The sequence below is a fragment of the Zootoca vivipara genome, chromosome 1 (genome assembly GCF_965207765.1).
Source record: "Zootoca vivipara chromosome 1, rZooViv2.hap1.1, whole genome shotgun sequence".
NCBI lineage: Eukaryota > Metazoa > Chordata > Lepidosauria > Squamata > Lacertidae > Zootoca > Zootoca vivipara.
This window is the reverse complement of record NC_142582.1, coordinates 34,642,432-34,714,520: the sequence shown is the minus strand read 5'-3', so window position 1 is coordinate 34,714,520 and position 72,089 is coordinate 34,642,432. Positions and strand designations below refer to the sequence as shown.

At 44.8% G+C, this 72,089-nt stretch overlaps 1 long non-coding RNA gene across 1 annotated transcript; it reads left to right on the top strand.

Annotated features, from left to right (window-relative positions):
* Window positions 1-25,532: 25,532 nt before the first annotated feature.
* Window positions 25,533-39,095, top strand: LOC148687524 (uncharacterized). The gene is made up of 3 exons (XR_015946749.1): window positions 25,533-25,593; window positions 38,636-38,747; window positions 38,915-39,095. It is a non-coding gene; the product is annotated as an uncharacterized LOC148687524 (long non-coding RNA).
* The last annotated feature ends 32,994 nt before the right edge of the window (window positions 39,096-72,089 follow it).

Sequence of the window (72,089 nt, the reverse complement as noted above, 5' to 3'; positions counted from 1 at the left end):
ATTGCTCACACGGGCCTGTTGCTATAATTTTGCCGAAAATGACTCTGGAGGGGTGTCCAAGATTTGTGACAACAGAAACTTACAAGTGTTTGATCTTGTAGATATTTCCTTAGTGGGAAACTCACCATGAGGGTGTTTCGCATAACGGTGGGAGTGGTAGAGCCATGAGCTGGCTGAAGGCACCTTGAAGATGCAGAACCTCTCTGAGGGATCTGATGCAGGATAGCAGGTCTGCCATCTTGATAAATGGCCCCTTTCTTTCTGTAGGTTTCTCCCTGAAATATTGCTAGCTCATGTGTTGTAAACACAAATACACTTTTTCAAAAGCCACCTTCTGTATTCAGAAGGGGGCAGGGGCCCTTCCCAGTATACCCTCTGAGGGGAAAATCCCTCAACCCATGAAATTTGTGTACAATATGACTAAAATAATACCTTTGGGTAATTTCACGAGGATAACTGATATTTCTAATTATATTAAGTACATTATGAAAATAAGTATAATAATATCATACTTATCAAGGAATAGCTATGAAGCACAACTTCAGTACAAACTCACCATGAATGAAGAAGAGCGAGCTGTCAACATTTTTTTTGCTCCCTTTGGTCCGACTAGCCTACAATAAATGGGCAGTGCATGTGTGTGTTTTATTGCCATTGCAGCTGCTTCTAAATTTTCGGTGTCCTTTCATTTTATCTGCCCTAACTGTGTGTACACAGTCTTCCCTTCACCGTCTGTATCAGTTTCTCTGCCGAAGTCTGGCAAGTGTTATATGATTATTTTATCTCTCACTGTAAAGTGTTTTGAGAGACTTTGTATGAGAAGCAATATAAAAATAAATTGAATTGAACTATGGCTTCACCTCCTCACTTTTTAGCACAAAAAAACCTTTTAGTGCAAAATCTGTAATACTGTTGGGGAGGAGGAAGAGAGAGGCAAGATTAAGAATGCTGAGAAAAGGTGGCAGAAGATGACAGCACGACCATCGCAGGAGCAGTTTGGCTTTTTCTCAGTTGGCTGTTGGTTGGGCTGGTATACACAGAGATGTGGGGGTCATTTTCCCCAATGCAATGAGGTGCTTTCGAGGACCACAGCCAAATTGTGACATTAATAAGAACTCTTTTTTTCATGGGGACAGACGGCTATTTCTCCAGTCATGGTGCACTCATAAGCCACCTTGGAGATGTTCCCTCAGGTAAAATGTGGGAAGAGGTAATATCTTAATGTCAGTCTCTGCCACTAACTTAGGTACATTTGTCTCAATGATGTAGCATGTGGGGGGCACACAGGGACACCTGGTTCTGCCTCAATACAGCTGTGTGCTTCTGTAACTGGACTCAGTTCTGTAACTGTAACTTGGCAGTGGAATTTGCTGCCAAGGAGCGTGGTGGAGTCTCCTTCTTTGGAGGTCTTTAAGCAGAGGCTTGACAGCCATCTGTCAGGAATGCTTTGATGGTGTTTCCTGCTTGGCAGGGGGTTGGACTGGATGGCCCTTGTGGTCTCTTCCAACTCTATGATTCTATGATTCTACTCCATTGAAAATGGCTTCTCCGTTTTGCAAACCAGGAAATGACTCCTCCAAACAACGGAGCAACTCCTCTTCTCTCATCTCTGCAGCTGCAATCTCCTGAGTGACGCAGATGCCATTATGCAGTTGAATGTGCATGTGTACTCCTTAGGCACTGGTGTGGTACTGGATCCCAAAGTTTTGAGGGTGCAGAATGTTGTCAGGAGCATCCTTAGTCCCTCGGAAGAGGTGGTGGCAGTGAAGAGCCAAGTCCAGCTTTAGGGCTGATTCCAAGCTTGCAGCCAGGGTGGGATTACCCATCCAGTGGTAGAGACCTACACCAAGGGAGTGTCTGTTTTCCCAGGGTCAATAAGTAATGTCATGACCCTGCTGCCACTGCAAAATGTTGCCTTGCATCTTCATTCTGAGTGGGGGGGGGGCAAAACAAGCATGCTCTCTCTTTTTTGACGGCATCAGTTAACAACCCCTAAAATTAATGTTATTTGGTAAAGAGGAGATCCAAAATAAATTTGCCATGGGGCAGGGGGACAGGACTCAAGAATGTGAAACACTGATGTTGCCACATTTATTAGAAGAGGAAGCAGTGCCTTAATCTGTCATGCAGAATTCCAGGGAAGTTGAGCAAATTCAGATCTCTTTTCTAAAGACTTAGTGAGACAACGAGCTCTTTGCAAACATGCACCAAAATGTACAGATTGCAATTCAGCTGACATGAATACTTGGGATTTCTTATCTTCTCGAGTTTATGCTGTTAGGTTGCTTTAAGTTTATGGATGTCTGCATTTCTAATCCCATTCTTCCTCCAAGATATTACAAGATGTTAGGTAGTATATCCTAATACTAGGTTGTATAGTCAGTATTAGTTAATATCCATTGGAATATCTAAAACATTACAGGAGATACATATCTATATGCGATAGTATTAAATGCTATTTCACTCAGAGTAGACCAGGCATCCCCAAACTGCGGCCCTCCAGATGTTTTGGCCTACAACTCCCATGATCCCTAGCTAACAGTACCAGTGGTCGGGGAAGATGGGAATTGTAGTCCAAAACATCTGTAGGGCCAAGGTTTGGGAATGCCTGGAGTAGACCCACTGAAGTTAATAAACTTGACTTAGGTTCTGAGTAGGACTTAACTGAATACAACCCATGGTCCCACCTTGTTTTGTCATCATATCAACCCTCTGTGAGAGGTAATGACTGACTCCAGATCACCCAGTAACCTTCATAACTGGCAGTACAAATCTAAATGGAGTTGCAGACTGCCACTTCCAAAGTTCTGCCAGCTTGTGCCAGCCAGAGCAGAACATCATGTGGGTCTGTGGGGTGGTGGTGAAAGGGGACAGAAATAAACTAAAACCAGGGGACACTGGACACCTCAGCCCAGAGAGAGAGGAGGCAAGTGAAGGCTGCTACTACTCCTTCTGGTCTTGTCACTTACCTGTAGAGGACAGGTGAACGAGAGCAACAGTGAGGAGGAGAAGGAGCAAGGTCATGGTGGTTTACACCATGTTGTTGTTGTTGTTGTTGTTGTTGTTTCGCTTGCTATTATTACAGAAATGGAAGGGGAAGGGAAGCCCCAGCATCAGAAAATGAAAGCAACTGTCCAGAATCAAACCTTTTTTAAAAAATGTTATTAGACATGGAATACATTGTTTCACTATGAAAATTCAGTTTTTCCATATGTGGCAATTCTGATTTTACAAGCCAATTAGCAGAAGAGCAAAACACACACACACACACACAACTAAAACAGTGTACCCCTATTACTCATATTTCCCAGCCTCCAAAATCTTCCCACTTGGTTAAAATGGGAATATGTTTCAGTTCAGTCCTTTTCTTCCTCGGTTTGCATTTCTCTTGACACCACCCTAGGTATAATTAGTATAAGCAGGAATGTGTGTGTGTGTGATGGTTGCTCAACAGTAATGACTGCTGTTATAGCAGCTCACAGAACGAGAGATATATGATATTGCATATTATGTCAAGGAATTACAAACATGCTTCATTTCTTCATTAGATAATGTTTATTTATAGCACAATATATGTTTACCTCCACTGTACCATTAAAGTTTTGACTGCTTTTTTAACTATAAAATTTGATATCGTAGTGGCAGCTGCACTCCTCAAATGATTGCTGTAGTACAGCTGTTATCAAAGAATGAGATTTATAGCCACCCTACATGGCGTAAAGATATGTGCATATTTACTTTGTTTTTATTACTTGCGTCCTATATTTTAATGACACAAGGTGGGATGAAATAGCACAATAATAAATTTTTGAAGGTTGGGAAGAGAGCGAGAAAATGGATCAATTCGTTAGAAAGGGCGGGTTGTGTTTAATTGTGTTTTGGGCAAATTGTAATATAAGTAAGGTTGTTCTCCCAAACAGGCATAGCTTCTCATCTGAAATAACTTGCAAGTAAGTCCAACCTATTTGTTTAGGAGAACTTTTTTCATGTCAAGGGCCACATTCCCTTCTGGACAATCTTCTGAGGGCCGTAAAATGGGTGGGAAGTGGGTGGAGCAATGGATGCAAATGTTTCCTTTACAGAATAGGCAAGCTGCTACACACACACACACACACACACACACACACACACACACACACACACACTGTATCCTCCACTGCTTAAGCAACAGTGTGGCTATTCTGACACATGCCAGCTAAACATGTGACAGGCTACTCAAAGAAAGTGGGCAGTAACCTTTCAGTGAATGCACATAGGTCCTGTTCACTGCCATTGAGCAGACTAATTTGATCCAAGAGGTTTGGCCAAGGCCTTCATTTGCTTCTCAGGCTTCTTTGAAGTTGCTACAGGGAAACTTTAGCTCAGTGGTAGAGCATATAGATACTCAAGGTCAGAGATTCATAGAGTTAGAAGGGATCCCGAGGGTCCTCTAGTCCAATCTCCTGCCCAACGTGGGGCTTGAACCCACAACCCTGAGATCACCCTAGGTTCAGTTCCTAGGATCTCCCATTCAAAAGCTCAAGCAATAGGTGACCTGAAAGATTCTTTACCTGAAGCCTAGAAGAGCCAAAGTAGACTGGAGGTGATTATCATGGTGGCATTCAGATACTGTTGAACTACAACTCTCAGCAGCCTCAGCCAGCATGACCAATGGTCAGAGATGATAGGAGCCGAGTCCAGCAACATCTTGGGAGCACCAAGTTGCCCACCATTGGAGTAGATAATACTGAAGCAGAGAAAGCAATAGGCTGTCTACATATAAAGCTGCTTTCTATGTTTATTTCTAGGACTTGTATTTATATTAGGAGATTTTTTGGGGGGGCAGGGGAATTAAAATTAAGCACAAGCTTTTTATTCAAAGTCTGGAAGGCCATTGTTCTAACTGCGTAAGGCCATTGGTAAATGCTTGCAATGTACGAAATCTGGATGTCTTAAGCTTCAGTAGACACAAACCAGACACAGCACTCCTGCTATAAAATGTTTTTTTATATCACCTGTTGGGGTAATTTTGCCAGAGCATAAAGACAAAACAAGCAGTGGTAAAAAAGATAGAGAGTAAGTAGCAGGAAAAATGTTAAAATAACACCAGCGGTGAAGCACTAAAGCTGTAAAAGTGAAGGGAAATTTGAGTTAAGAGTAGGAAAATATTTATACCACTGTTCCCTTGTGGCTAGTCTTTACTACACAGGCCCTCAGGCACTGCGCTGGAAGCATCCGATGGTACGTTCAAGTGCTGGGCATTTCTTTTAGCAAAGAACATAGTATGTGCAGAGTAGAATGAATCCATTCCTTCTGCTTCTGGGGTGGACTCTTCAGGTTGGTGGCTAGGGCTCTCTGAGCACATGACTCAATCAATCAATTGACAGTCATACCTCAGTTTAAGTACGCTTCAGTTTGAGTACTTTCAGTTTAAGTACTCTGCGGACCCGTCTGGAATGGATTTATCCACTTTCCATTACTTTCAATGGGAAAGTTCGCTTCAGGTTAAGTACGCTTCAGGTTAAGTACGGACTTCCAGAACCAATTACACTCATACTTCGGGTTAAAGGTAGGTAGCCGTGTTGGTCTGACGTAGTCAAAACAAAATAAAAAAAATCCTTCCAGTAGCACCTTAGAGACCAACTAAGTTTGTCATAGGTATAAACTTTTGTGTGCATGCACACTTTTTCAGATACACTGAAACAGAAGTCACCAGACCTTATGTATAGTCAGAGGGTGGGGAGGGGTATTAGTACGCTTGAGGTTGAGTACTCCGTGGACCACCTGGAACGGATTAATCCACTTTCCATTACTTTCAATGGGAAAGTTCACTTCAGGTTAAGTACCCTTCAGGTTAAGTACAGACTTCCGGAACCAATTGTGTACTTAAACCGAGGTACCACTGTATTTGTATGCCACCTTGCCAAAGTTAGAACCATGCTCAAGGTGACTTACAACACATTTTAAAATTACAGAACTAAAAACATAACAAAGGGAGTAGTGAACAATAAACAAAACTTCCCCCAAACAGCACCTCAGCCAAAGAGTCTGTTCAGCAGCCTCAGCTTTTGTAGCTGGACTCAGTCAGGGCTCCCCAGCCCAGGTGGGGAAAGGTCTGCAAGGCAGGGAGCAGGTCTTCCAAGACTCAGCCAAGGCGGTCTCATGAACCAAGACCGGGTTGCATTAAGTTTCCTCTATCTGCTCCAACATCCAAAGCAGTGAAGGCAGAGGGAGGAGTGATGGAATGCTGCATTTTGAAGGGCAGGAGCGCATCAAGAACACTGGTAATTTAATAGAAAAGAAAAGAAAAGAGTGTGATGGCATATTGATGGACATGTGTTTATAGGGTCTCATGACCCTATAAAGACATAGATACACATGAAGCAAGGTTAGAGAGAAAAAGTAGGATGGGCACTTGACTACTGTTGGAACTTAAAAATCAAAACAAACTTCTTAGTTTGCATTGAGAAAGTTTGGTTCCATGCTTGACTCAATCAACAGATTAGCTCCTATCATTCTGATAACGGAGCATCTCAAGGAGAAAATAGATTTATCCAGCTGTAAGAGAGAACTGTAGAGCACTCTGTGTCACCATTTTTGGTTTCAAGATCAGGATTTGGTTTCAAGATCAGGATCAGGCTCCCCAACCCTACAATATGATTTCAAAACAGATGGGGTCTTGGCTCCGGAGGAGTTTCTCAAATGGAAAATGTAATTAATGCATACCGTTCCAAATTCAAGTATAATTTTTTTTTTTTGTACCCAGTTAAGGAACAGTAAGTGGGATCAATGGCACTATTAGGAAGGAATAATGCTAGAGTTTAAAAAACAGAAATGTATTCATCCATTACATGACATAAATTAAAGCAAGCTGTCAAAATGCAAGCACAACAATGCATCTTTACAAAATCATTTTCCACACTACAGTTAAATCACAAGACCATTAGAGTAGAATTACATAAGAGACCCATTTTTATTTTTATTTTTTGCTGAATTGTTGGATGTATTTTTTGGGGGGAGTGCCTCCAGAATCTCAATCACTACCATAAGATTCACTATAAACATATAAATGCACAATAACTACAAATAAATCATGATAATTTATATCACTGCTGATTCTGGGGAAGAAGCATCAGGGGTTATACTTGAGTCACACTTCATATTACTCAAACTATAATTATTTTCATTAAAAATCTAAAATTGCTTACAGCAAATTTAATTCTAAACACACAACCCCACATGTTTAGCAATGCACACAACAGAGCCACAAGTGTGTTTGAAATAACTGAAGTCAAGTGCAAAATAACAACCAACCTTTGATTTATACTTTTTAATCATACATCACAAAATCAAAGCACTTTTGTGCGCTTCTAATATCCCTTTTAAGCACAACATCCAACCGGCTCATTGAGTTGCCGCTCTGTTGATTAAAAGTCAATGTCGACTCGTGAAAATGCTGTCAGGTGCTTGTAAACACTGCCTCTTTAATGGCTCGAGCATGTCAAGAGGGCACACTTTGTTTTAGAAGGAGGAAGAAAGTGCTTCAGTCGTTCATGGGAAGGAGAGCACAGTCTGATAAAGAGACTGAAAGTGCTCTTGAGAGATTCTAATAATCTACAACCTCACCTTATCCTAATGCCTCCCTTCTTAGAATTTCAAATAATTTTGATAAACATTTAATTAAGGTTGAACTCTGTTTTGATGCATAAGGTACACACTGTATTCATTAATTTATGCTGAACACTGCTACCTTTTTTATCAGCATCATTGAAATCAATAACATTTCCCCCTCAATAAATGGAAGGGAGCTTTAGACCAGAAAACAGCTGATATTCAGAAGTTGCTTTACATTATAATCTGCTATCAAAAGTTAACTTAGAGCATGGTGCTGATAACACAAAGGTTGCGGGTTCAATCCTTGTATGTGATGGCTGCATATTCCTGCATTCTAAAATTCTGTGATTCTATGATTTACATCCCTTTCATCCCTTTCTACATGTTCAAAGGAGCATGGTGTTTAAAGTGGTTATCCTTCAAAGTGATAACTTTGGAAGACAGAGGGAAATATATTCCAAAGTCGCTTTCTCCAAAGTGAAAATAAAAGAGAATGAGGTTTGGCAGTTCTTGCCTGCAGTGCATGAGGGGAGGCTAAGAATTAGGTGGGCCACTTACTCTTATAGGCTAAGAATTCTGATTGGTTGTTTAGAGGGATGGGGGAAGTTTAGGTCTGTGGCTTCAATATAATAATAAATAAAGGGATTTTATAGTGTAATGGATTGGGGGGGGAGCTTTTAAAAAACAAGATTGGTTGTGGGATAGCAAGGTTAGGGAGAGTTGAGTAGACACTGTGTTTCACCCACTGCTGGGTGAAAGTGGCTTTGCAGCTTGCCCTGTCACCTCCTCCTAACAGGGGAATAATACGTAATTGTTGTATTTAGATTTAGTTAGAACATGAAGATGGCTGGGTGATGGTGGGGAGCACTGAGCCAACAGCCTTAAAGACAGGGTGAGGAAAGTAGGGATTTGATGAAAGTAAGAGAAATGGCATCACACTAGTGGGGATGGAGGAGAAATCCAATTCGGTTCACATTTAAAGGGGAACCTACCTAATTTGAACTTTCCAAAACAATTTATTGACCGAGACACACTCATTCTGTGAAATTCATGCTTCTCTGAATTTTGCAGGTTGTCAACCAAGTACCGTATTTACTCGCGTCTAATGCGCCACGGAATATAATGGGCATCTCAATTTTCAGAACCTTGAAACCAAAACAAGTATTTGCTGGTGAATGTAAATGTACCAGCAAATCTAACATGTGACTTAATTTTTGCAACAAAATTTGGCCCAAAAAGGTGAGCATCTGATTTAAGTAAATACTGTTATATGCACAAAAAAATAAAACACTAGGGTTAAGTATATATTCATGAAAATTGTAGTGGTGCTGTTTGCTCCTGCATTAACCTTAGCAACACATGCTTTTGCAAGAAGTATTACACCACCACCCAACATTTGGGAATGGGGTTGGTGTTCAAATGCATGAGTCTAGAATAAGGATGGAAGGCATCATTCCCAAAGGATGTCTCTTGAAGGTGGACTTGTCCCCTCCCATGAAAAAAAAGGTCTATGGATCAGAAGGAACTTTATGGCCATTAAGTCATGCCACCTTATAATGGAGCCACATATATGATTTGATTACAGCTGATCAGTGGTACAGAAGAAATTCCTTGGTTCTGTCACTGGCATCTCCAGGCAAGGCTCCAAATTTTCACTGTCCCATACCTTTGAAAGCAGAACACTCCAAAAATATTTTAACTTTCCCAGCCCAACACCTTCTAGATGTTTGGGGTAAGGGTAAAGGGACCCCTGACCATTAGGTCCAGTCATAACCGACTCTGGGGTTGTGGCGCTCATCTTGCTTTATTGGCCGAGGGAGCCGGCGTACAGCTTCCAGGTCATGTGGCCAGCATGACTAAGCCGCTTCTGGTGAACCAGAGCAGCGCACGGAAACGCCGTTTACCTTCCCGCCAGAGCTGTACCTGTTTATCTACTTGCACTTTGATGTGCTTTCGAACTGCTAGGTTGGCAGGAGCTGGGACCGAGCAATGGGAGCTCACCCCGTTGCAGGGATTCGAAACGCCGACCTTCTGATCGGCACGCCCTAGGCTCTGTGGTTTAACCCACAGCACCACCCGCATCCCAGATGTTTGAGGTACAACTGCCAAAAGCTCCAGCCTAATGGGAGTTGTAGTCCAGCAACTTCTATAGGACAATATAATGGATAAGGCTGCTGTACTCAATAAAGATTTCTTCCCAGTGATGTATTGGGTTATGAAAGGCCATCCTTTCATTTGCTGCTGAAGATTCCATATCCTGCACAGAGCAGTAATATTCCACGTGAAGACAGCTGGTGGAAAGGCTACATTGAAACCACTATGCACATTGTTATGAAGGGAACGATAGATATTGGCAGCATTGTTTGATCCGCTCTCCAAGGGAAAATGAATGCCACATGTTCAACCCATCACACATAGCTCCGGATGCATGTTTATATAAACAAAAATGGGAAAGGAAGACCATGTTATGATCCTGTCCCTTTATCTCTAGAGCAGGTACGTAAGATGCAATATCCCATCTTTTAAAAACAACAAAAACACCAACGTCATTCACTTGAAGAAATTTCAGTTTCAGATCATCTGGATGCAATATTGAACAGGTCTCCTGGAATACCAAACACAGGGAAATTCAACATAAGCATGATTTAGCTAACTATAAGAAGAGTACTGCTGGATCAGACCCAGGGTCTGTCTCAATGGTGATCAGCCAGGGACTTCCAGGAAGTCTACAGGCAGGGCATGAAGGCATTGGCTCTTTCTCATTAAGTATCTCCAATTTTCAGCAACATGCTGTCTCTCAATACGGATGTTCCATGACCCTCGGTTGACTTATCCTCCATGCATTTGCTTGATTCATGGGTAGCCAGTGTGATGCCCTGCACATATTGTTAGATTACAGCTACTCCTATGCCTGGCCATTGACTGTACTGGCTAGGTATGGGAGTTGTAGCCCAAAACATCTGGAGGGCAGGACCCTGGCTACTTCTGGCCATCAATTTCACATTTTATTTCTTGACTCCTCTTACACTATGTTGAATTGCTAATTCATTTAATTCTAAAATATTGTCATTTGTCATTTATAGCTCATCAGATGCCCTCAACAGATGCAACATTACGGCCGTGATAGCTAGCATGACCCCTGCAGGTGCACAAAGACCTTCCCTGCAGGATCCTCAAGTATATTTTTTGTAGCCAATAGAATAGACTGTTGTGTGTGCTTGGTTCTGGTGCATGTGCAGGGGTACCCACAACAGTTTCTTTCAGTTGCATTTGGACGCATGGGACAAAAAAGGTTGGCAACATCAGGTCCACAGTGATGGCTGATACAGCTAAGACATTTATCCTCTCCGCTTCTCCCTGTTCTTCTTCAGGGCTTATTTCACACTCCCACTGTCGAAAGGTCTACCAACTCCCTGGCGAGTATTCTTTTATTGCTTGTTTTTATGCATCTAGCATAAATTCTGCTACACACATTCTTTCACTCTTGCCTTATCATCAGTTTTCATTTGTTTGCCAGAATTCGTGCTCTTTTAAAATTGTCCTTTTATGGGCAAAAGTTCAACTTTCTAAAGTAAGTCTTCTTGCCTGTCTCCCTCCCAAACCCACCTTATCCATTCTTCATCAACTCTGTTAGATCTTCATGCTGGCATCCTATTTATTGACTTCCATATTTATAGGCCATCTTTTCAAGGGCCACAAAGAGAGGCCTGCACCACCACATGTGGCCCCCAGGCCTGGGTTTCCCCAGTATTTTAAACTGGCCCCAGAAACAAACTGGGGACAAGCACAGCTGATACAAAATAGATGTTACCTTCTCCAATTGCCTGGCCCCTGCAAACATCTTTGAAGGCCGCCTTATGCAGCATGCATCACAGTAGACTAGTGAGGACATAACCAGCTTGTTTAAGTCAGTAGTAAGAGTCATTTTCTATAGATAGGGTCAAAGCTGTTAAATCAGTTTAAGCCAAGAGTAGCCCACAGAGTGCCTTAAGCTGTAGTTGGGCCATGACACCTATCATATCCTTGGCCATGCTGCTGGAGCTGATGAAAATGGAAGTCTAGCAGTATCTAGAGGGAACCACAGAGGCTACCTCATGCCTATGCTGATAAAAGGCACTCTTTAATTTATAGTCTACATTTTAACTGGGCTTCTACTATAGTGGTTTTAATAGAAGTCTGAAATGACTCACAATCACCCCATTCTGGAGTGTTACCCCATTCTGGAGTGATGGCAGCAACATTTGTGGCAGCTGCTTGTTTTTGTGCCTGTACGCTTATTTTTCTAGTTTATCTTTCCTAACATTCTCTTAGCAGCTGCAAGTCACCCACTGCAAGAGGATCGGGGAAACTGCTCACCCACAGGCTGAAAACAGCCTGAAAAGCCTTTCTTAGGGGTCCAACAGACCATTAATTAATTTATCAGTGCCTGTGGTAGCCTCCAACCTACTCAGACTGGTATTATGAATGCCTCAGAATGGGGTTATTGTGGGAGGCTGCAGAAAAAGAGCTCCCCTCGTGTTGACCCTCCTGAATTCTACCCTTCAACTACTTTCTAAATAATCCCATCAGTTTTGAGAAATCCTCTCTTTGTAAATTAAAAGTGACTTTTTATGCAATTTCCCACTAACATATGTGCTGAATTTGATACTGCTGTTCCCAAGCAATTCTGCAACACTCATATCTCTAACCAGATCCTGGGCACTGTTAAGTATTAAATCAAGGGTCGCCTCTTCTCTTGTCAGCTCTTGACTAAGTGTTCTAAGGCGCCATCATTTATTGTATCTAGAAATTTTGTCTCTTTGTCATGATCTGAATGTACATTTTAACCAGTCAGTGTGAGGCTAATTGAAGTCACCCACTATCACAACATCCCCCACCCCACTTTTGGCCGCCATCCTGATTTCTTTCTCCATCTTTAGATCACCACCAGTGTTCTGGCAAGAGTATGTCCCTCAGTGATTCTGTGACTTAAAGCACTCCTCCTAAGGTTTCAGATTTATTGTAGTCAAGGCCTACTTTGACACACAGAACAGCTCCACTAGCAGTCCTCTCCATCCTACTGCTTATTGATATTGCTGTCACATTTGTGCTCTTAGCTGAAAACGGGTAAGTTAGAGTGCCTGACTAAGGATGCTTGCAGATGGGGGCTTGATAATGCAGATGGGATGTCCAGATGTTACAAATGGATCATTGACAATAGAGGGTTAATCCCCTCTCCCCAATTTTCCCCACAATGGGAAAAATCCAGACTAAATTGGTGGGTATGGACTGGCATTTTGCTGTCAATGATGTAGTGTAGATGCTTCCAATATTCAGTATGCATAAGGAGCACTGATTCTACATTGAAAACCCATTACCGCCCTTATGCAGTTTAACTCACCAATCTTGGCCTTGAGGCTAATAGTGCCAGTATCCAATCACATTATATTTTTGCTCTGTTTCTGTGCCAGCTTTGAGCAATCTATTGTCTTTTTCATTGCCATTATCTGGCACAAGCTCATTGAAATCTTCTATCCTGGCCCCACTTTGTGGGCACAGATCGTCCCCAAGGGAAGTGTTGTTATCATGCACCTCCAGGTAGTGTCAGCATTCCCACCATACATCATTTTAAGAGGTGTTTTTTAAATCTTAAAATGCCTGTCTTGTGCTGAACTCCCAAATTGCTTTTTTGAATGCGAGCAAATATTTTTTAAAAAAAGAAAAAGTTTGAGGATTTTGGAAATGTGCCTATTGATGTGCTAGCTATGACTGGGAGGATGGAGGGGTGGTTGTACTGCACGGCGTGGGAAGATAACCTTTGGATCACAGTCTCCACCAGAACACACGAACAACTCTCCTAGATCTGATCCATGACATTCACAAAGGATCTAGTACAGTTCACCAGTGAAATTTGCAACTTTGGTGAAGTATTTTGTTGAAAACTCATCATTTAGGAATACCAAACTCAGTGAGAGGACAGAGAAAAGAGATTCCTTACTGCTCAGAATGGAGGAGAAATTCCCTTCTGTATGGATTTAAGGATGACTCTATAGAATCTGCACTTTCCAAAACAATATAATGAATTTATATTATTATTATTATTATTATTATTATTATTATTATTATTATTAGAAGCAAAACCTAGCCCTCTTTCAAAATTTACACTTACCTGAATTTTGCAATGCAGTTCTCCTACCGGTGTTGACAAAAATGCTTATACTGTATTAGGGGGAAATGTGCATAAAGATATTAGTGAAAATAGCACGCAAAAATTAATTATACTTGTGAAAATTGCTTGTATAAGTGTGTGCTTCAGTCAATACTGAATGCAGTATTGTGTTTATTGGGAGAAATTCGCACTAAAATGCTTGTAAATTTTCATGAGGATTTTTTAAGAAAAAGAAATTGCAAATTGCTGTTACATGTGAAGAACCAAGTATATTATTGGAAAAATATGGGACATAAAGAAGCACAATTGGCAGATCCTTTCACCCCTACTTACTGAAACCTGTGTCCTTGGTCTTACCCATGGGCCCAGCACATCAACTGGGGCAACTTAGACCATAGCAGCAATCCACGCTTCATTTCATTTGTTTGTTCTCCATGCTGCTGGGCCAGTTACAATTAAAGCAAGAGCATAGGTGAGAGTTTGCATAAGCAGAAGTTGAAGCAGACACAATGTCAAGTCAAGATTTGAAGCAAGTGAAAATTCAGCAGTCCCAACTGTACTGATAACTTAATTCCAATGTATGTGACTAGGAATTTGTGATAAAACAATGCCTACTTGATAAAACGATATTGCAAGTCTCATGCCACTGAAATGAAACAAGGGCTGATCGCTATAACTGGTCTAATGCTATTCTTCTCATCTACTTGCAGAGATCTGAAAGCTGTTGGAGAGATATCATTGGAAGCTCTGGGATTTTCCTCTGAAGTCATTCTGAATTAACTGCTAATGGGGAGCCTTCTTTGATAGCTCTTTTATAATTAAATGCAGCTGGATGAAAAATCAACCACAAAGGAACTCAAGTTTGTTTATCATTACTCCTGATTTTGTAAGCAGATGTTTTGTGAGTACCTTCGTAGCCTACTTAATTTGTCTCCATTTAATATGAAGCAGGTAAACTTTGATTAATAAACTGAACAATGATTTCCTTAGTTCAGTTTCAATTCTCTCTATGGCTACAATCTTAGGATGCTGACATGGATGCAATTTATTTTTTAAAATCCGGATTTCATGGAACATGCTTCTGTGTATGCTAGTCTAGAACAGATTAAGAACTGTTGAACAGCACTACAATTTAAACCTTGATAAATGATCTGAGCCCATCCCAGTCACTACTTCTGTGGGTTAATAGCCCCCTCCTATGGATCAGCTTTAACGGATGCAGGAGAAAGAAACATATTTCTCCATGGCAGCTAAAGCAACGTCCCATTCTTGGCAAGCGGAGAGCGGAAAGGCAAAATTACACCACCGTGATTGTTTCTTAGGGCTGTAAATGGCTGAGAAGATGCTGAATAATAAGAGGGTGATTACATCCTACACCTCTTTGCCCCAGCTAGGGCTGGCCCTAGTGTTTGGCAGAGTGAGGCAACTGCCTCAGTCAGCAGATATTGAGGAGCAGAGTTGTGTGTCATGCAGCCTGCCCTGTGCCCCCTGTGCTAGCCTGATGCAGTGAAAGGCTCCCTGGTCAGCTGTTGTCTATGGAATGGGGGAGGTGTCATCTTGCCCTTTGCCTTAAGCCAAGCTGAATGTCTTGCACCAGTCCTGCCTTCACCTTAGAATGACTACTTGCCTGGCAGAGGTCTACGCAATGAGGAAGATGAGTAGTGCTCACACGGCAGTGTTTTCCATGGTTAATGTTGAGATCCTCCCCAGTCATACAGACAGAGTTGCAACCTTGTGCTTTCTCTGGGATCCTGGGTAATAATTAAATACTTGCTACAGGTAGCGCAAGGGATGCAGGTGGCACTGTGGGTTAAACCACAGAGCCTAGGGTTTGCTGATCAGAAGGTCGGTGGTTCGAATCCCTGTGATGGGGTGAGCTCCCGTTGCTCGGTCCCAGCTCCTGCCAACCTAGCAATTCGAAAGCATGTCAAACTGCAAGTAGATAAATAGGTAGCGCTACAGCGGGAAGGTAAACGGCGTTTCCGTGTGCTGCTCTGGTTCAACAGAAGCGGCTTTGTCATGCTGGCCACATGACCTGGAAGCTGTACGCCGGCTCCCTCGGCCAATAAAGCAAGATGAGCAATCCCAGAGTCGGTCATGACTGGACCTAATGGTCAGGGGTCCCTTTACCTTTACATTTACAGGTTACTGCAGTCACTATTCAGAAACATTGATGCCGTCTTTGGATGACCATCTTTCACTTTCCAAGTTCATAGGCTTGGCACTACAAATCTATTAGGTGTATTATGGAGAGGAGAGGTGATGTGTGCAGAACTTCTGGTCAGTCACAACTGTTTCTGAGTCATTTCCTACCTCTTACCCTGCAGACATGTCTCTAAATTATTATTCATTTCCTTCTAGGAAGTGGAGGGGGAGATGTGAATGGAACATGAGTTGGTGAGTTGTGCACCCAATACATATTTGTGACTTGTCAGAGCAATTAGCCACACCTGCCTGGGCTCCTTCTGGAGGAAAGAGTTGGAGTGGTGGGAAATCACCACTGTTACAATTTCTGCAAATCAACTGAGATGGCATCATTGCCTCTGAACATTCCCATGAAACCACCTTTAGCCATAGGTTTGGGAAGATGAACTTCAGGAAAATGTCTCAGGCTTCCATGGTGAAAGACATCAATAACTAATAAGCTTCATCATCTTATCTGTATGTGTGCCATATGTGTGACAATTTTATATGCATTTTATATTGCAATACTTTGTCATTGTCAATGACTAAGGCTGCAATCCAACTTCCTCCACAGAGAGCTGGGTGCAGAAGGATTCCATTCAAGCCTAGTATAATCTTCCCCAACTCTGCCATGTTACTTCCATACCAAGTGTTACTGCTATGCTAGGAGTACTGCAGAAGAGCAAGGCCACTGTTCTTCTTTGAGACCTTCTCAGTTCCCAAGTGGGGATTCCTTTGGGTGACCTATTTATTGAGACGCGTTGCTGTGGCTCATCCCTGTGATTTTCCCCCACCCTGTGCCGATCCATGATGTATCCCGCCCCTCCCCCCACCCCTGGCTTATCCCTGTGATTCCCTCCTCTCTGTCCCGGCCCATGACGTATCACACCCCCTTCTCCCCCCACCCCCGGCTCATCCCTGTGAGTGGTCCCACTATGTCCTGACCTATCCTGTCCCCTCCCCCACCCAGGCAAGTCAGTACCTCCATTCGGCCTAGTCTGTAAAGCTTCAGCCTAGTATGTAAACGGGAGTCAAGGGGCTGTTGAGAGGGAAGGTTTTATTGGTGCAGTACAAGTGTAGCCGCCGCTAGAGGGCGCTGGTTTGTAATATGGTTCTTTTCCCAGAATGTACTTTTGGCTGAGTGGTACGTTCTGGAACAGGGGTTTTGGGGGGTTTCACCTGACGGAGGTGTGACATCTCTCTTAGTGAACTTTCCTATATCCTTCGGACATTCGCATGTGATGTTGTGTCAAAATTTCATCTCAATTGGTCAAGCGGTTTTGGTGAAAAGTGGAAGCACACCCACATGTCCTTTTTACACACACACACACACACACACACAAAACACAAACACACACACACACACTTCCTGCTTTACTTGCAAAAAGCTTATATGGAGGTTAGACAATGCCTGCTGTTTATTGACATTCTGATTTCTTTGTGGGGAGGTTATACATCCATAAGCACTGAATGCACTAAAAATGACATTCTTGATGTCAGTCTGGAGCCTATTCCCATTAACCTCAGGGCCAGTGGTCAAGACAGAGCAATCCTTGGCAGGAACCTGCTTGGGAAAAGTTGTTCCAGAGTGTATTGGGAGCCTTGATTGTGGGCTACAAATTGCTCTTTTTATTCATTCATTTTCAGGCAGCCCATTTGTTGTTTCTTACTCTCTCCCTCCTGTAGCTGCTTTTTAAAATAATTGCTTTGGTACATTTTTCTAAATGGGTTTAATGAGTCAGAAATTGAATTAACACCAAAAAAAATCTTGCTTTTTCATACAAGTGTCTTGAAATTACACTTTTATAATTTCAAATCCATGTCTGATGATTTGCTACGAAAGATACATTCATTCTTATTAGTTTCCCCTTGCTTTGCATGATTTTTGAGGCTGATCGTGGCACTGTGACTGATATAGGAGATTGCAGAAAATTAATAAAAGATAAGAAAAAAAAGAAAACCTTTAACGATAGTTCAGTATAGCACAATACACTATGGCTTTCAATGGTGATTTGTGGAGAAATAAAGCAAGGCTAATTATATTAACCGAGACTTTATATTTTGGAAACTGTAATGCTCAATATCGTTGTGGCCCACAAAGGAAAATGAGTTGACATTGAAATTTCTCCCAGAGTGAAGTTCGAAACATATCAGTGGGTTCTCTTTCAAATAAGGCAGCAGATGAGTTTTGAGGAATGGTGAAAGACTTTTCAGAAGCTTAGCTGGAAATGATGAGCAGGGACACTTGTTGAAGTTCTGCCTTCTACGAAGGCCTTAAAGGGACAACTTTTAAAGTGTGTGTTGTGCACATAGCTGCCAAGTCTCCCGTATTCCCCGGGAAACCCCCGTTTTTCCAGCCGTTCCCAGCTGGAAAAACGGATTTTTTTTGTTTTTCCCCGGTTTACTTACTGGCCGGGGGAGGCTCCTTCTGCGCATGTCTAGAGTCTCTGGACATGCGCAGAAGTGATTTCTGGCACGGTGGCCATTATGGAAATGGGTGGAGCACGCTCAGAAGCAACTTTTGATGCTGCTCTGCTCAGTTCCAAAATGGCGGCAGCGCTACTTCCGGTCTGCCGATCCCTTATTTTTCCGGCAGGAACTTGGCAGTTATGGTTGTGCACTCAGGGTGACCAGGAGTCCTGCTTAAAAATAGAGAGAGGGTACAAAATTTGCATGTGACACAAAGTAAATTTGATGCTAATTTGTGTCTTCTTGGACGGTCCAAGCTGCATACAGTGTTCCAGACATAGGAAATCCTGTTGGAACCCCTGGACTCAATATTTCATGCTGCATTTTCTTTCTGAGGAGATTGCCCATGACTGATAAATATTAAAAAAAACCAAAAAAAAAACCAATATTGACCTTTCGTTGAAAGGACTTTTGTGTTACATTTCACCATGACAATCACAATGGGTCTGGTTGGAGGTGGCTGTTAATGTAAAAAAATAATAATTAAAAATACATCCAGAATTAACACAGGGCTTCTTAGTTATAACCACCAGCTCGATCAATACCCTTTTGAGGAAAGAGAGGAAAAAACAAACTGCAAAAAATTACAACATCCAAGGCAGCACATTGCCTTCCAAGCCGAGTAATTGGGTTTTGTAAAAAAATAATTCATCCACCCCCCCCTCTTAACAATAACAAATAAAAGTAAAAGAACAACAAAGAGGAAATCGCCCCCAACTGGCCTCCACCTCCTTGTGAGGAAACGGTCCTGCTGAGCTCTGATATGACACTCAAGTAGGTTCCCGAGAGCCAATCAGGTACTGCCTGCGGAGACGTTTTTTGTTTGCAACATTTTCACACATATTTATTCAAATAAAGCCTTTGTTTTACCAGCATGGCAAAACACTATGGCGCATTATACTGTGATTTGGAAATGACAGCACCTAGGGGAGTGCCGGAAAAGAACTGACGGCAATTGAGGCTGAACCCTAAAGCTCTGCTATTTGTGCTATTCATTTTGAAGTCACACCTTAAATTTAAAGGTTTACGTGGGGGCAGGAGGGAAACCCGCTCCAAATCAATGTTTGTCATCGCTCTGTTTTTTTCTTCAGTGCAACTATTTCGGTCTAATTATTTCTGAGCAACTCCCTGTTATTTCTGAATTTGGATGTTTAAAATCCCACTTCTCAATATACAGTATTTGCTGCAGAACCTCCGGCAGATTAAGTGGTGGTACAGAATGCCTAAAGTGAATCAAGGTGTTTTTAAACATGTATACTCAGAAATAATCCTCAGTGGCTATTAGAAATGGATTAGCCAACTTTGTGGAATACTGATCTGTTTTCAGACACTTACCATGGCAATCTGTGATTAGGGCAATGCATTTCTAATTACTTAAAACTTGGGGGGAAACAAATAGGCCATGGTTATTACATTATGACCTATACAGGCCCACTTGATGACCAATGAGACGGAGTATTTCAAGTTCTCCAGGTAGGGCTGGCAACAACACAAATCTGAAACCCTGGAGAACTGTTGGCAGTCAGTGTAGACCAGGCACCCCCAAACTGCAGCCCTCCAGATGTTTTGGCCTACAAGTCCCATGATCCCTAGCTAACAGGACCAGTGATCGGGGAAGATGGGAATTGTAGTCCAAAACATCTGGAGGGCTGAAGTTTGGGGATGCCTGGTGTAGACAATACTGAGCTAGATGCACTAAAGGTCTGACTCTGTATAAGCAGCTACCTACCTTCTTTCCTCCTCCTCCTCCTCCTCCTCCTCCTCCTCCTCCTCCTCCTCCTCCTCCTCCTCTATACTGTTCTTATTTATTGTCATGGTACAGAAGATACCTTTTGAGACAACAATTGTTACAACAGTAAAAAAGAAGTAACTTTTCCTGATAAAATTACAGACTTTTGCGTGTTCAAACCCAGAGACCTCCTCCCTAAATAAATAGGCACTTGACTCAAATTTTAGTTTTGGTTTTTGGCAGAATTTAGGCCACAACTTTATTGATTACGGAAGTTGAGTGGTTGCATAGGTTCCGGTTCGACTAGGTCAGCCTAGGGTGAACACCTGGAATGGTGGAAAGCCAGGGACATGCTTTGTCCGCCACCAGATGTCCCCCTGGACTCAGGCACGGGCACAACCCCCTCTCAGGGGTTGACCAAACCATTTGAGTCCCTGGATTCCTTTAATGGAATACCCTTCACATAAGGATGGCGAGAGTGTTCCCCCATCCCTATCACCTGAACCAGAGCCTATCCGCAACCTTACAAGTTGTGACGATTTGCTACGCGGCAGGTGAAACCCAAGTGGCACCAGTCAATCAGCAAAGTGGGGAAAATTCCTGCCGTGCCCCTGTCCCAATTACAGATGACACACAATGGCATAGCAAGGTCAAGTGCAAAAGCCCTAAAAGTAGGGAGAGGTGGACGGGTGTTCTGAATGCACGTGCCGAAAGAGGAAGCTCTGGGTCAAATCAAATCAAATCTGGGTCATGTGCATGGGCATATATAGGTCCCTCAATCCTTTTAGATTGCGCCCCATTGTCTAGATTGAACCCAACATCAAGGGACCTACCAATCAGGTCTTGTGGCAGACCAATCTTACCCACCCACAACACAGGGAATCGGTCTCCAGGTCTCACCACAACAAATGCCCTCTTTAAGGGAGGACACGATTTATCGTGCCATGTGTTCAGGTTTCATTGGATTACTCTAAGATATCATGCCACATTTCCCCATTACATTCTTAATGCCTTTGAAAATATAGATAAATAAATAAATAAGCAGAATTTTGGACCAGATGCACCTTTGGCCTCTGTTGCAGAAAGGCAAATACATGCCTAAGTTTGCAGCCTAAAGGGTGTTGTGTCATGATCCAGCCAAAGTTAAGTCCAATTGATTTCAGTGTGAAAGGTAGTGAACATATCACTGCTGTGATATGTACTGATAAATAAAAAATAAAACATCTCTCATATGCAATTTTAACAAGTTCTGAGAGTACAATCCTACATATGACAACAAAGAAGTAAGTTCCATTTAATTCAGTGGCCCTTACTCCCAGCTAAATGGGTACAGTATTGTTGCATGCACTTCATTCAAAGTCATGTGTCTTCCTCTCAATCAGCACAGAACTCCAAGTGTAATTTATGGTGTCGTGGGTAAGACGGGAATGAGACTGCAATTCTATGCACATTTACTTCTGAGTGAACATACACCTTGGGTTAAGAACTTAATTCATTCTGGAGGTCCGTTCTTAACCTGAAACTGTCTTAACCTGAGGTACCACTTTAGCTAATGAGGCCTCCCGCTGCCGCCGCCGCGTGATTTCTGTTCTCATCCTGAAGCAAAGTTATTAACCCGAGGTACTATTTCTGGGTTAGCAGAATCTGTAACCTGAAGCGTCTGTAACCCAAGGTACCACTGTAAAATAACTGACTCTCATGAAGGTCACATCCATCAAAATCCTCTGACCTTTTGCCACTGAAATCTACAAGAGCTGGATTATCCCTTTCATCTGCTTTCTTGTGGACAAGTGTTAACAATTGGAATTCTGCTTTTATCACACAGTTCAAGCTTTTGTGCTTACTTTGTATGGTGTTTTGCACACCTACAACTGGCCTTGTTGGACAGGTTCTGCCATCCATGCTGATACTGCCATTGCTCTGGTGTGCAATTTCCAGGGGTTTGGTGCAATGGTCAGTGAAGCTGCTATAAGGCTTTGTGAATCTGTGCAGGCGAGCCTTGTGGGCCTTCGATAAGAGACTCTTCTAGACCTCCAGCAAGGAAAAAATGGGCTTTGTGACAAAACTGAGTAATGAAATTCAAACCTTCACTTGGAGTCTCCTTGGCCCCCATCTATATTTGCTCCTTATAGATATCTTTATGATGAGTGCCTCATATAGCACAAAGAACCAGCACGAAGAACCAATACTTTTGTCTGTTTCCAGCAGATTTTGGAGAGGCTCACATAAAGACGCAAGAAGACCGCAAAGAGAAAAAAAATATCCTGGGACTCCAGCTCATCACACGATGAAGATGTGTGTTGCTGTGCAAAGATCAAGAGGAGGAAACTGGAATATTTTGGGCACTTTTGAAGGGGAGATGGAGACCATCTGGGGAAGAGGATGCTGCAAGGAAGAGTGCCAGGACAGAGATAAAAGTGACGGCAAAGGAAATAGTGGCTTGGAAACATCAAAGAGATGGACTAAATACACAGTTGAGATGAAAAAGTAATCTTGAACTAGACCAGGCAAATTCATGATAATGTCAGGATCCAGCGTCAGGGTTTAGATCAAGGTGGTCAAGCTGGACCTAGGTCAAGAGTCTGGGCGCAAAGTCCCATTTCAGAAAACCAGAAATTCAAAAGCACAACCAGGAAGCCAAATCGAGTCAGAAAGCAGGTTACTAGAGCCAAGAGCTCGTAGCTAGAGCTTCAAAACGGCACCATATTAAATAGCACCAGGCAGCTGAGCAAAGGCCAAGTCACTGTCTTATAGCAGGCACTGAAATCAGTCAGTGTCACACCAAGCAACTGCAGGACTGCAAAGGCCTTTGCTACGGTTTTAAGAAACTTTGGAGAATGGGGCTCAAAGGGCCACAGCAAGTTGACCTAAGTTACTAAAATGAGTCTAAAACAAATGACAAATTCCGTAAAAAGTTGACTTCAGAAACTTGGGTCAAATAATAAATATGGACCTTTAAATTCAACTCAGATCCAAAAGCTTTTGAACTTCAAGACTGTGACATATGGATATTGTAAAATTCAAAACGTTAGAGGATTACATTTTGACGTTTTGAATGCACAGAAGCGCTGACAGCCAACAGTCTGATGGTCTTGAAACTTTGAAACACAGTGATTCAGAACTTCAAAATCGTTGGCCAAGAGTGCCAGTCAACAATTGACATGGGAAATCATGTACATAGAGCTGTACTAGCCATTAGGCTAAGTACTACTGTATACTCAAAAGGAGTAAAATCAGGATGCTTCTGCTATAGAGCATTTATCTCTGCCAATGCCTGTGAGGCAAAAGGGAATCTATCGTGCAACCTGGGCTCATCTCAGACAAAAGAAATGTCCATAATAACAACCACCCCCATGTCTCATATTCACATCTTGGAGACTGGGAAATTGAGCCATGTGAAGGAGCCATATCAGTTTGTGACTGATGTGGTTCCTCTGAAATTTCAGGATTGCCATGCAACATGGAACCAGCTCCCACACACCCTATTCTGGTAATGTATGAATCATCTCTGTGTGAAAGGGGCCAATGTGGTAGCAGTAAGTAAGGCCCTTGTAACTGTCTTCTGAGGCTTCCTATCACTGTAGCCCTAATTAGCCTCCGCATGAACATACCCTGAAGTCATAAGCCCATAGCATGGAGATGATTTGTCCAACAAAACTGCAAACAGCCGATTACCTCAATTTCCATCTCCGTGTGTTGTCGGGTTGTTGCTTTTAAATAAGACATCAGCTTATGACATAATGAGTTTCATGCAAAAAAAACCCCAACCCCCCCAAAAAAAACTTTACACCACAAAACATTTGCCCCAAAGCAAAATAGGCTGCACCAATGTTCACCATACTTTAAACACAGAATCTTTTAATTGGATCTCTTTTTCTCACTCTCTACATCATTCTGTCCAATCGGGGACTGCAAAGTCAAAGTGGTAACATCACCACACTATGTAACCAGGCAGATTTGCCTAGTCTGTTGCCTTCAGTTTAGAACAATGGCAATGCTTCCAGCCATCACTCGGAATTGTTTTTATTATGGCACCATGTAGCCAATCAGATTTCATTATGAGATTGTGTCATAAAACCAATTCAGGGTGAGCGTTACCTCCATTCTGCTACAGGGCAGCTCCCAAAAGGTGCACACTTCCTCCCTGAATGCAGCCCTCTAAAATAATTGACAGGAGATTCGGTTTACAAAAGCAAGCATGGACTTGATAAACCCTTCACTAATTTTAGCTCAGTCTTAAAAACAACAACAACAACAAAACAAAAACTCTTTAGCTGTAATGCTTATTACACGAAAGACTATTTTTTATGCTCATGTTAAGCTTTTTTGAGAAAGCACTTCTGTGCTGTTTCTTCAGCATACTGTGCTATGGATTCTTAATGGTAGAATGGATTCTTCCTTATAATTCATGTTTGCTATTTTGTGTGTATCTAATAACTGTTGCTGAAGTTGTCTTGGGAGAGCCCTGAGTGGAGAGCTATTTCTGGTAGGGAGCAGGAAGCAAGCTCCCTTCATTGGCTGAAGGTGTATTTTTTGCCACGGTCTTCTTACTGGGAGGCAGAAGGTGTAGCCTCTTAATGGTCTTTGGTTCCCTGGCAGACCACAGAGATCAGAGCTAAACACAGAGGAGAAGGGGCAGGGGAAGTTAGCAACCCTAATGACATGGGCAATATGGAGTCAATTAGCCCTGACTCTGGGTTGGCAAATTGGCATATGCCAGGAGTGGTATTTTTTCCAAGCTTGAAGGCCAAATTCCCTTCTGGACAACTGCTTGAGGACAGTGGTGAGCTCAGAGGCAGAAGGTTGTTTTTTGTTTTGTTTTTTAAGACTTTGTACAGTAGGTTAGTGTATAAACACAACTCTCTATCCTCAACCCAGGCACGTAAGAGGCATTATCAAGACAAGTTCAAGCCAGGCAAATGCTCTAGGGGTGGGAAGAAGGCACATTGAGGTGTGGTCTGAAAAGAGCTCTGAGAACCAGATAGGGAAGCATTTGGATCTGCCCTTGAGGTTGCCCACCCCTGACATAAGGAATGGGAAATATCACAGGTTTGCTTTTCCATATTCCATTCCTTGGCCTCACTTCCACCTATGGGGAAGAGCCTGGAATATTTACCCATGACATCCCTGTTGAATTTATTCACCTAAGCGAAGATTCCCTGGAACTCTTTGTGTGTCCGATTGCTCCTTAATGGGGAATGATAGTTTGAAAAGCTGGAAGCAAGAAGATCAGGGCGGGGAAGGGGAATGTCTTAATGCTGCTGATACAACGTCAAATAAAACAGAAAAGAACAGAGGCAGTAAGGACTGCAGATGGTTAACATTTTTATTTGCCTCCCCTCACTCCCCCTGGAAGTATTGTTTTTATTCTGCTGTTAAATCTTCCCAGACTTTAGTTCCTGTTTGATCTGAAGAAGAAAAGGTTGCCACCACCACCGCTTTGGTGAGAGTGGGAGCTGCAGAGACATGGGTAGGATTAAGTAGCAAAGTGTCCTGTTCCTGTGTAGGGTTATTAATCCATGGAGAGAGAGAGAGAGAGAGAGAGAGAGAGAGAGAGAGAGAGAGAGAGAGAGAGAGAGAGAGAGAGAGAGAGAGAGAGAGAATTTGCAAGACATTTGGAAGGTTACTTTTCTGTTTGCCAGCACTTTTATTTGAAATATGTCTCTTTTATTTTGTAAATGATGTTCCCACCCAGAGGCCTGACACTGTCAAGTTTGAGAGATTTGGCTTGGCATGAATCGTGTGGCCAGATCATACGGTTTCAGTTGCTCTGAAAGAACCCAAAAATGCCATTTAGGAATATTAATCGTCTAAGCTGCTCCCAAAGGATTGTGTTGCATAAATAGACACAGGCTGTGATCTGGGCTACAAAGCTTCGGCAGAGAGACCGTTCCTTCCACCCCCTTCCTACTTCACAGCACCATTAGTTTGTGCTATAGGGTGCTTCAGAGGTACTGCTCCTGCTTTTCTCTAATTAGAAATGGAAGAATCATAGAACTGTAGAGTTGGAAGGGACCTTGAGGATCATCTAGTCCAACCCCCTGCAGTGCAGGAATATGCAGCTGCCCCATACAGGGATTGAACTTTCAACCTTGGCATGATCAGCTCAACACTCTAACCAAATGCATACTTAAATTAGTATGAAAGAATCTCTGATTTTTCTTTCTTTCTATGGTTAAACTTTCATTTGCCAGACTCTGGAGTTCTGATCCTAAACCGTTGCAGGATGGTGGCTTCATCCCTTTACTGCTTTGATGCTCCTGCAACATCACAACAGCATCAGACATTGTATCATGTTGCTCTAACTCCTTATGCATAGTAAAGTTAATATGAGTAGAGCCACTGCTCAAGGTTCCGTCAGTGCCTCCTCCAGGTTATCTGTGGCCAGATTGTGTTTCTATTAGCCAAAGCACTGGTTATTCTCTGTTCTTCAAATAAATGGCTTATTGTGTGATGCATGGAGTTGCATCCAGTAACAGCACCTGGAAATGTCTGGGTGGGATAGATGCTCAGGTGTACACAGTTTGGGCTGTGAAGGGATTCCTCCCTACTCTCAGGCCAGAGATGCTTGTGAAACTGCATGGTAGCGGAGGGAGGAAGTGGTTGCATCCTCTGTTGCATATGGTTTGGCTCACTTGCTTAAGCCACCTGGAGCTAATTCCTTGAACTAATGCTTTCACAAGCTCCTGTGCTTTTCTCTTGTGACAATCTGAATTGAATATCAAGGCAGGGCTATTGGGTGGACGGTCCTGTTGCAAAGCGAACACATGAAGCAGATGAGCTTTTTGATGGACACAGACCCAATAGTTGTAAAGAGGAGGGAATTTTGTAGGTTTCTTTGTTAGCTTATTTATGACACATAAATAAGGAGGTATTGCAGGTTTGGTTCCGGATCCCTGCAATAAAGCGAATATTGCAATAAAGCAAGTCACACTCTTCTTCTTCTTCTTCTTCTTCTTCTTCTTCTTCTTCTTCTTCTTCTTCTTCTTCATGGAAAAGTTATGTTTACAATATATTGTGGTCAACTAAGTGCACAATAGCATTTGGGGGTGTTTTTTTCTGGGTTTTGGGAAGGAGGAGCCAGGCTCTACTCTAATTTACTGGGAACATTTAGGGAACTAGCTTAGTGCCTTTAGTCCACTGACAGCATATAAGGCATATATTCTGTTCTCAGTGGCCGAGCAGATGCTTGTGGGAAGCGCAAAAGCAGGACCTGATTTCAGCAGCACTCTCCCAAACAAATTCTTGGGTCAAGCATCTTGGATTTTTTTTGCCTTTGAGGAAAAAAGAGAGGCATTTATTTATTGTATGTGCATGTGCCCATTAGATCACATAGCCCATAAGCTGAAGGTATATTACAGATTGAACAATCTTCACAACCTAAGTAATAATAATAATAATTATTATTATTATTATTATTATTATTTATACCCCACCCATCTGGCTGGTTTTCCCCAGCCACTCTGGGCGGCTTCCAACCGAATATTAAAAACAGTACAGCATCAAACATTAAAAACTTCCCTAAACAGGGCCACCTTCAGTTGTCTTCTGAAAGTAAAATAGTTACTTATTGCCTTGACATCTGCTGGGAGGGCGTTCCACAGGGCGGGTGCCACTACCAAGAAGGCCCTCTGTCTGGTTCCCTGTAACCTCACTTCTCGCAATGAGGGAACCGCCAGAAGGCCCTCGGTGCTGGATCTCAGTGTCCGGGCAGAACGATGGGGGTGGAGACGCTCCTTCAGGTATACAGGACCAAGGCCATTTAGGGCTTTAAAGGTCAGTACCAACACTTTGAATTGTGCTCGGAAATGTACTAGTTAAAAGGCACATTTGGACACAGAGAGAGGTCATTTGGTGCTCAAATCAAGGTACCCTCAGGACAGCCTTTTGCGAGAGAAAGTAAAAATGGATTGAGGTGTATTGTTCTGTACAGGGTTTATTTTTAAAAACTGGAAATTTGGAAAAATGCCTCATTTCAATTTATATTCCCTTTGTGATCCATCAAGGAGGATTCATCCCTTATTCAAATGACTAGTCAATATGTTAGTCGGATCAAATGCCATTAATAAGATACTAAAAATGCTTCTGAGGAACAAGGGGATTTCTTTAACAAGTCATAAAGTGCTTTTTAATCCATTTCTGACTTGTTAAATTCCCACAGATTGTTCTATCATGATGCAGTTTCAATGACAGTCGGTGTGAGGGGAGGAAAAAGGAGAAAGGGTTGAGTTTAAAACAAGGACAGCCTGCAGATAACATCTTTTCTCTCCCAGACTCTCAAAACATTTCAGGTGGAGTGATTTTATTGACCTGGCCCCAGTGCAAGCAAAATCCGTTCCCTTTAAAGTTCTGCAGGGCTGCTTATAGGATGTGTTGTGCAACAGTGTGTCCAGTTAACGACTGTGCTGATCTTCCCAACCCAGGATAGTGGAAGTCCCAGGGATATTTAGAGGAATTGCTTGCACTCTGTCCTCCAAATACGTCTTGTAACAGTGTCAAGGACTGGAGCGCAGCTTTCCCAGAGAATACGGAAGAGGTTGTCAGCAGCAATCCCTATTGGCATCTGAGACTGAAAGGGCCAGCAGCTCTTCTGACAGGGGGAGAAATCAGGAGCACCACTTGAAGAACACAGTGGGCAGTCCTCTCCATTCCTGTCAGTTATGATTATGATGGCTGTAGTAGCAAAATGGAACCTCCATAGTTAGGCACAGTATACCCTCCATATGCTAGCTGCTAGGCACAAACCATAGGGAATGGCTGTGGCCTTCATGCCCTGCATCTAGGGCTTGCTGGATGCACCTGGAAGACCACTTTTGGCCACAAGATGCCAGACTAGATCAGGCATCCCCAAACTCCGGCCCTCCAGATGTTTTGGACTACAATTCCCATCTTCCCCAACCACTGGTCCTGTTTGCTAGGGATCATGGGAGTTGTAGGCCAAAACATCTGGAGGGCCACAGTTTGGGGATGCCTGGACTAGATGAACCTTTACGTGCTCTTCTTACTTTCTTTGTTTTAGACCACAAGAGATTATTCCTCACGGGCACTTGCATCTCTCCACTTATTATAAGACTAACCCCTGCTGCCCCACAAAACATACACACAACTTTGTTTTGCTTTTTTTGTGAACAACAGGCTTTGAACCTCTCTGGGAATTTTCTCCAATGCTGAAATATTTTCCTCCATCCCACCCACTGCCTCAAAACCTGATTTTATTTCACTGGAAGAAAATGAGAAGTAGAATGCAGATGGGATGGTGAAGATTCATACCCTCTTGATCTTCCAAGTTTGTGCCTGTAGACTGCTTAGCTAAACTTCCAGCCTTTACAAGAATGTTTAAACTAGAAGTTTCTCAGTATTGTTTCTTTGAATTCCTTCAACTGTAATTTTTTTTTTTAAGTGTGGTGGGTCACTGACTTGAGATTGAGGATCAACTGGAAGTGTAGTCATACTCCCTGTGCGTGAAAGTTTGGCCTGGGCATTGTGTAGAATTCCATTTGACATTTTTTTATCGGAGTCCTATAAAGTTGTCTTTGGAACTGGGACAACAGCGGCACAGGTAAACTTCCTCCATTTAAAAAAGAAAAGAAAAGAAAGGGGGATCTGGGATTTAGTTCATGGGAACCAAGCCTAAGCAGATGTGAAAAGTTCAAATAAAGGAAGGCCAGATTAAATGCACTTTTGTGGTTCAAAAATCAAAACAGATGTTATTATTCAACCACAAAAAAATCTACGAACATTTTAAGTACCGGTAGGTGACTGACCATCTGAGATCCTTAGTTCCTACAATAATGAAGTCCTTTTAAAAAGATATAGCAGCTGAAGGAAATGTATTTTGAATCACAACAAACATTTTTGCACTACTATAATATCATTAATTTTGGGGCTCCAGATACTGGCCTGTAACATATAACCAGGGATAACCAGGGGAAAGCTGATACAGAGGAGCTCAGGAGGTGGATTAATGCTGTATCTTAAGATATGCAAAGCAATGCAGGAAATGACACACCCTCTTTATCATCACCCAAAAAGTTTGTTATAAGAAAAAGGTTTAAACAGATAAACAAAAGAGTACGAACTCCCCCTTTTGCCAGTAGTAAAATGAACGCACATTTAGGGATGTATGTAATAGAGATGAAACCCTACAGAATTGGAAATCTATTTGATCTATTTTAAAGAGCTCCGTTAACTCCTTGTTTGCCATGATTAGGGCTGAAAGTTTTACTGCTGAAGGGTAAAGCTCTTGCCTGTAGTGAAATTTGAGGTACCAAATGGTCTGAGTGTTTGGGGAAAATATGTTACCTATGAGCACGATCAGTTTAAAAAGGTGGCAGCCCTGTCCAAAACCCACATGGGTCTCACAAGGCTTAATCTCAGCTAGGCTTCACCTTGCAGTTTATTGTCATTTCCAGGATTCTGCCCTAGAAGCTGAAGAGTAATAATACAACTACTCTGGAGCATGTGCAAAGTGCTTTCCTCTCACAGATGAACAGCAACAGCCAGCATATGCAGATGGATCGGGCAGCAATGCTTTCCATGTAAGATAGCGTTTATTTCAGGGAGGCAATAAAATATCCTTCTTCTTCTTTTTAAAGAAATTCATTAGAGACCAGTGCTGTAAACTTTATGGTGTGCCACTCTAAAGCAGAGCAGAGCAGAGATTAAGTATGCCAAAAAAAAGTTAGCATAATCCCATTCAGACAGTTCAAGGAGGTAAGATTAACCCAAGCAGACATTTGGGGAATTCACTTTTTCTCCCATTCAGGGAAATGACTGGATCCTGACGAGTCATTCCAACAGGTGTTCTTGTGCTCTGATACTAGTAAATGAATATCTATTACTACATGAGAAATAAATGTTCATTCCTGTCATGGGCTGAGCTCAAATCCCATGAAAATCCAGATCAGCAGATCATCACCCAATAAATAAGACGTTAGGGTTTACGACAAATGGCTTTTATACATACCTTTCCCCCTCTGAACAACAAATGATTGGCAGTAGGTAGGGCTGCCATATTTCAAAAAGTAAAAATCAGGATACGTCAAAAGTTGTTGAGCTTTTGTTATAAAAAAACGCCCAGAAAGCAGCAGTTTTTTGATTGACTTGCCTAAGACAAAGCGTCATAAATTTCCCCAGATTCCGCCTACTGTATGGCAGCTCCATTGTCTTAACAGATGGGATAGAACCTGCAGATGTACTTCCAAATCCCTTCTTCATAGTGGGATATGGCACCTTCTTCATAGCGTATCTGAATAGCAGGAATTCCTCCCGACAAACCTGCCAGTGTCATGCTTCCTTGAAGGAAGTCCTTCCTGATGATCATTTGTTTCTTAAATTGTTTACACTTGTCACATTGATATATGTCGATGGTGAAGCTACAGAGAATTCTGGATGTTCTCCCAAACTGTTCACATTTAGCTAGTAGTTATGCATACTGTTGATTGATAAGGAATTATCTAAGTGACAAGGGATCTTGTTGCCTTTCTGTTAGGAATACCACAAACTTGTCTCCAGGTTAATTAAATAGCAAGCATGACTATGTAGGACTCAGAGCTTGGGAAGTTCTTCTTCTTCTTTTTTTAAAGAACTCATTCTAGATCAAGTTCATCATATCCCAAAACAATCCAGTTCACATTTGTCATTTTACAAAATGAACTAGTCTGGTTCATGTTCACTTCACAGTTCAACAAATTAATCCAAGTGATCAGGGTGGAGAGGAGGGGAGCAGGAATCGGGAGAGAGAGAGAGAGAGAGAGAGAGAGAGAGAGAGAGAGAGAGAGAGAGAGAGAGAGAGAGAGAGAGAATAGGCAGATACCTCACCCTTCACAATGGAGGTAGAGGGGACCTGCAAAGGTTTAGGGCAGGCATCCCCAAACTTCAGCCCTCCAGATGTTTTGGACTACAATTCCCATCATCCCTGACCACTGGTCCTGTTATCTAGGGATCATGGGAGTTGTAAGCCAAAACATCTGGAGGGCCGCAGTTTGGGGATGCCTGGTTTAGGTTTTTTTTTTTGCCTGGAGTGAAAAACCAAACAGGCTCTCCACTCTTTTTATTTATTTATTTATTTATTGCTGCTGATGCAGCAAACCAACCAAGAAGAAATCACAATGTGTCTCCCAGCAACTTTCAGCACTGTTAATGAACTACAGTTCCCAGAATTCATCTGTTGATATCCTTCAGAATTTCTAGCCACAGCACACTCCTTTTGACTCTCTATTTTTTGACCAACCCATTCCATTATTTCAGGTCTTAACGATTTGTAGCACATGTACCTTCCACCCCACCCACTTTTCCTTTTCCTTAATTTGCCCATTTGATGTCTTTTCAACAGAGTGTTTCTTCCTTGCATTAAGTTCACTATTATGGCTATGCTCTTTCCGCTGGCTGCCTTTTGTGATCTCTTCCATTCATTTCTGAAAGTAAGTTTTGAAGGCTCTCCATAGTTTGTTCCCTTCTTATCTCCCCCTTTTGATTTCCCATCTAATCTAGACTCCTTCCTCATCTGATTCTCTCTCTTTCCTTTTAGTTAAGTCTAAAAAGATCTGCCATTGTGTCAAACATCTCTATCCTTCTTTCACTGGCCTCTTCCTGTGCTGTGAATGATGTTCATGAACACTTCTTCGATTCACTCTGTCCCTTTCATCTTTAAAATTAACATCTTAAAAAGACACAGTTTCCCCCCTCTTAAATCACTATCTTTTTATGCACTTTTGAAAAATCCTAATATATTTCATGGCTTACTTTGCCCAGGTTGGTGAGCATGATCAGAGCATGGCAATGCCTGCGTTTCCTAAAGTTAACAGTCATGACCTGAAGTTGGTGCTGTGCACTCACAAGCCACACAAGATTGAGATATGGGGTTGTTTTTATGTGGTCAGGTGAATGCCTGAACATGGCTATAGTCTCAGCAAGATTGTATTAAAATAGTACCATCGCTTATTGGGGAAAGGACAATTTGAAGTTCTGTATTCCGTTTCCAATGATATCCTGCTTGCTGGCAATAATCTGATTGGGGCTGCACATGTGGAATCCTGGATTTTTGTTGGCACCTGACTGTCTCGAGAGACAATGGAGTGTGCCTTCGAGGGTGAAGTCAAATCGCTGGAGAATCACAGTGCCTGCTGTGGCTGCAGAGACCGGTAACTTGTAACTGTTGCCTCCTGCATTTATGGAAGGGATTTCCAGCTTGGAAAAATAAGCACAGAACAGTCTAGTGCACATCTTTTCACGGCCATAAAGAAGACAATGGACATTGCCGTGTCTATGCAATTTGGACTACTTCTACTGAAACTAGTGGTGTTCAGGCAAACAGCACTCACACATCATGGGGCAACTGTACTTGTGTGTGGTGGCCAGGCCCCCTTTTGCTGACCTGCACACTAGTTGTGCCCCTGACAGCCACATATTGGGCACACATCAGATGTGACCATATGCATGCAGTGATGTACATGTGTAGAGGTTGTCCACCCAAGAGTGGGATCCTAACTCCAACAAGCCCTTCACACATTCTTTAGCATGTACGAGCAGTTGCTTATAGTGATTAGAGTTTATGAGCTAAGGAATGAGATGAAGGCTGCAATCCGTATCCCACGCACATTCACTTGAGTGAAGTCAGTGGGATATACTTCTGAGTAGAGATGCCTAGGATTGCATGGTAAAGCACCATGAGATTCTGGGGCCAACGTAAGTAGTTGGTCTATGTAATAACTATGTGTTAGGAAGATTTCTGCAAACGTAACATGAAGTCTGGCAACATTAACCCTGCTGTGTGGGAATCCCTTGCAGGCAACCACCATGCCCAGAGACAGCCAGCCAGGTCATGCATCCACAGCAGGGATCAGCCAAGAAATGACCACTGGGAGGAGTGCAGAGAGATGAAACACAATAGTGCATCTGGATGCCTTCATCTGCCCCGCCTGCAACCAAAAGGGTCCCTCCTATATCACTCTACAGCAACAGCAGGTGCTATAACTCCCCAACAGTTTGACTATACCCCCAATGGGGCACTCTTCCATTGTTTCTTGAGACAGACTAATACCAACAATAACAAGAAGGTTGGGAGAATTCAGCCTCCCCATCTGTATGCCATCAAATACTTCCCTGGTTTATAGATCAGTCTCTAAAGTAGGAGTAGGGAAGCTGTGGCTCTCCAGAGGCTTTGAGACCACAACTCCCATCGGTTGCACTCATGTCCTGCTTGCAGACTTCCCATAGGTGTCTTGTTGGCCATTGTGAGAACAGGATGCTGGACTAGATGGGCTCTTATGTTTCTATCCCTGGGGCAGATGGGAGCTGGACGCCAACAGCTTCTGCAGGTCAAAGGTTCTCACTCCTACACTACATAAATGTTCCTCTTAAGGAAGGCAGGAAGGAACGAAGGAAGACCTTAAATATGTGATTGCTGCATAAGGATTCTTTGGTTCCTTCCACACCCCCACAGCTGAGTCAGTCTAATGAGGCACCATTGAGAATACCTAGGTCCGCTGATGGCGTCACTCAGGATGAAGAGAACATTTGAGGGCTGTAGGCCAGCTGTTAGCTAGTCAGGAAAGCTATGCGGGAGCAATACCATTTTTAAAAAAGTTTCAGACCAGAGTTGTGGAAGAAACTCAGATTTCCCTCTTTCCACTCTAGAGGGGAAAGAAACGGCTTGCCAAAAATATCAGCATTAAATATTTGCGACAGCAACAACGAAAATGGCCAAGGGTGCCAACTAGGAAAGAGTACTCAGCTGCTGGGGGGGGGGAGGGCTCTGTGTCCAGCTCGGAGATAGGAATGCTCTTTGCTTTGAGAGCAGCAGCAACAACAACAAAATGAATATCCCCTGTGCCTCTTGCATCAGCCCGGGATGAAAATGCTTGATTGCATGAAATGTCATCTGCTCCTAGTTAGAGGAATGCTGCAGACCAGCCCCAATGCAGTTGGCAAGCCAAATGCATTCACACACACACACACACACACACACACACACACACACACACACACGAACACACACACACAGCATGGCAAAAATGCACGCAGCTGACATGCTCAAGGGAGGCACAGCTGCCATCCTCTGCCACTTCAGATGACCCTCGTGGCAGGGCCCCAAGCTGCTAATCTTGACAGTTGAAAAACAACCCACTGGTGCTTCAAAAACAAAATGAAAATACTCATCGCCCACTCCCAGCCAATATTGAAAGGAAACCTGTTGTGGTTAAATGACTTGGTCAGTTCTTCGGGGATTTTCCAAGGTTTCCTATAAAAAGGAATCTGTGGGAAATGAACGATTGCATAATAGCTAACACATGCCAATTCATATAAGGGTATTATCTTTTATGGCATGTGGGTCTCAATTGTCCTTACTCTGGCAAATTGCTATCTTGCTACACTTCTTCCTATGCAACTATTTACACAGTTTATTCCAACCCAAGCTTTCTTGTTGTTAAAGGCATTTACCATCTGCGTCAGGAAAACAAAACAAAAGCAAGGCTATGCTTATTGCCATTGTTGTTTGGCATAATATATTTTCATTTTTCTCACCTACCACAAAATATATTGAAATAAGAGATCTATTGAAAATGGAAGGGCTGTTAAAGACTGAGAGGACTTAGGAGTTTTATATCTTGAGAAAGCTGAAGACAAACACTGCTGCTGTGATCTTTCCATTCATCCCACTGGAGCTGCAAAGAGCTGTGAACCCTGCCAAAGAAATGGGGAAGATGTCCTAGCAAATAGACCCCGCTGATTCCATGGCTTTAAGAATTGTGTACTATTAAGTGTGTTGGCAAGGAGATGGCAAATACACAATCCAGTTATAGAGCCTGTTCACATGTTTCTGTTCTAATGGTGAAAGGGAAAGCTGTTAAATGGATCACCCACCTGGAAAATAGTGAACTGACAATGGCCACCATATCATGAACGTTGGGGGGGGGGGAATAGTGTCAGACTTATGTATAAGCTAAACAAGCTATAGCTTAGGGCCTCACTCTCTTGGGGCCACCCCCCAAAAATTTCACTACTAATATATTTCTTAATTGTATTTCAGTTCAACAATTACTTTGATACAATACATATTTTGTTATGTGCTAATGGCTTTACATACCTATTAGGTCCATAAATTACCATATAGCAGGCATCCCCAAACTTCGGCCCTCCAGATGTTTTGGACTACAATTCCCATCTTCCATAACCACTGGTCCTGTTAGCTAGGGATCATGGGAGTTGTAGGCCAAAACATCTGGAGGGCCACAGTTTGGGGATGCCTGCCATATAGCATATATTCAACACAAAAAACAGCGACCATTTGTTGTTGACAAAGGACAGCTGGACATATAAAGGGTCCCATTACCTTCAGTAGCTTAGGGCCTCATCAAACCTAAATCCGGCCCTTGGGGGGGGGGAAGCAGGGTGAAATCCAGGTAAGGTAAGACCATGTAGAACTAGATGAACCAACAGTCTTGACTCCACATAAGGCAGCTTCCCATTCCTAGTGTGTTGGTGTAAATAAGCCAAAAGTAGGGCTTCACGTCATGCAAGGAGGTTGAGGAAATCTTTGCAGATCACCTTAACGCAGCCAAAATATTACAGGAAGATGTTCTTTTTGTCAGTTGAACTTGTTCCCTACCTAGAAAAGCAAAAAGAGAAGAGGCCGAAAGCATCACAAACAGCCACAGAAGCAAAAGAGAGAGAGGCGCAAACTTGCAGAATGGTGCCTGGAGGGAAAAAATTGTTAGTTCAAATCACGGCCCAACACATTTTGACAAAAAGTTCCCTCAGGGGAGATAGTTATAATTTTCTCATTCCTTGACAAACATCTGGGTGAACTACAACTCCAAGAAAGCACCTTTTTGAAATAAAGGAGTTTGTAACTTGTGCCCCCGAGGAGCAGATTTTGTCAAAATGCATCGTACAGTATCTATGAGCATATTCCTGTTCAGGCACTCCTTAGAGATTTGACTTTTTTGCCCTGAAAAAAGGGGGCATATCATGACACTGGAAAGCATTTGATGAATGGATGTGAGTCAGCAGCGGTTGGTGCCCATTGAGACTGGTAAGACAGAAAGCAGAGAGCTCAAAACTGGGTGCAGCCGGAGCCAGTGACAAGCTCAGCCAACCAACTCTACTTTGGTCTCCATTCTCCTCCCTGTTGAGTTCTACAAGTGCAACACTGAGACTTAGAAGGAGGAAGCTGGCAGCCAGTGCTACTTCATTAGACTGCATATGACTAAAAAGGTAGGCAGGGGCGGGAGCTCTTGCTAGAGCTCTGGAACAAAAGCTTTAACTGGGCAGAGATGGAGATTTTTTTGGCTCTGCAGATCTGGTTGGATTCCAGGTCCCATCACCCCCAGCCAGCAGGGCCAATAGTCCGGGATGATTAGAGTTACAGTCCAGCAAAACTCAGAGTGCGACAGGTTCCCAATCCCAGCTGTAGGTGACAACATTAAAAGACGGTGTGTGTGTGTGTGTGTGTGTGTGTGTGTGTGTGTGTTTGGTATTATTACTTTTTTTAGGGACCTCCCACCACTGCTCCTAAGGTATGTAACTTCCCCACCTGGACAAGATGAGGCACTTTAGCTCTCTTCTAAAAAAAAATTGAAATTGCTCATTTGAAGATGATCACATGAAGATAAATTGCCCAAACCAAGAACTAGTGCATGTCATATGACACACTATATGTATTCCCGTTTCTTCTCTACATTCTATAATTCAGCAATGAATTTACCATATGCATGCCTTCATAATAATTATATCCTTTCATGATGCACCTATCCTTGTCAGACTAAACTTCCCAGCTGTGACCTAATTGTACTCGCAATCCTGAAACTACTTTCTAGAGAGTAGCCCCATTGCCTTCAATAGTTTTATTTCAGAGTAAGTGGCCCATGGTGGCTGCCTGACTCGCTGTCTGCTATTTTCAAAACTGTGCAAGGAGTTCAGAATAATGTTTATTACCCATATTTTAGTGACTTGTCAGTTTTCTAAAACACAAGCTGAAATATTTTAGAAATCACTTAGTAAATATAGCCCCAATTCCCTTGCTGTATTCAATGGGCTGCTACTTCCTTTTCAAAAACAGAGATTAGACGGTTCAGATTTAGAGAAGAAAATTGCAGCGCTAATCTGCAGGTATTTCTCTTCTCGATAGGACCACTAATGTCTAATCTGCACAAAGCAGGCCAAATTGTTGCAGTTTTCATTAAAGCTGAAAAGAATGATTTGCCAGGGATTTGAACTGGAGTGAGGCAACCTCTCCAACCTGCCAGCGATTGTACCAACGTGTCTCGCATCTGTGCCAAAGAGCAAGCCAAAAAGCAACAATCACACCCCAGAAAAACTCATTGAAATGTTGAAATGATAACAGCAGAATGGATTGAAATCTCTAGGCATAATGAGTATTGCTCCGATGGAATATCATGAGCCAGCTGAAGGTGGGGACTGGGAAATTTAAAGGAACATACAACCTTGGCAATAAGTTTGTAATAAAGGCCACACTTTTAACCACACTTTTTATCATTATAACATTTCAGAAGTTCTCTCAAGTGTGTCTTGCACCGCCCTTCCTGAGGTTTGGACTCAGATTCAGAGCAGCCAGAGGACTAAGAAGACCAGGGTCAGGGCAAGACAACCTTTCCTCTCCAGGTTGGGCTATAAATATAAAATATTTAAATACAACTTGTGTAGGTTGTGGCCTTCTATTTAGGGTTGCCAGACTCAATAGAGGACAGGACTTCTGTGCCTTTAATTGCCCTGCTCGCTTTTGAGTCTGGCAACCCTCTTCTATTACATTTTTATTTTTATTTTTGCAGATTCCACCTGGTTGGCTGCCATCTGCCTTCATGTAACCACAGCAATTCCTTCCAACAGAATCTCACTTACCTTTAGTGATTCATTTGTTGTCGTATCTCTAAGAGCTAATGGAGAGAGAGAGAGAGAGAGAGAGAGAGAGAGAGAGAGAGAGAGGTGGCCACATGGAAAGCATTGAAAAGGTAAATGCATACAGAGGTTGTCTGATTGGCTCATAACACATTTAAAAGGGTCTTACCCACCCCTGTACCATTTGCATGCCAGAGCAGGAACCTTTGCCACCCACCGCATGGAGCACTGACAGGGGCAAGTGTTTGTTTGTTTGTTTGTTTGTTGTTTTGGCACCTTCTGTGTGGCTCTCATCTCATTTAGAAGACTACTTCCTGCACACAGCTTCCATGGGAGCTCAGCACGCCACTTGTGAAAGTGCTATAGGGTGATGGGACAGCAAAAGCATGAAACTTCTGCACATGGAAAAGCACAAGGATGAATGTGATGTGTGAGTGGATTTTGCTGTCTGCCCTGAACATGAGTTGTAGCTGTCAAATAAACTGAAGAAATTATTTAATCGTATTTTTGTTCTAATGAAATAAATATAGGAATTTTTAAAAAAAATAAAAACAGTGAGATCCACACCCTGGATCTATTAGACAGTTCTCATAACAGGTGATATAGGACTTATGTGAGACAGGAATAGTGTGATGTCAACACCACAGCATACCGGTAGCATATTAAAATACTAGTACATAAGTACATACTAGTATCCGCCGACTACAAAAGGGTCTATTGCACCAGCATGGTATACAACTTCCTCTTTTTTTTCCAACTCTCTGCTTCCCATTTTCTAGCTCATTTGACAGGCCGTGCTCATTGAACATGAAGTTTGACCTTGCATCCTTCTGTAATGTTGCTAAGTCGCCTTGCAATACCCAAACTAGCCCAAAAGTTGGGCATTGCAATTCCTGGAGTTTGAATGAATTTACATATTCAGAAGTTATTCCAGGGAGAGGAGCGTGACCCCATGAAACCACCTCGCTCTTCATTACCTTGTGTAATTGCACTTGGCCTTCATCTTCGGAAGAGCTCTAACTCTCCAAACAGACGAGGACCCCTCTTTAGGGGATGCTGCAGGGCACTGGAGCATCTCAGGTGCTGGCTGTTGGCTTAATAAAAGGATAGGCTTTCCATTAACTTCAGGCAGGCTTAATGTATTGTTCTTGTAGTGAGACAGTCAGAATGAGTCAGGAGCCAACGAATACACTTTATAGACACAAATAATCGTAAATTTAGAATGTCACCTTTAGGCAAAGGCATTTTTATTATTGTTAGTGGAGCTGCTGAGTAGGTTTGATGTTTTATTCTCCTGGGGACTAAATGTTCCAGAGTACCGAAGCCCTATCTTTATCAGGCTCACAAGAAAGGATCACAGCCAAACTTGCTTCCTATACTTCTCTATGATTGATAGCAGATGGCATGCTTTAAAATAAACCTATCCATTAGCAGTCCTCAGTGTTTTTACTCAAGGCATTTACAACTGTCTGAACCAGGGACACACACACACACACGTACATTTGCTCCACAAGTTCATTCCAGCCCACGACAGCTGTACAGGTGCAAATCTTTCATTAACTCTTAAACAGCAGTGAAATAAAAGTTACATTTTAATTTATGTGGGTGGAGGGGGATGTGCTACTCCAGGAATCAGGAGGGAGGCGAGGGAACTCTGCTGTTCAATGAAACAGGATGGGCTCTCCCTTTTCTTTTCTTTTTCCTTTTCTTTTTGCTTCACTTTTATCAACATTAAGCAATAATGTACTTTCCCTGCTAACTCCTACAGGTCATGTGGGAATTTTGCTATCCAGGTTTGTTTCTACGGAGGTAGTTTAAATGGCAAATTGACAACCTCAATGGGACATTTAGAGGGAGACAGATGGGCAGACGAATCATAGAGCTGGAAGAGACCACAAGGGCAATCCAGTCCAACCCCCTGCCAAGCAGAAAACACCATATGGGACAAGGAGGAAAGACAAGGAGGAAAGGATTCTCCTCTCAGTGACAGAAGCAGGATTGCTCCCTATGTATTAGAATGCTGAAATCTGCCCATAAAAAGCAATTTCGTTTTGGTTTAATAGACATGCATGAGTCTGTGGTTAGGTGGGCCTTGCTCAAGATGCAAAAAAAATCACCTGTCCATTTCTCTATATGCTAATGCAATGACAGGAAAAGCTTTAAAGTGTTGGTAACCAGTTTCCCCTTTTTAAAATCTTGATGAGAAATTTCACTAAAATAGTGCCTGAGAAAACTGTATGAGGCAGCGCATAGGAGTCATTAAGCAAAATATATCTACCACTGACTAAATAGATTGCACCACTTTTAGAGGCAAAACCACGTAGCTGACAGGGAGCCCTGAGAGACAAGAGCTCTTTCATTTAAAGCAGGCATCCCCAAACTGCGGCCCTCCAGATGTTTTGGCCTACAACTCCCATGATCCCTAGCTAAGAGGACCAGTGGTCAGGGATGATGGGAATTGTAGTCTGAAGGGCCGAAGTTTGGGGGTGCCCGCTTTAAAGGGATGTTTGAAAGACTAAGAGGTTAGGGGCTTTTGAGCTGGTAAATAAAATAACACAGCAAGGAAAGTTATATGAACCATGCCATCTCATTACTAGCTATCATGCCCACTGAAAAGATGAAAGAAAGGGACAAGTGGTGTTCTGAGGTAAAAAAGTTTTTTGTTTTATTTTAATGGGACATTTTCAAATAAATCCAAATCAACAGAAGGCGGGGAGAGATGTAAAATGTGCTCTCAGCATTTTGTAACCATGCAGGGTGGTAGGAGCTGCAAAAGGGATTTAGAAATATTAGATGCTCATGCAGGGGGCACTGCTTATGACAGCTTAGCGGCTGGAATTTTTAATTGCTGAGCACCTTGGGTGGCTCATCTGTGGTGCAAATATTTTCAAATACGACAAATACTTTTTAAAGCAGTTTTTTTTAAAAAAATCCACAAAATATGACAAAATGCAAGACGCCATGGGGAAGAGAAGCTGGTGGCAGCAGCTGTCTGTCTGGAAGCAAGTGGGGGGGGGCAATATGGAGTGGGCAACTCTGAATACATGCTAGTGATATGTCAAGAAAACATGCAAAGTACAAAGACTGAGGGCAAATTTTAAATAAACAAATAAAACAAGAAGATACAGCTCCTAGCTGGCCATGTAAATTCCAGCTGCTCTTAGTCAAAGACAAAGTGTTGACCCAACTCATGTGGTACTAAATATGTCATTGAAGTAGGACAAATGCTAGCCGTTCATTCCTCGTCCAACCATTTTACAAGGGAGAAGAGGTATATAATTGGTCACTCACAGGAGCAGCTGAGATTTTTCTCAGAACGCTTTTTGGAGAATTCAGAACCCTTTCGCCCACGCAGAGGACGAGCTTCTGCTGTGTGGAGTTCAAAGCAATAACATTCTTTTCAGCTGAAGCTCAGCTATTTGTAGATTGGGGTGATCTTCACATGTGCTCCAAACCAGCATGGGAGCACTTTGGCTTGGTGTGATGCTAAGGTTGCCTGTGTGCTTTTGGATATTCTCAACCAAGCAGCTCTTTCCCTCTTGGTGGGTACCAAAATCACACCCTGGAGAGCTTCCATTGACCAGATCACACAACATTTGCCTAGATGGATCCATGGCCTGGCAGCTTCTTATGGGAAAGGCACATATGGTTACATTAATCATATGTGGCCCCTTGTGATTTGGGATTGCAGCACATGGAAGTGATTCCCACATCATACTGTAAATGTAAGCAAGAAATGCATCTATGAGTTCAAAGTATTTGTAAGTCTGAAAGTTTTTGATGTCCAACTACATATTTAGGATTTGAGTTTGATATTCATTTATTTTGCTTTCAATATTTATATATCGTAAAATGACAAATGTTTTCTGGGTGATTTACATATCTTAGCCACTTGCGCATACCTCTCTTTTTTCTTCTTACAGCCAAATGACAATTTCTTCAGAACTCAAGTTATCCTGCCTCACACTTCTGGCAAGCTGTCTTCTAAGCATGGTGCCTCTTCTTTATGAACCAAGATGTAAGCCATTCAGTAGCTTACTTAGGTTTCAGATTTGTGTGCGTGGTCAGTGATTTTAAAATCTGAGGCCAGAATGAATTAAACACAATTAAAATAGCCAATCGTTAACATGCTAGGTGCATCAGGGCAGAGACAGGTTGCGGGAAGAAGAATCGACTGCTTCCTTCACATGGATAATGACTTCCTACCATAATTATATGTTTCTTCTTGGATTGTCTTTAAGGGAGATAATCCCGTGTCTCCTCTGCCCCCCAAAGGCTGGCATGGTGAAGTCTTTGGGGGTAGGTGTCTCAGAATCTGAAGTAGCAACACTGATCCTTTGCTCATATTCTTCCAGATTTAAGACAACCAATTTATTTAGATAGATTCAGGAAGAGTTGGATGCCACAACTGGTCCAATGGAAGCATCCAGGGAACTGCTTGTTCCATCTGTACTGGAGCTGTTTTGATTATTGCAGCTTGAGGCTGTGGACAAGCTGCTTGAGGAATCATAGACAACAAGCCACCCTCTATTTTGGCTTCTTAGAGCAAGCCATAGGGGGTGGGTCTAGCGAGAGATTGATGCCTCACTGGAGGAGGGGGAAGTACCACCTCCTTGAAGGAGGTGGTGATGTGTCTTCTCCTTAGGAAGGCTTCGTTGGACCTAGAAATGATAAAAAGAATATTGCCCTGTGGTGGGGCAAAGTGCTTGAGAATATGGTGGTTGTCCACCTTCAGGCATGCTTGGAGGAAACTGACTGTCTACTTGGACCTATTCCAGGCCAACTTCAGGCCTTGCCATGGCAGTGACCTCTGGGCACAGCATGCCCAGAAACTCCTTCTGTATCCTCCCACTTTCACCTTTGCCCACTCAGTCCTTTCCCTCTGCTGAAGCAATCCTTGGCTCCCTCTTGCCTATTAACACCAGTGCTTCCAAACGGCAACGTTTCCTTTTGTCAAACCATTTGCGTGTTCACTTGTATAACAGAATGTGAACTTCCAGAATGTCTAGAAAATATTTTCTTATAGGTTTGGTCTGTTTACTCAGGTCATTTCCTGAGATACCTATCATAGGCAAAACCGTGTCAGGTTTGAGAATGTTCTGTGAAATGGGAGGAAGCCAGCCGTGAGATGGAATTTGGGTTTCTAAACAGTGTTCCCAATGTATTCTGCTGCTTTATCTTTGAGTCAACACCCTGTCCCCTCTCCCCCACTTCTTCAAGGACCTCAAGATATTTTTACTTAACTGAACTAAATATTATATCAGTCTACATTATATCAGTCTACATTATATCAGTCTACACATCATTTTGGATAAGGAAATAGGTTGTGGTAGATGACAGCCTCAAAATCATGTTATTGTTTCAACCAAGGGGTTACATCAACATATTCCATCAATGTACAGTATATTACAGTGTTGTCCAAATATAAAGAACTATGGAGTTCTTCTCTTAGGGGTGTTTCATTTTTTGTTATGTAGCTGTTCCTGACTCATGGCATCCTAGTCACAGGGGAAGGACTGTGGCTCAGTGGCAGAGCAACTGCTTTGCATGCAGAAGGTCCTGGGTTCAATACCTGGCATGTCCAGGTAGGACCGTGAGTATGATTGAAACCCTGGAGAGCCATGGCTGTAGACTATACTGAGCTAGATTAACCAATTGTCTGACTCGGTATAAGGCAGATTCCTATGTTCCTGTATGCAGTAGGCAACATAAGGCTCATTAGAGTGTTTGCACCTCACCATAAGCTAAACTTAATGTGAGTTAGCAGCAGCATTGTACAACCACAATGTGACTAACCATAGATCCGAAGATGCAACATGCTCATGTGTGAAGCAGCAGACACCTTGAGAATATATTGAGCAGCTCTTACAATAACTTTGTGAAAAAGTGGCAATAAATAAATAAATAGAAAAGTTTTGTTTGTTACATTCAAAAGCATGTTCCTGTATTACACAGAGCGCTAATTTATCCTAATATCAGTAGCCCTGGAGTCACTTTAGTTGTAAAGTGAGGAGGACAGAGTTATTTATGAAGGCATAAGAATTCACATCCACACTATCCATCTGACAATATATTGCTTTTTTGGGTTATTCATTATGCATATTAAGGCTGGAATCACTATATCAACTCCCTTGAGAGTGAGACCCATTGAACCAAGTAGGACTGATTTCTGAGTAAAGTTGCACAGGATTGTGCTGTCAGTGTCCAAATCATCCTCACTCTTTGACCTGCTTCTTTGCATGTACCATTGGCTTCTGTGGAGTACAGTCGTACCTCAGAAGTAGAACAGAATCCTTTCCGCAAGTCTGTTTGACTTCCGAAATGTTCGACTTCCGAAGCACAGCTTCTGATTGGCTGCAGGAGTTTCCTGCAGCCAATCAGAAGCTGCGGAAGCCCCGGAAGATGTTCGGCTTCCAAAAGAACATTTGAAAACCGGAACACTGACTTCCAGTTTTTGATTGTTCGGGAGTCGAAACGTACCAGTTCCGGGATGTTCGAGAACCGAGGTACGACTGTATATGATCAAAGGTATTTTGTCAAAACTTGATAGTCCCCCCCCCCCCGGTGTATGTCTCAAAAATATATATTCACAAGCTCTTCCTGGAATAGTGTGGGATCATTTGGGTGTGGCCGGATCCTGTATACCACCTAGGGCAAGTTAGGTGCACTTAAGCCTATTGATCTGAGTGGACTTTGTTGTGGCCCTGCCTACATCTGTGTATATGAATAAAATGATCTTGTTTAGAGCTGCATATAGATTTTGCAAATACTTGAAATTACAGTAGATGCTTCTTTTCCATTCCAAATGCTCCGAATTTGGTGTAACAAAGGCAGCGTTGGCTAGGTTACATTTGGGTGGCCTTGTAACAGCTCACAGCCTGGGCTACAGTTTAGACGAGGAAGTGAATAAACACTCTAGCCAACTGGAACATGAGGGGAAATGAAAGGGCCAGTTACGTTTCTTCTGAAGTCAGCGAAAAGGCACATGCTGAGTAATGGAGAGCTGGATGAGTGCCGCTGGTAGGTAGAATGAGTTGCACAATCTGGAATTCATCTGGAAGCTCGAGGTAATGCTTTAAAACTGTGCAATCCTGCTTCTTGGGCTATGAAGTAAGTAGCTCAGCTTTTCATGTCATCTCCTAAAAACTTCCTGTGGCACAACAATGACTCCTGGGGCTGTTTGTCCACCAGTTCAGTGCTGATTCAGTGCTGGGAATGTTACCTTTTGAATCACCAACCACACCCTGGGTAATATTATATTTTTTGAGGAGGGCTCTCAGCCATGCAGTGAACAGGCATAACTTAGTCTGGTTTGGGAGGAGGATTGCAGATTTGCATGCTACAGAGAAGCTCTGTGATTGCATTTCCTCTAGGGGTAAAAAAATATATTAAAAAATCCAAGGAACACCAAAAATTTGGAAGAGCCTGCACCTCTTTCCTTGACTTTTCAAAACGAGGGCATATCTTGTGGCTGGTCGGTGCTGTCATCCGGACTGGCAGGTACAACAGAAACAGAAACAATCCATTAAGGGTGAGGGGGGGGAATAAACCTATTTGGAGAAGATTTTAAAAGTTTCCTGATGGATCAGCATCCTTGAGCTTAAACATTCCCATATGCACGTTGACATTTTAAAATATAAGTCTTGGGGAAAGATAAGGAGGAAATTGTGCAAAATGCAACCTTAAATATTTTGAAGGACAACTTCCTGAACTATGTGGCAGTTGGCGAGACATCCAGGGGAAAAGGAGCGTTCAGTAAAGCCCAGCAAGTGTAATATACTTCTTTGAGTTGTGTGTGTGTGTGTGTTTTCTTCTTAGCATATATTTACTAATGCTCCCATACCTATCTGTGCTGGATTTCAATGTGGTTTTCCTTATATTAGTTGACATGTGTTTTGGATCAGTCATCCAGAATGTGGAAGTTTAGCCATCAAGAAAACACTGTCAAAAGGATTTGTTCTGCAAAGGCAAAACTGAAATTAAAAAAATGGAGTTGTATTCACATGAGGATAATGTCTTGCTTAGAGGCTCCCGCAAACAGGAGCCTGAATCCGGCAGACTACGGAATACTGAGCAACAAAGGCAGAGTTGGGCAGCAATCAGGCAACACCACTGTGACGATTGCTGTGTGACCACCACAGCAGAACAATACAGTGCTTGTATTTTGCATAATAGGCCCACCACTGATAGAAGCTGGGCGATAAGACAGAAAGAAGCCACTGACAACAGCCCAGACTCCAGCATTTTTAACACACACATCCCTCTATTGTTGGTGGGATACATGAGAGTGCCGAGAAGGAAGCCGAACAATTTCCTGTTTCGACTGCCCTGGCATTTGTCAAGGTGACAAAAAGTTTAATGCTCTCTGACAATTGGGGTCAATATTGCCTGGCTCCAGTAGTTACTCCTCTGGTAATTTAGGCAAACCAAATACAAATGGAGCACATTATTCACCTGAAAATAGCACACAGAAACCCATGTGGTCAATTAATACAACTTTATCTGCAGTAGCATCAGGGGAGAGACAACATCAAACCTCTCACAGATGAGATCATTTATTCTGCCTCATCTTATGGTATCTACTGCTCTCAATTTTTTGGGGGGGGGGGAGGTTTATTGTTTTAAAAACAACAACTTATGTACTGGAAATTCCTTTGCTGAAATGAAGTGGAAGTCCTCCTCGCAATCACAATCGATAAGGAGCTGTCATGTGCTGGAAAAAGCAGTGCTCTATCTATATATCTTAGCGCACCAAAATCTACTTTGAAGACAGGAACTCTGCAAGTTTTCACCAGAGAGCCCAATAATGGAAGTGAGCTGTGGCCCTTCCTCATGTTTTGTTTCATGGAGCCTTTATGCTGTGTGCCACCTTCAAGCTCTCCCTTTACAAGTCAGCACATGCAGCCCACCAGATTCCCTGATTTTACTGCCTGCTTAGAACTGCAAAAGCAAGGAGGCTATCAAGTATTAGAAGGCTACAGTCCAGTGCCGCTGAGCTGTGCTTGGTTTAATGGGCCGTGAATCGTAGAGGTTCCTGATTTTAGGAAATGCTAGAATAACCCTTTCCCACCTTCTCCTTCTGCAACAGTAACACAGGAGGCCACACTTCTTAACTCTGTAAAACTATGTCATAATTGGGATTATTTAAAGGGAAACCCATCAGTATTCAGTGGGCTGTATCCAACAAAGTCATTGTACAAGAGGTGTGCCAACTCTAAGGGGTCAAGGGATCTTTGGCTCCCTTGATATTTGTTGGAAGGGGGCCAGGCACCCTCAGTGTTTTGTATGCTGTGATATTTTTGTTTTCCTATGTTATTATGAAATTGTTTTTGTAGCTTTTGTTTACAGGCAGGTAGCTGTGTGGGTCTGACGTAGTCGAAACAAAAAATATACAAAAAATCCCTTCCAGTAGCACCTTAGAGACCAATTAAGTTTGTCATAGGTATGAGCTTTCGTGTGCAAGCACACTTCTTCAGACAGAAGTTTCTGAAGAAGTATCTGAAGAAGTGTGCATGCACACGAAAGCTCATACCTATGACAAACTTAGTAGGTCTCTAAGGTGCTACTGGAAGGGATTTTTTTAAAGCTTTTGTTTGAAATGCATCTCTGGGCCCAGGGCTGGATTTAGGTTTGATGAAGCCCTAAACTACTGAAGGCAATGGGGCTCTTTATATGTCCATTGTCCTTTGTCAAATAACAAATTGTCACTGTTTATTTGTGTTGAATATATGATATGGTAATTTATGGACCTAATAGGTATCTAAAGCCATTTGCACATAACAAAATATGTATTAATAGTTGCACAAGTGAAATTAGTTCTGCTTGCGCACCAGGACTTTCCCAAATCTGCCTCAAGGGGATTGGGGGAACCCCAGAACTGATTTAGGGGGCACACAGTGGGGGGAGAGGAGGAAAACATACCATTGCTCAAGGAGAAATCCTTGCACTGACAGAATGTTCCCCTTAGCGCTACTAGGAATACGAGCCAATGTGCATTCCTGCAGAGGGAGGTGATCGGTTTTCTGATGGCAGCCACCCTAATGAAGGCGGCAGAGATGTGAAAGTCACAGATTTTCAGTGCAGGATTGGTTTACAGTACCAGAATTTGGAGAGTTGTGCTGGCTGACTCACCATGGGAGGCTGATATGGTGGAGTTACAAAGCATGGTGATTTTATGGAAACATGGCTCCCTTTTTATAGGTGTAACTTATATGAGAGTAATTGTGGAAACTTCATATTGTTTTGCTATTGCGCCATTCCTATATATATATATATATATATATATATGAATCTTGAAATGTCAAGAAGCTGAATTATGTGATCCAATGGATCTCTCTCTTTTCTAATTTCTAATTTTTCTTTCTGCTCTAATAGGAGAGGTTTGTTTTTCTTTGTGCACGGCTTGGATAACTGCCCACGTTAAAATATAAACAGCAAGGGTTTATTTTGCGGATGTTCTCCAGCTTAGCAGAGAAGTCTTGAAAGCAAACAAAATACTGTGAGAAACTAGAGGACGATCTGGCCTGGCCCACTCATTACTGTTGGAATGTGGAAACTATGAAGACATCTATTTTATTACTAGGGGTGGAAAGCATATTCACTGAGTGGGCTGAAGCACAACTTTATATATATGACAGGCAGTAGTTTTAAAAACTGCAAAATGTGGGTGTAACTATGGGATTCAGTGCAACTGGCCTTTTAGCCCTCACTTGAGATTGGTACAGCCAGCCCAAGAGGGAAATGAGGTTTGGAAAGGAGAGTGTGCATTTAATTATACGCCGAGAACATATTGGAGTTGGCACTCCAAGAAAGGCTCTGAAGTATATATTTTTTGTCACGATTAGTTGCCCCCCTCGTTGCTGTGTTTGATTACCTTTGGGAGAGGAAATGTTAGAACCTTAACATATATGGATGTACAAATTGTGATCTGTCAGGTAGGGTGCCCACATTCTTAAAATAATAATAATAAGAGAACCAAGTCTCACACAGTGCGGAGAGAATAAACCAGTCTCATGTCGGAAAGCTGAAAACATCTCCTCTTGTTTGCTCAGGGATTTTATTCTTCACAGAGAGTCTTTTTAAAAATTCAAATCCAAGTTATTCTGTCTCTGCTGAAAGCCACACAAAGCTAGCTTGACACCTCTCCTTGATTTCAAGGGTATCCCAGCCAAATTGTCATATATTTTTATCTTTGGTCCTTTATTCCCAATCTGATTATGCAAACATGAGTATCAAGGAACAAGGGGAAGATTCTAATTTTAAATCCCAAAGTCTTAGATATATTTAGAATATTTTTTTCCAGTTATTATATTTATTGCGAGATCTTATTTTGTGCATGTGTAGGTTTCGGTTGCTCTACTTAACAAAATGAAATGCAGCCAAGTGGGGAAGGTGAATAGTTCTCTGTTGAGCCTATATGTTTCCTTGAATGATTTTTCTACTCCTACCTGAGCATTCTGAGCAATATTGCACAGTAGGACTCCCAAAGGATTATGGCCTAAAGCAGGTGTGGCCAACAGGGAGTGATCTTAAATGTGGCCCATGATGCAAGGCCATCTGGCCCCCTATTGGCCTTGCCAAATGCTAATTAAAGAATGGTAACGTTTTTGTGTATGGTTGCCCTTGTAAGGAAAAAGAACATTGGCATGTAACACTATACATTGAAAGCACATTTAGTGCACAACTAAAGAACATGACTTCCCCACTGGGAACTGTTGTTTGTCCAGGGGTGATAGGAATGGTAGCACTGAGATATAAACTCTCTAGATTCTAAGGAACCCCTCCGTGGAAAAGTTAGATTGGCTCCCTACCTGTTGTTCTTCTGACGGCAGGTGAAGACTTCCTTGTTCCAACAGACTTTGGGAAACACTGCTTTTAATGAAAGTGCTGGGCTGTGCTTTTTTATCACAATCCATATGGTTTTAACAGATTGTGTGTGTGTGTGTGTGTTTAAATGCTTTTTAATGGGTTTGCCCCCTATGTTTTCAGCTGGTCTTATTTTTAATCTGCAAGCCGTCTTGAGTCACTGTCAGGGAAAAAAGTGGGGTACAAATAGATAAACAACAACAAACTGTACTTCCCAGGATCAAATTGAGGGAAGCCCTTTCCCCCCCAAATGTGCTTTAAGTGTATGCTATGAAAAGTCATGGGAGACGTGTCTCCCGTAACTTCCTCCTCTCCCCAACAGTCTCACCCTCCCAAATCCTATGGGGCAGGCTGGTTCCATCCTGAACAATGCAGTATGGGGTGTAGGGAGTGGAAAATTGCCCAGACTTTAGGTTACTTAGGGTTGTTCAGGCATTTGGTACGCAGGCCAATAGCAACACACAGGTCTAGCTCTGCCCGACCTATGCTACCCTGTGCATCAGCATCACAACCCCAGGGGACATGTGGTCAACCTCAACCTGAATGCAATCAATTTTTTTGCATGCAGGGTTTCCAACATTGGAATGGGATGGATAATCTGCTGCAGCGCCCCCCTAGCTAGCTCCGCCTCTGGACTTGGTAGCTTGAGCCACTGTCAGTAAATTGCAGGGTCTCATTTGTGCTTGCAGGTAGCATTGCCTTCTGCGCTGGGAAGCAGCCACTTTGTCACCGGGGAGCAGGGGAATTGGAGGAACGTCAAAAGTCAAATGGAACAGAATTGGATGGTTCTGTGTGGTTGTAGCTAGCAGGCTTATTCTATTATGTGCAAAATAGGCTAAAGTTCATGACAGCAACCTACATGGTTGATTTAGACTGAAATAGTCACCCTTTGTCATATTATTAAGATGTTATGCCGCCACTTACACTCACCTCTGGACTATTGCTATCTGTCAAGTCAGGCTTTTTGTCTATATGATACTATTATAATTTTTCTCACACAATTGGTATAACCAAGGATTTTTTTTAGCAGCAATATATGATAAGGCCATTAAAAATATCTATTCCTTATTTAGAAGGCCATCATGAAAACATGAGGGACTAGCATCTTTGTAACTAGGCACACACATCCCACACTTGTCAAACCGTGAGTTCATTTGCCCTGTTATTACAGCAGTGATTGCAATCTTAGCAAATCTCAGAGTCCACCAAAGGGAAAGAGTTAAGCTTCCTCTCCTCCTCTCCTCTCCTCTCCTAGTTGGCAGAAAGTTTGCAGTTTAAAATTACACACTGACTCTGGTGTAGAGACACAAGAAATTATAGAGCAGACACTGTCCAGGACAACGTATAATTTAAAATGTACTAAAGAATGTATACCGCATGGCAAAATAAGTGAAGTGCTTCTTCAAATATAAGTGTTTTGGATAGAAAAGCTGTAATTATCCACTCCTAGGGAAATGTTTGCATTCATTCTAAATCAATATTTACTATTCATCTCTTGTGTTCAACAAAACAAGGATTTAACTTTTTTTTAATTTTAATGAGGTACTAAGACTACAATAATTCTACAATGTAATTGTCTTGATGCAAAATATTGCTAAATTGTGTTGCTATTCTGGGAAGGAGCCATTTATACAAAGGGAAAACGGGGGAGTGGGGGGCATCCCTATTTGTGAAATGTTACTGCAGTAACATACAATTCAAATTCAGCCAAGCAGGAAGATTCACCAAATTCAAGAGCTGTTAAGCTGTCTCTCTGTTAAGGCCCTTAACTAGGATCAGTCGGGTGTGAGTCTTCCGCCTCCTGCCCTACTCAAAATATGGACCTCTTCGTAATGATGCCTTTTCAGCTGAAGTTTCGACAACAAGGCCGAGGAGAGGGGATTATTCCCCCGCCTGGTTTTATGAGGTTTATTTTATTTATTTATTTTAGCAACAACTCCTCTTCCCCTCCCCACACCTTTTCCCCCCCCTTAGCTTCAGATAAAACAGCCATAAGCAATTAATGTTAATAGAGGCAGATTCTGCTTTTTAACCACCATCGTGGAAATCCAAAGCAATTCCAATGAGACTTGTGGAACTGCTAAGATTTGATAATAAGATATACCATTTTTTACAGTCAGTGCTTTCATTTTGCAAAGAAGTTGGCTGTCGCCCAATAGCTGCTCAGCCTTCCCTTCCCAACATCCACAAGAAACATGTTATGTGGGATGGATCAGAGCTTTGCTTTCAAGTCAGATGATTCCCAGACTTAATGAGGCCATTGCCAGGTTCTCAAAGAGTGATGGACAACTTCGCTTCCAGATCTTCCCCAATCCCCAAAGCACGGCCTCTCCCAGCCCCACCCCATTCTCCCTCCTTCATTTCCCATTGGTTGGTTGGTGGTGTTGGTTACAAATTATTATTGCTTCTATTATGATTTGGATTTCACACCAGCCCTTCACCACAAGGTCCCAGGGTGGGTTACAGCAATATAAAATTAGAATATTAAAATCATTTAAAACAATTTACAGCCAGAAGAATAGGGAGTGTTATAGGTAGGTAGGTAGGTAGGTAGGTAGGTAGGTAGGTAGGTAGGTAGACAGACTGTAGTGAAAGCATCAAATAACACTTCAGACCAGGCACCCCCAAACTTCAGCCCTCCAGATGTTTTGGACTACAATTCCCATCTTCCCCGACCACTGGTCCTGTTAGCTAGGGATCATGGGAGTTGTAGGCCAAAACATCTGGAGGGCCACAGTTTGGGGATGCCTGCTTCAGGCCATTCTGTTCTTGGTTCTGTTAATTACTAAACTGATACGTTTATTACAGTGACTAACAAAATATAAATTCTAATTTATTATAGCAAAACGTTTTGGCTTTTGCCTTCACTAGTTTCTCCGGGAAAATGATGCTGTTTCCAAGGTGCACTCTCACAGCACAGCTTTGAGAGTAGAAGGCTCAGAAGGGCTTCCTTATCTGATGTTAAGGGCCAAGGTAAGGAGGCAGGCGCTCCACAATGGTTATGCCAGATGCCCCTCCGTGGGGAGGGAATGCCACAATTTAATGTTAACAAGAAAATAATTCTGAGGCTTTTAAAGCACACCTTTAATCTGAGGTGGCCATTAAAGAGCCCTTGGTGTTTCTTTGCCGATATTGGCTCAAGAGAACTTCAATGGCACCCCAAAGCAATCTTATTCATTTATTTACTCCATTTGGATCCCATCTTTTCCTCCAAGGAGCTCAAGGCTCCTTGGTTCTCTCACTCCCCACTGAATCCCCTCAACAACCCTGTGAAGTAGAGGCTGGGCTGCAAGACAGTGACTGGCCCAAGGTGAGTGAGGATTTGAACCCTGGTCATAATCCAACACTCTAACCACTCACTGGTTTCTAAGAAGAAGAAGAAGAAGAAGAAGAAGGAGGAGGAGGAGGAGGAGGAGGAGGAGGAGGAGGAGGAGGAGGAGGAGGAGGAGGAGGACTTTAGCAACAGTGAAAGGCAGCTTCAGACGGATCTGTGTCTAAAATTGGGTCTACCTAATTTTGGTCTATTTAAAAAAGCTTGTCTCCAGGCCACTTGCATGCCAAGCTCCAATGAGATGGAAATGAAAATGGTTGTGATACACAACCTTCAAAAAAAGGTTTTAAAGTGGAACCGGTAATTGGCCCTTAACTACCACTGGCTCAGAAATATAATACTGTAACTCCAGAAAGTTGGGCAGTTGGGAGCACATCTTTGATTTTAACCTTAAGTTGGCAGGCTAACACCTCACCACAAAGCCAAGTAATGTTTATACTTGAATATTCTGCCCACCCCCCCCCCCCCTGCAACATGGAAAGGAGAAAAGAGATCCAGGAGAAAAATAAAACACCGTAGTTCACAAGTTTTCTACCTTCATATGTTTTCTGCTTCTTTTCTGTAGTCACCTGGCTTCACGAGAATGCATGAGAAGAAATCCAAAAAGTATGTGATTTAAGGAGAACAGCAGTTTGAGCTTTTAGTCTCTTGAATGAAGGAGGCAGCTTGAAACAGCTAAGTCCCCACTAGTGGTGGCTAGCCTGTGGTGCTCCAGATGTGGCTGAACTACAGTCCCCCCCCCACTCCTGATCATTGGCTATACTGCCTGGGGCTCATTGTTCTAGTTCAGGAACACCTGGAGGCCCAGATTGAGTTCCTCCATCTCTTATGTATGCAATCTATGGGATGTAAAGGGGCAGTTCAGTCTTACAGGGCAGGATTTAGGGACTAGGCTGTGGGATCTTCGGCAATGACTCCGGGCTCACTGCTGTATCTTCCCACTATCTTCCACAAATCCTCCCTTTTCCATATATCCATGCATTCTCTGAACCTGATGGCTCTGTGTGAACACTACTAACTTGAATTACAGTGAAACGTAGGGACCATCTGCACTATATATTTAAAGCACTATATGTTTTAAAAGGTATTATTCCCAGAGTAGATTAACAGCCAGTCCCTCTTCCCAGGGAACACTGGGAATTGTAGTTCTATGAGGGTTAATTAGAACCAACTGACAGGTCTCAGTGCCTTCAGCAAATTGCAGTTGCTAGGATTCTTTGAGGGAAACCATGACTACTTAAAGTAAGTGTGTGTGTGTGTGTGTGTGTGTGTGTGTGTGTGTGTGTGTGTGTGTTGCAGACAGAGCCTGAGTATGCTCCTTAGTTCACTTTGAGTAGTCCATTTTAATCAGGTATCACAAAGGGAGCTTAAGTGCATATTTGGTTCCATTTTCACCTGGGTTGGCAATGCTTTAAGGGAGAGGGGCTCAGGTTTGTACAATGAGAGGATGCTATTGAGCCTGAATAGCCTGCCAGTGACTCTTAGGCTAGGAGTAGGCAATGTGGTACTCTCCAGGTGTTTCTGGGCTATGAGTCCCAACATTCCTGACCATTGTTCATGCTTTGTGGGGCTGATGGGAGTTGGAGTCCAGTGCCATGTTGACGGTCCCTCTCTTAAATTCTAGTTTCATTGGAAGGTAAGTACAAAAACAAATGTCCATTGCTTTCTTCACTTTCCAGCTTTAGTACTGTCTTGGTCATTTATGGCTGGTGGGGAGGTGCCCATTCCCAAAGAAAGTCTCTGTTCATCGAAGGGTCCTTGGTGAGCACGCACCACCACCATGGCCATCTTTGGCGCTGAGCCTTCATTTCTAATTGTCGGTGAAGACTGTTCCTCTTGGCTTGCATGGAAGAAAAGAAATGCAGTCTCAAAAAGAGCTGTCGGTGTTGGAGGAGGAGCCTGCAAAAACCTCATTGTCCCAAGAATATTTGGCAAGAAAGAAGTTAGCAATCCTATTTCATATTACTCATGGAGCTTGTCTGGCCAATAGCTCAAACTGTTAAGCACTACAGAGAATAAAGTTCTACCACTACTCACTTACTTATTATTGTACTCGCCTTCAAGGGAATGCACATCAAGGCTCCAAGCAAACTTTTCTCATTCAAAATACTAATACAAAATACAAAATGTCTGGTTGGAGTGGGAGGGACGAACGAGAACTGACATGCACCGTGGAACTGAAAGCAGGACTTATGTGTGAGCCCATCTCTATAATCATCACATGTTTACCTGCCTTATATTATGCACTTATTGCATGCATTTGAAAACTGCAAAATAAAGCCAACAATAGTTAATTAAAATAAATGTGTATATCTAGCACTGACAGCTCAATCAAACACAAGGAAGAACAAAGTCTATGGAGACAGTAACATTTCCAAAATAATCACTGGTGTAATAAAGCTCAAAATTAATGTTCAAACAAAAGGGAAACTATTATCTCTCCCCATTCCCTCTCCCCACTCTCTCCACGCCACCCCTACTGACTAGGTTTTAAGTTTGCTGCCTACACTGGTCCCTAATAATATATTTTTTAAAACTTGATTTTCCTGGTTTGCCATTTGTAGGACTTGGCACACTTGGAGGACACAAATGCCACCCTTTCCCTAAACCAAACTCTGTACTATACTGTGTGCTGGCAGTTTCAGAATAATCAAAATAAAAGATCATTAATGAAGTGTGGAAGCTCCTGTTCTTCTTTCCTTCCTCAGGAGACATTCCTTAATCTCTGGCTCAAAGCCTTGTCAAATGCTGCAGGAAGGAACTGGCAAGCTCAGTGCTGCTAATGGATTGAAATCTCAACCAGGTTGTTCGTGCCTTGCTGTTCCCAGTTCCCAAAGCATCCTCCACCAGATCCTTCAGCGATACTGGCACCAAGTCGTCCATTCTTCTTTGGCACTTGTTATCTAAGGACTTTTAAAAGTGGAATTGTGGTTCATCATACAATAAACATCATGAGGGATTTTATTGCTTTGGTATAAAGAAAGAAAGGCTGAAGCAGGGAAAACCAAATTTAACACAGATTTTATTGTCGAAAGATAAAAAAGGCACATATTTATCTCATTTCTAACCAACTCTCTCCATATCATGAACCATGGGTATCTTATTAATTTTATTTCTTTTGAAGCACCGTTAGAAAACTGCTTCCTTCTGAGTAGCCTCCTCCATTCCTCCTAAGTGAGGAACCTTAGACCAACCAGATGTTGCTGGACTACAGAGAACAGCATTTACCAAATTGTTCTCCAATTTACCAATTGGAGAACAGCCTTTACCAAAGGTGTCATGGGCTTTGAAGACGCTCGAACTCAGGACGAAAGGGAGAAACGTGTTAAGAGGAAGGCATGCTTGGCAAACCCTCACCGTGATCAACTCCCGTCCAGAAACCTATGTCCCACTGTGGTAGGATGTGTGGATTCAGAATTGGCCTCCACAATCACTTACGGACTCACTGTTAAGACCCTGTTTGTGGAAGACAATCTTACTCGGCTACGAGTGATCGCCAAAGAAAAAGAAGAAGCTGGACAACAACCCCCATCACACCAGGCCATTGGCCATGCTTGCTAGGATTGATGGGAGTTGTAGTTCTGCAGCATGTGGAGGGCCAAAGGTTCCCCACACTCTCATCTGACTTGTCTATTGTGACTCTCCAGAGTTTCAGGCAGGAGACTTCCATAGTCCTGGCAATATATGCTGGAGACTGAAGCTGGGACCTCCGGCATCAACCACTGAGCTTCAGCCCTCTCTTCATTTCTTTTTTTAACAAGTTAAAACAATTAAGTCTGAAATTAATTGCAAGCGTGCTCCATTGAACACAGTGGGACTTACTTCTGAGTACACATGCCCAGGAGCAGGTGGCACAGTAATTTGAATGTATGTCGAAATGGCCTCTGTTGGAAGTGCACAGTTTTCAGGTGACAGCATTGTTACTGATTTTAATGGGAATGGATGCATCCAGTGAGAGCAAGGGAAGTTACAAGTACACATGTGCATGACACATCCTAGTCCCCTTGCAATCAATTGAATTTTAACCACTCAGCTAAGCAGTCAGATCACACTGATCTGTTAAGTTTTGTATATGCTTACAGGTGCTCTGCTAAACCAGATATAAGGACCAACTAGACCACCTTTCTCCTTCCATGTTCTGCTAGCCAAGTGACTCCTCTGAAGCCTAGGCATACTTCTGAACATAGAGCTGTTTAGCTTTAGCCTTTCCTCAAAAGGAAGGTTAGGTTTACAATACAGTGGTACCTCGGGTTACAAACGCTTCAGGTTACAAACTCTGCTAACCCAGAAATAGTACCTCAGGTTAAGAACTTTGCTTCAGGATGAGAACAGTTTCAGGTTAAGAACGGACCTCCGGAACGAATTAAGTTCTTAACCAGAGGTGCCGCTGTACCCAGATAATTTCCACAGCCCCTTTCCATAAAATGATAGCCTGTAAAATTCACGTGGAACAACTGGAAATGTACAAGGGATGGCAGAAGCTCCATTTCCTAAAAAAAACATTGAAGGGGCCCAACACAGCGTCCCGATATCATGTCCCGGCGTCGCTCTGCGCCTGGCTCCACATTTACCCTCAACAATGGGGCAGCCCCCCATTAAAAAAAACATTGAGGGGGCCCAAAGAGCTTCAGTCCCATGGAGCTGGCACACATGAAGGACGACAAGACTTGGTAGCTTGAGCCACTGTCAGTAAATTGCAGGGACCAATGATCTAAGTCAATGCAAGTTAGCTTCACATGTTGATAGCAATAATAAACATGATGGGAATGAAAAAAATACTCAAGGAAGGAAGACACACCCAGTCACAAAGGGGAGGGTTGCATCAGGTAAATGTTTAATCTGACACCTCAGGTGTTAGATTGCTTCTAGACACTGCTGCTGGCACTGGGCTTGTAATCACATATTCTGAGTCTTAAGAGGCACGAGGCAATCTTCTTATACTGAAGAATAAGTTCAGCAATGACTACTAACCATGCTGGCTATGTTCTGCTTCTAATATTGGAGGTAGTGCATCTCTGAATGTGTTAGCAAAGTCACTCAGATAGCACAGAAAGGGTTTGAAGAGAAGAGTCTTGACTGAGGAAGCTGAACAAAGCAGTGTATAAATTGAGGTAAAAGGAACAGAGAGGGTTTTTTTCTTTCTTAGTTTGCGCCTTGCACATAGCAGGGAGACATTCAACTAAACATACAGAAGAAAAGCTCCCTCACATTGACACACCCAATTAGGGCACATGCCTCTTCTGTAAACATTGTGCCGCTCTACCTGGTTGCTAAGTAATACTTCCACCCATCCCTCTCTTGGGACTCAGCTATACAGAATGCAAATAAACACAATATACAATCTGACATTGGATGGTGACGTGAGCCTTATGGAACATTCAATGTATTTTTCAGAACATGTTTTATATGTGTGTAGATTCCACCTTGGATTATTGACTTTAACATAATTAACCCTTAAGTTGCACAGGGAATGATCTCTGCTGCTGCAAGGCCAAAAAGGGAGAGCTCACTGTGGTACACAGCTCCTACATAAGGATTTTCCATAAGCATCTTATTAGCCACTGTGAGAACAGGATGTTGGACCAGATGGGCCTTTGGCCTGATGCAATAGGCCTCTTCTTTTGTTCTTAAGGAAACAGAAACTTGCTAGAAAATTGCTGCCACACCTTTTGTATACATAAGCCAAAATTTTACAAGATGGGTATGGTAAATAAAAATGATATAGGAGGAGTAATAGATGGAAAATAATAGCCACAGTAGGAGAGAGAGAGGGGATATAAAGTAAAGTAACTAAATCAAACATGGAACTAGAGGAAGGGTTTTTCAGAAGAGGGTCTGGGGTGTAGCAGGAAACTTGGCCAAGACTGATTGCTTTTCTAGTGCCTGTGAGGATAGAATTAATTTTGAATTGGAAAGGAATTATGTGAACTGCCAGGCATTCAGTGGGATTGTCATAGTTTTTCACTTATAAATGTACAGGCCCTGATTAGTGTTAAAGGCTCAAAGTGACAAAGACAAGTATTAATGTAAGGACTGTGGGTTGTAAATCAATAGTTTAAATAAATGATTTGAACTGTTCATTATGGAAACTTCATTCTGAGAATAATTATATGTCTAAAAGTCAAAGTGAGATTTAAGTCCTCTGTTGATCTACAGAGATTTGGCAGACATCATACATACTTAATCAGTCACAATGTACCTCTAGGCTTTAGACTGTAACTTCCTTATACCACAAAATACAGTAAATGATGTGTGTTTGTTCAAATTAGTTCATCCTACTGGCAATGGCCAATACGTAGGCTGGGCTTGTAAAATGTCCTGCTGAGGGTTAATGTAGGGAAAGAGAGCCATCCTTTCATTAATAACTCAGAGCACAGCTTCGCATTATTTTATTGGGAGGAACTTGTTCAGGGATAGACAGCAAAGCGTGCATCTGACTACATATTATTTGCAGGTTACAATTATCTGGGGTATGTGTGTGTGCATGGAGTGCTTAGCTCACCTCTGACAGTGTCCAACTTGCTTTACAAAAGCAAGCCTGAACAATACTTATTTCTGATGCTAGTTAACCCTCATAGGATTAATGCGGTTCCTACAGCTGTCCATGGAGGCACAGGTTAATTCTGTGTCCAGGGCGGCTGTCTACCAGCTCCATCTGGTACGCAGGCTGAGACCCTACCTGTCCGCAGACTGTCTCACCAGAGTGGTGCATGCTCTGGTTATCTCCCGCTTGGACTTCTGCAATGCGCTCTACATGGGGCTACCTTTGAAGGTGACGCGGAAACCGCAACTAATCCAGAATGCGGCAGCTAGACTGGTGACGGGGAGCGGCTGCCGGCACCACATAACCCCGGTCCTGAGAGATCTTCACTGGCTCCCAGTACGTTTCTGAGCACAATTCAAAGTGTTGGTACTGACCTTTAAAGCCCTAAACGGCCTCGGTCCTGTATACCTGAAGGAGCGTCTCCACCCCCACCATTCAGCCCGGACACTGAGATCCAGCACTGAGGGCCTTCTGGCGGTTCCCTCATTGCGAGAAGTGAGGTTACAGGGAACCAGACAGAGGGCCTTCTCGGTAGTGGCACCCGCCCTGTGGAACGCCCTCCCAGCAGATGTCAAGGAAGGCAATAAGTAACTATTCTACTTTCAGAAGACAACTGAAGGCGGCCCCTGTTTAGGGGAGTTTTTAATGTTTGATGCTGTACTGTTTTTAATATTCGGTTGTGTCAGAGGCCCTGGTATGGCTACTCTAGAGTAACGACTCCAGCATGGTCTTTTAAGGCTTTTATTAAGTGCTGATTATTTACAGTGTTCAGAGCAATAAAAATGCATCCTTAAGGTGAGGTGTCAGAACTCCCGAATGGCGATTGGCGCGTTTTCTTCCAGCACCACAACTTTGGCAGACCCAACCTCTTCCCCCTACGTTTGCGTCGCAATTCGGGAGTTGGGGGGATTGGCCTCCCCCCCGTGCGTCCAACTTCCTGTCCCACCTGAGGCATGGGCTCCACAACCCTGCCTGAGCCTCGGACACCACTTCCTGACTCTCCGCTGGAGGCAGAGCTCTCCTTACTCTCTCCAGCGCTTGGTGATGGGCTGGAACTTAAGATGGGAGGGACTTCCCTGTATCCCTCGTCCCTCACATCCACCCCCCTCCCAGGCTCCTCTCTCCCCCTCCCTAGTGGCTCTCTGCTTGCTGGGGACGAGTGAAATCCCAAGAAGTCAGTGGCATCCGAGCCTGTGGGTGTGAAAATTTCCCCCCAATCCTGCGATCTCTCTCCTTCCCCCTGAGAAGACGGAAATCCCAAGAAGTCAGTGGCATCAGAGCTGGTGGGAGTAAAAATGTTCTGCCAGTCCTCTCCTGCCTCTGACGTCGTCGACCTCGGTGAAACCCACACCTCTTCTTCCGTGTCCTCAAATTCCGCTTCCCATCTCCATGGGGAGCTGCTGCCTGCTATCCCTTCCTCCTGCTCCTCCCCCTCTCCCTCCCTTTCCATGTGCCAGGGCTTGGGCCTGTGGGGGAACAGGGCGTGGAACTCTTCCACTAAAAATTCCTCAGGTACTTCCGTGGCCGGTATCCACTCATTGTGGGATGGCGGAGTATCCTCCCATGCTATTAGGTACTCCAGCCCTCTCACCCCTCTCCTTGAGTCTAAAATCTCAGTTGCCTCATTGAGCTGTCGGGCGTTTCCCGTCTCCCCCCCTCCCTCTGGAGGTTGATCGCTGTCCCTGAACCTGGTACTTTCCCTGTACGGCGACAGCAGTGATCTATGAAACACTGGGTGCACTCTCATGTCCTCCGGCAGTGCTAGCCTGAAGGCTACCGGGTTGACCTGTTGCGTGACCGTGAAGGGGCCCAGCCTCCTGGGTGCTAACTTTTTGCATCGCCCCCTGGTGGGAAGACCTTCCGAGGATAACCAAACCTTGTCCCCCACCCTGATGACCTCTCCCGGCCTCCTGTGGCGATCTGCCCCCTTCTTGTACGCTTCCTTGGCCCTCTCCAAGTGTTCTCTGAGCTGCTGGTGCACCGTCTCCAGGTCCTCTGCCCAATCCTCTGCCTGTGGGCCCTCTTCCTCCTCCTCCCCCTCCCTCTCCGGGAAAGATCTGAGGTCGCGCCCGTAGTTGGCCTTAAAGGGCGACACCCCTGTGGAGACGTGCACCGCATTGTTGTAGGCAAATTCTGCTAGTGGCAGGCGATCCACCCAGTCCGTTTGCCTCTGGCTGACGTAACATCTCAGGTACTGCTGCAGAATGGCGTTGACCCGCTCCGCCTGTCCATTGGTCTGCGGGTGCCGAGCCGTCGACAAGCTGACCTCCACCTGCAGGAGGTTCATTAGCCGTCGCCAGAACCTGGAAACAAATTGGCGGCCACGATCCGAAATAACTCTTAAAGGCAATCCATGCAGTCGGAATACGTGGTCCACAAACAGTTTGGCCGTCTCTTCTGCCGAGACCGCCCTGGCACACGGTATAAAGTGGCACATTTTGGACATGAGGTCCACCACCACCAACACTGCGGTCTTGCCCCTGGACGACGGCAGGTCTGTGATGAAGTCCATGGACACTACTTCCCACGGCCTGTGCGGTGTGGCTAATGGCTCCAGCAAACCTGCTGGTGGCGCTCTGACCACCTTTGCTCGCTGGCAGGTGTCACATCCCCTGACATAATCCCGAACATCCTCCCGCACCCCTGGCCACCAGAAGTGTCTCATGACTAGGTGAGTGGTTTTGTCCCTTCCGAAATGACCCGCCGTTGGGTTGTCGTGCATCTGCTTGAGAACCTTACCTCTCAGCTGTTTGGTTGGGAGGTACAGGGCTCCCCTGTAAAAAAGCAAACCCCTCCTTTCCTCAAAGTCTTTGGCCTGCTCCCTCCCCCCTCTCAGGTCTCTGAAGATGCGGGTGGCAAATTCATCCGCTGCCGTCAGTGCTGTGAGTTCTGCCTCGCTCACCACTGCTGCACTGCATGACCATGCAGATGGGGGGAAAACGTGCCTGGGTGCTGGTGGCAACTCCTCCTCCATATACTCTGGCTTGCGGGAGAGGGCATCCGCCCTGACGTTCTGCTCCCCCGGGATGTAGTGGATGGAGAAGTTGAAGTTCGAGAAGAACTCTGCCCACCGTATCTGCCGCTGGTTGAGCACCCTGGCCGTTCTCCAGAACTCCAGGTTCTTGTGGTCTGTGCACACCTGGATGGGGTGCTTGGCGCCCACCAGGAAGTGTCGCCAGTGCTGGAACGCAGCGTGGATCGCGAGAAGTTCCCTATCAAACACTGTGTAGTTGCGTTCAGGCTGGGTCAGCTTCCTGGAGAAGAAGGCACAGGGTCTCCACTCTCTGTTGGCGTCCAGTTGCAACAGAATCGCTCCCACAGCTTTATCAGAAGCATCTGTCTCCAGGCGTAGGGGCGCATCCTGCACCACGTGGAACAGGTGCTGGTCTGAAGCGAATACCCTCTTGAGGCTTTCGAACGCTGCTTGTGCCTCTGGTGTCCACCTGAACTTCTGCTTGCCTCTCAGGCAGTCGGTGATGGGAGCCGTGACACGAGAGAAGTTCTTGATGAACTTCCTGTAGAAGTTAGCGAAGCCTAGTAGGCGTTGGGCATCTTTGCGCGTCCTGGGGCTGTGCCAGTCCAGGATGGTCTGCACCTTGTCCTTGTCCATCGCCAGCCCCTTGTCTGACAGCTTGTAGCCCAGGAAGTCCACCTCCTTGGTGTGAAACTTGCACTTCTCCAGCTTCACATACAGGTGGTTGTCCTTCAGGCGCTGCAACACCTCCCTGACATCCTTCACATGCTGCACTGGGTCATTGGAATAGATAAGGATGTCATCCAGAAAGACCAAGCAGTTCTTGAAGAGGAGGGACCCCAGGACGTGGTGCATGAAGGCCTGGAAGCAGGCTGAGCCCCCTTGCAACCCGAAGGGCATCACCAGATATTCAAAAGAGCCCAGAGGCGTGAACATCGTGGTTTTCCATTCATCGCCCTCCCGGATCCTGATCAAGTTGTACGCCCCTCTTAGGTCTAGCTTGGTGAAAATCTTGCCCCTGCGTGCCGCTGTCAGAAGATCATCCACTCTGGGCATGGGGAAAGCCACTGGCTCTGTCACTGAATTCAGCCGTCTAAAATCCACCACCAGACGGCGCTGTTGCGTGTCTTTCTTGTCCACCCAGAAGACCGGGCTGCCCCCTGCTGCCTTGCTTTCTCTGATGAACCCCCGCTTGAGGTTCTTGTCGATGAAAGCGCGCAGATCCTCCAGTTCCTGGTCTGACATGGCGTACAGCTTGGCTGGGGGTATCGTTGCCCCAGGCACCAGGTTGATCTGGCAGTCAAAAGGCCTGTGTGGAGGTAGGTGGTCGGACTCCGCTTCGCTGAAGACCTCCTGTAGGTCCCAGTACGGCTTGGGTATCGCCTCACCCCCTTTGACGTGCATGGTGGCCACCGTGGCTATCGGAGGCCCCTCCCCTGGTTGGTGCTGCATGCAATGTTCCAGACAAAAGTCCGACCCAAACGTGATGCATCTCTGGTGCCAACTTATGGAGGGGTCGTGGCGCGCCAGCCAGCTCATTCCCAAAACGATGGGGGGGTCTGAGATGGTCGTGACGTTGAAAGCCAGTGTCTCTGAGTGCCTTCCCACTGTCATTCTCATGGGGGGGGTTTGATGAGTGATGGCCCCTCCCAGCAACTCTCTGCCATCAATGGTGGCCACATGCAGGGGAAAATCCAGCTGCAGAAGTTGGATCTGGTGCTCTTCTGCAAAGTTTCTCGAGAAGAAGTTGGCTGAGGCACCACTGTCAATTAAGGCGAGGACTGTCAGGGGATAGCCATTTGGGAGCGTCAGCGTGACTTCTAGAACCACTCCTGCTCTGGGAGGGGTGGGCTGGCTCTGCTCCTCTCTGTGCGGGTGGGCGGGCTGGGGCTGTTCACTGCTGACTGTGCCTGGCTGCTGCCCCTTGTCTCCTGCAGCCAGGCTGTCTCGTTTCCCTGCTGTGGTGCTACGTCAGTGGGGGGAGGTACAACCGTTCCCGCCTTTCCTTGCCACTCTCTGCGATGAGGGCAGTCTCTGACGCGATGCCGGGGTGAGTTGCAGAGAAAGCAATTCCCGCCTCTTCCCTCCTTGCGTCTTGGCGCCGCCGGGGTTTGAAAAGCCCGCGCGCGCGCTCCCCCGATCTCCATCGGTTCTGGCTCTGGGCTTGGTCTGGGCGGGTCTGGGGGCGGTCCCTGGGGTGGGGTTTGGTGATGTGGTCTGTCCTGAGAGCGTGGGAACCAAGGCTTTGCTGCGCGCGTCGCTTGTTTGTCATACCATCTGGATTCCTGTCTCACCCCCACCGCTAGCGCCGCTTTGCTGAGCTGATCCATAGTCTGCGGTCTAGGACCTCTTGCCAGCTCATCCTTAACGTCTGCATGCAAACCCAGGTAGAAGGCTGATTTCACTGGCTCACTGTTCAGATCCCACCCCAGTTTGTGCACCAGCATGGTGAATTTCGCCCAGTAGTCCCTAACTGTCGATTTTCCTTGTGTTAGGTCATGAAGCTCCTGTTTAGTGGCCTCCATTTCACTGTCGCTAGCGTACATTAATTTTAAAGCTTCTAGAAATAAAGTTGCGTTCTTCATGCAAGGATTTTTTTGCGCGATGAGCGGTCTTACCCATTCCCGGGCGGCCCCCGTCAAATGCTCTATGATAAAGTAGACTCTGTGCGCGTCATCTGGGAATTCTGCTGCATGCAATTCCAGCGCATAATTTATTTCTGTCTCGAATCCGAGGTACTCCCTCGGGTCTCCGCTGAACTTGGTGACTAGGCTCTGTCCCCTTCTCACTTGGACTAGCTGCGGCTGGGGTGCCCCCCCACCCCTAGCGGCTTTCTCCTCTTCCAACTTTTTCTGCAGGTCTAATACCATCACCCTTAGCTGTTTCTCAGTCTCCTCTTTTGTCCTCACCTGGTCCACCAGCTTGTTCAGCTCCTCCTGCGCCCCTCGCGCTTCCTCCTGAGCGGCATGCAATTGCTGCTGTGCGTGCGCTGTGAGGTTCTGTAGCTCCTGCTTCGCTGCTTCGGCCTCCAGCCTCCAATGCTCAGCCTCTTGAGCGCTCATCGCTGCACTCCAAAGTAGCCAAAAAAAGATTTCGGGAGTTGCTGTCAGAGGCCCTGGTATGGCTACTCTAGAGTAACGACTCCAGCATGGTCTTTTAAGGCTTTTATTAAGTGCTGATTATTTACAGTGTTCAGAGCAATAAAAATGCATCCTTAAGGTGAGGTGTCAGAACTCCCGAATGGCGATTGGCGCGTTTTCTTCCAGCACCACAACTTTGGCAGACCCAACCTCTTCCCCCTACGTTTGCGTCGCAATTCGGGAGTTGGGGGGATTGGCCTCCCCCCCGTGCGTCCAACTTCCTGTCCCACCTGAGGCATGGGCTCCACAACCCTGCCTGAGCCTCGGACACCACTTCCTGACTCTCCGCTGGAGGCAGAGCTCTCCTTACTCTCTCCAGCGCTTGGTGATGGGCTGGAACTTAAGATGGGAGGGACTTCCCTGTATCCCTCGTCCCTCACATCCACCCCCCTCCCAGGCTCCTCTCTCCCCCTCCCTAGTGGCTCTCTGCTTGCTGGGGACGAGTGAAATCCCAAGAAGTCAGTGGCATCCGAGCCTGTGGGTGTGAAAATTTCCCCCCAATCCTGCGATCTCTCTCCTTCCCCCTGAGAAGACGGAAATCCCAAGAAGTCAGTGGCATCAGAGCTGGTGGGAGTAAAAATGTTCTGCCAGTCCTCTCCTGCCTCTGACGTCGTCGACCTCGGTGAAACCCACACCTCTTCTTCCGTGTCCTCAAATTCCGCTTCCCATCTCCATGGGGAGCTGCTGCCTGCTATCCCTTCCTCCTGCTCCTCCCCCTCTCCCTCCCTTTCCATGTGCCAGGGCTTGGGCCTGTGGGGGAACAGGGCGTGGAACTCTTCCACTAAAAATTCCTCAGGTACTTCCGTGGCCGGTATCCACTCATTGTGGGATGGCGGAGTATCCTCCCATGCTATTAGGTACTCCAGCCCTCTCACCCCTCTCCTTGAGTCTAAAATCTCAGTTGCCTCATTGAGCTGTCGGGCGTTTCCCGTCTCCCCCCCTCCCTCTGGAGGTTGATCGCTGTCCCTGAACCTGGTACTTTCCCTGTACGGCGACAGCAGTGATCTATGAAACACTGGGTGCACTCTCATGTCCTCCGGCAGTGCTAGCCTGAAGGCTACCGGGTTGACCTGTTGCGTGACCGTGAAGGGGCCCAGCCTCCTGGGTGCTAACTTTTTGCATCGCCCCCTGGTGGGAAGACCTTCCGAGGATAACCAAACCTTGTCCCCCACCCTGATGACCTCTCCCGGCCTCCTGTGGCGATCTGCCCCCTTCTTGTACGCTTCCTTGGCCCTCTCCAAGTGTTCTCTGAGCTGCTGGTGCACCGTCTCCAGGTCCTCTGCCCAATCCTCTGCCTGTGGGCCCTCTTCCTCCTCCTCCCCCTCCCTCTCCGGGAAAGATCTGAGGTCGCGCCCGTAGTTGGCCTTAAAGGGCGACACCCCTGTGGAGACGTGCACCGCATTGTTGTAGGCAAATTCTGCTAGTGGCAGGCGATCCACCCAGTCCGTTTGCCTCTGGCTGACGTAACATCTCAGGTACTGCTGCAGAATGGCGTTGACCCGCTCCGCCTGTCCATTGGTCTGCGGGTGCCGAGCCGTCGACAAGCTGACCTCCACCTGCAGGAGGTTCATTAGCCGTCGCCAGAACCTGGAAACAAATTGGCGGCCACGATCCGAAATAACTCTTAAAGGCAATCCATGCAGTCGGAATACGTGGTCCACAAACAGTTTGGCCGTCTCTTCTGCCGAGACCGCCCTGGCACACGGTATAAAGTGGCACATTTTGGACATGAGGTCCACCACCACCAACACTGCGGTCTTGCCCCTGGACGACGGCAGGTCTGTGATGAAGTCCATGGACACTACTTCCCACGGCCTGTGCGGTGTGGCTAATGGCTCCAGCAAACCTGCTGGTGGCGCTCTGACCACCTTTGCTCGCTGGCAGGTGTCACATCCCCTGACATAATCCCGAACATCCTCCCGCACCCCTGGCCACCAGAAGTGTCTCATGACTAGGTGAGTGGTTTTGTCCCTTCCGAAATGACCCGCCGTTGGGTTGTCGTGCATCTGCTTGAGAACCTTACCTCTCAGCTGTTTGGTTGGGAGGTACAGGGCTCCCCTGTAAAAAAGCAAACCCCTCCTTTCCTCAAAGTCTTTGGCCTGCTCCCTCCCCCCTCTCAGGTCTCTGAAGATGCGGGTGGCAAATTCATCCGCTGCCGTCAGTGCTGTGAGTTCTGCCTCGCTCACCACTGCTGCACTGCATGACCATGCAGATGGGGGGAAAACGTGCCTGGGTGCTGGTGGCAACTCCTCCTCCATATACTCTGGCTTGCGGGAGAGGGCATCCGCCCTGACGTTCTGCTCCCCCGGGATGTAGTGGATGGAGAAGTTGAAGTTCGAGAAGAACTCTGCCCACCGTATCTGCCGCTGGTTGAGCACCCTGGCCGTTCTCCAGAACTCCAGGTTCTTGTGGTCTGTGCACACCTGGATGGGGTGCTTGGCGCCCACCAGGAAGTGTCGCCAGTGCTGGAACGCAGCGTGGATCGCGAGAAGTTCCCTATCAAACACTGTGTAGTTGCGTTCAGGCTGGGTCAGCTTCCTGGAGAAGAAGGCACAGGGTCTCCACTCTCTGTTGGCGTCCAGTTGCAACAGAATCGCTCCCACAGCTTTATCAGAAGCATCTGTCTCCAGGCGTAGGGGCGCATCCTGCACCACGTGGAACAGGTGCTGGTCTGAAGCGAATACCCTCTTGAGGCTTTCGAACGCTGCTTGTGCCTCTGGTGTCCACCTGAACTTCTGCTTGCCTCTCAGGCAGTCGGTGATGGGAGCCGTGACACGAGAGAAGTTCTTGATGAACTTCCTGTAGAAGTTAGCGAAGCCTAGTAGGCGTTGGGCATCTTTGCGCGTCCTGGGGCTGTGCCAGTCCAGGATGGTCTGCACCTTGTCCTTGTCCATCGCCAGCCCCTTGTCTGACAGCTTGTAGCCCAGGAAGTCCACCTCCTTGGTGTGAAACTTGCACTTCTCCAGCTTCACATACAGGTGGTTGTCCTTCAGGCGCTGCAACACCTCCCTGACATCCTTCACATGCTGCACTGGGTCATTGGAATAGATAAGGATGTCATCCAGAAAGACCAAGCAGTTCTTGAAGAGGAGGGACCCCAGGACGTGGTGCATGAAGGCCTGGAAGCAGGCTGAGCCCCCTTGCAACCCGAAGGGCATCACCAGATATTCAAAAGAGCCCAGAGGCGTGAACATCGTGGTTTTCCATTCATCGCCCTCCCGGATCCTGATCAAGTTGTACGCCCCTCTTAGGTCTAGCTTGGTGAAAATCTTGCCCCTGCGTGCCGCTGTCAGAAGATCATCCACTCTGGGCATGGGGAAAGCCACTGGCTCTGTCACTGAATTCAGCCGTCTAAAATCCACCACCAGACGGCGCTGTTGCGTGTCTTTCTTGTCCACCCAGAAGACCGGGCTGCCCCCTGCTGCCTTGCTTTCTCTGATGAACCCCCGCTTGAGGTTCTTGTCGATGAAAGCGCGCAGATCCTCCAGTTCCTGGTCTGACATGGCGTACAGCTTGGCTGGGGGTATCGTTGCCCCAGGCACCAGGTTGATCTGGCAGTCAAAAGGCCTGTGTGGAGGTAGGTGGTCGGACTCCGCTTCGCTGAAGACCTCCTGTAGGTCCCAGTACGGCTTGGGTATCGCCTCACCCCCTTTGACGTGCATGGTGGCCACCGTGGCTATCGGAGGCCCCTCCCCTGGTTGGTGCTGCATGCAATGTTCCAGACAAAAGTCCGACCCAAACGTGATGCATCTCTGGTGCCAACTTATGGAGGGGTCGTGGCGCGCCAGCCAGCTCATTCCCAAAACGATGGGGGGGTCTGAGATGGTCGTGACGTTGAAAGCCAGTGTCTCTGAGTGCCTTCCCACTGTCATTCTCATGGGGGGGGTTTGATGAGTGATGGCCCCTCCCAGCAACTCTCTGCCATCAATGGTGGCCACATGCAGGGGAAAATCCAGCTGCAGAAGTTGGATCTGGTGCTCTTCTGCAAAGTTTCTCGAGAAGAAGTTGGCTGAGGCACCACTGTCAATTAAGGCGAGGACTGTCAGGGGATAGCCATTTGGGAGCGTCAGCGTGACTTCTAGAACCACTCCTGCTCTGGGAGGGGTGGGCTGGCTCTGCTCCTCTCTGTGCGGGTGGGCGGGCTGGGGCTGTTCACTGCTGACTGTGCCTGGCTGCTGCCCCTTGTCTCCTGCAGCCAGGCTGTCTCGTTTCCCTGCTGTGGTGCTACGTCAGTGGGGGGAGGTACAACCGTTCCCGCCTTTCCTTGCCACTCTCTGCGATGAGGGCAGTCTCTGACGCGATGCCGGGGTGAGTTGCAGAGAAAGCAATTCCCGCCTCTTCCCTCCTTGCGTCTTGGCGCCGCCGGGGTTTGAAAAGCCCGCGCGCGCGCTCCCCCGATCTCCATCGGTTCTGGCTCTGGGCTTGGTCTGGGCGGGTCTGGGGGCGGTCCCTGGGGTGGGGTTTGGTGATGTGGTCTGTCCTGAGAGCGTGGGAACCAAGGCTTTGCTGCGCGCGTCGCTTGTTTGTCATACCATCTGGATTCCTGTCTCACCCCCACCGCTAGCGCCGCTTTGCTGAGCTGATCCATAGTCTGCGGTCTAGGACCTCTTGCCAGCTCATCCTTAACGTCTGCATGCAAACCCAGGTAGAAGGCTGATTTCACTGGCTCACTGTTCAGATCCCACCCCAGTTTGTGCACCAGCATGGTGAATTTCGCCCAGTAGTCCCTAACTGTCGATTTTCCTTGTGTTAGGTCATGAAGCTCCTGTTTAGTGGCCTCCATTTCACTGTCGCTAGCGTACATTAATTTTAAAGCTTCTAGAAATAAAGTTGCGTTCTTCATGCAAGGATTTTTTTGCGCGATGAGCGGTCTTACCCATTCCCGGGCGGCCCCCGTCAAATGCTCTATGATAAAGTAGACTCTGTGCGCGTCATCTGGGAATTCTGCTGCATGCAATTCCAGCGCATAATTTATTTCTGTCTCGAATCCGAGGTACTCCCTCGGGTCTCCGCTGAACTTGGTGACTAGGCTCTGTCCCCTTCTCACTTGGACTAGCTGCGGCTGGGGTGCCCCCCCACCCCTAGCGGCTTTCTCCTCTTCCAACTTTTTCTGCAGGTCTAATACCATCACCCTTAGCTGTTTCTCAGTCTCCTCTTTTGTCCTCACCTGGTCCACCAGCTTGTTCAGCTCCTCCTGCGCCCCTCGCGCTTCCTCCTGAGCGGCATGCAATTGCTGCTGTGCGTGCGCTGTGAG